This window comes from Manis pentadactyla, chromosome 6 (genome assembly GCF_030020395.1).
Source record: "Manis pentadactyla isolate mManPen7 chromosome 6, mManPen7.hap1, whole genome shotgun sequence".
Classification (NCBI taxonomy): Eukaryota; Metazoa; Chordata; class Mammalia; order Pholidota; family Manidae; genus Manis; species Manis pentadactyla.
The window spans coordinates 8,701,637-8,755,447 of record NC_080024.1 but is presented as its reverse complement, the minus strand read 5'-3'; the positions used below and the strand labels follow the sequence as shown (position 1 = coordinate 8,755,447).

The window sequence follows — 53,811 nt, the reverse complement described above, 5'->3', positions numbered from 1 at the left end:
TGGCAGGCTGCAGAGCCCAGCTGGAGGACCCCACCGGCTCCATCTGGCATCCCTCCCTTGCCGTAACTTGCCGTAACATCGACTTCCTGGTCTTCCCACTGTGGACCTTCAAACCTTGCCTCCCCCCTTACAGACAGTAAGCTTGTCTCGGTGACAACCTCATAGCTTCTCTCCTGCCAGAACCTCCCCGACCCTGGCCCCGCCTTCTCTTCCTTCCGCCCTCAAAGGCAGGGGTCACCTCTCCCACTGTCAGGGGCCGCAGTCCTGTCGCCTCCTCATTCTTTCATCTCCAGTATCTCCTCTTCACAGACACTGTGCCCCATGCCTTCTCTTTTCTGACATTTGAGTCTCTCCTCAAAAAAAGCCTCACTTCATCCTGTCCCTTTGAGTGTCATCCTATTTCTCTCCTTTGTCACCAAGCTTCCTGTTCACTTAAACACTGTCGCCTCTGCAGTGGCCTCTTCCTCCTGTAATTCCTTGCCTGCCCTCAGCCATCTTCTGAAGCTACTCCTCGGCTGCTACCCTGACTTTTGAATCCAGTATCCCCTTCTCAGAGTTCTTTGTGACTTTATTTTCAAGCACTGTTTACTATCGGTTCCTCTGTGCCAGGCACGGGCTAAGCACTGGGGGTGCTTGCGTAAACTGAACACAGCTCTACCTTTTTCTCCTTTAACAGGCAGCGTTCTTCACTGGCTGGCTTTGCTTCCTCCCTGTCTGCTCCTTGGCTTCCACCTTTGAAGTATTCTTCCGTTCGCAGCCCTAAGTGGCCTGCAGATGCTCCTCCGCTGGGGCCGGTTCATTCTCCAGGGCTGCTCACGGCTGGTGCTCTCAGCTCACCGCCGTGCAGCACGGTCTCAGGGCTTTCGTCCGGCTGCTCGGCAGGCTTCTGCTCTGTGCTGGGAGGCACCGTGCTAGGCGCTCGGGGAAGGCCGTGAAGAGGACAGCAGGCCCCTGCTCTCACGGAGCTTACCTGATGGCGGTGGAGGACCGTACAGGTGACAGAGTCTGGAAACCTTCCTTGGAGATTCTGAGATGCTCCTCTGAGTGCGTGGGAAGGTGGGTGGGGTTAGTCTCTGCTCCCTCCTGTTCTCAGGAGACATGTGCTTGACTAAGGCACAGAGACACATCATCTGACGGCCCTCTTTGCAAAGATGTTTTTCAGTGTGATCTTCACAGCTTCTTCTCTTAGCTCGTTTCTCAAGGCTTTGTGCAGCCTTCACCTACCTTTTCAGCCTGATCGTGAGCCTAATCCTGCTTGTTTCAGACTCTTCATTGGACCTGACGACTCCTGTGCTTTCCCAAGTCTGTGGCTTGGCTCACGTTCTTGTGCCAGCCCCCTAGCCGGTCATGCCGTCTTCAGGGCCTCTCACACCTGAGGTTCCTCCAGCATAATCCTTCTCAAAATGTGGTGCTGGGACTCCTGGGGAGTCCTGATACCCTTTTGGCAGTCTGTGAGGTCAAAGTATTTTCATCCTAATACTAAGATATGATGTGTCTCTTTCACTTGTTCTTTCACACGTGAACAGTGGAATTTTCCAGAGGCTACATAACCTGTGAAGATGTTATTGCTCTGATGGCTAGTAGATGTGTGATTTTTTGTGTGTTTTCTAGAATTTTCTTAGGTAGTGAGTTTAGGATACAAATATGTTCCATTTCCAGAAGCTGACTCAATCTGTCCTCAGGACTTTTACTGTGCTTTTGCCAACTACTTTTGTTATACCTGCTATAATTTATGTAAGTTCATTATCATCCAATAAATTATTTTGATATCCTGAAGTTTTCCTATGTGGACACAAAGTAGGTATACTTTGTTGTCTTATTTTACAGCGCAATTTAAAAATGATCTTCAAAATGGTGCCTAAGTTTTAAACGATATAAAACATTACTTTAGAATTTAATACTTTACTCTAAAATTTGTAATTTGTCTTTATTATATTTAAGGATGGATCATTAGCTTTAAAAAGGGAGGTTAGAAATCTTGTTTCCTTAGCCCACAGCTGTACCATCTAGGCCTAAAGATGCTGAAAAAGTTGAAACAAACCTACTCAGAAAAGTTTAACTATGAAACAAACCATTTCTCAACAAGTATCTTTGCTCTGGCTTTATGATGTTAAAATCTTACCTTCTTGGTACCTCTGAAGTTGTGGCATCATTTTGAGAGTAATCATTCACAGTGTAAAGAAAAAGCAACGGAATATTTGAAATGTAGATGTGATGAGTTCATTAAAAGCCAAAAATTGATCATTACAGCTTTTCAAACAGAAATGCAAAAGCCACTGAAGTACCACGCAGGGTAAGTGTGCTGAATTGCCTCAAGATAGCTACATATGCCAGTGCAGCTGACACTGCTGAACGCCTGCTGAATAGAGTCAGCAAAAGAAATCACTGCGGCACCACTTCTCAATGATACAGTAGCTTGTCAAATTAAAGATTTAGTTGCAAACATGAAGGCTGAGTTAATATCATCACTGCAGGATTATACTTCTGTTTTGCACATGGACAAACTAATAGATGTGGCTGGACCCACCGTTCTGCTTGTACTCATCCAGTTTCAGCACCAACTAATCCAAGATCTTATCTGGGAATGCTTGGAAACAAACAGAAATGGTGCTGAAGCATTCAAAACACTAAATAACTTTCTTTACTCTCACAGTGGATCCCAGAGCAACTGTGTCAGTGTTTGCACTGATGGTGCAAAAGCAATGGTGGGTCAAACAGCTGGTGCCTTGGCATGCGTCAAAACAGTGACACCAAAATATACCGGATGTCGTGGTATTTTTTTCAGTCATGCACTTGCAGTCTAATGGCCAAATTCAATTGAGTATGTCCTTGACGAAGCACTACATATCATCACTTCTTATTAAGTCATATCCTTGAGTCCACATCTTTTTAATGTTCTGTGCAACAAAATGGGAAGTGTATACAAAGCACCTCGACTGCAAATCGAAGTCCAGTGGTGGTGTCTTGGGGATGAGCACGTCTGTAGCTGAGTTGTAATGTGAACTATTGCTTTTTTTTCATGAAACACCATGTTTTATTTGGCAGATACAGGAATGAAAATGATGCTGTCACTTTAAAGAAAATAACCGCAGTATTTGTTGCCAATAATTAATACTGAAGCTTTCAAAAGGAAATTAGAATTTTGGAAAATTTATATCAACCTCCATGAGCTTGTTCACGTCCTAACTGAGACAGAATTCACATACCATAAAATTCACCCCTTTAAAGTGTATAATTCCATGATTCTTACATAGTCACAAATTTGTACGACCATCACCATTGTCTAGTTCCAGGACGTTTTTATCACCCCAGTAAGATACCCTGTGCCCATTAGCAGGAACTTCCCATTCACCTTTCCTCCCAGCCTCTGCTAATAGCTAATATAATTTATCTCTATGGATTTGCCTATTCTGGACATTCCATATAAATAGAATCATGTAATGATCACGTGATTTTTTTTTAACATTGTGTGAAATATAAAATATTTGGAAGATCTATAAAACTAATGGACCAATATTTTCCAAATGACTAAGGCAGTATGTTACAAAATCATAATTGGGCAAAAGATCCATTCAAAGTGCAAGACAGTGCAATGGTTTTTAATGTAATATTATACAAAAAGTTCATTGAAATGGTGTCAGATTCCACACTACTACTAATCTTTAAGGAATACCACTGGTTGAGTTTTAGTGTGGTAGCCAAAAAAAAAAAGAAATTCACAATTATCTGAAAAGAGTATTAAATTATTCCTCCCCTTTCCAACTACATGTATGTATGAGGCTGAATTTTCTTCATGTACATGAATCAAAACCACATATCCCAACAGATAAAATGCAGAAGCAAATAAGAGAATCTTGTTAATCTTATAATATCTTCTGTTAAGCCAGATATTAAAGAAATTTGAAAAAATGTAAGGCAATACCATTATTCTTATTAAAATATTTTGGGGGAAAATAGTTAACTTTCCACAAAATAGTGTTATTTAGATTACCATAGTAGGCTCAGTTATTTTAAAGTGAACATAATTGGGAGCACATTAAACTTATTTTATCTTGCCCTTTTAGCAATATATTTTGGATGCTATTTTCTAATTTTACATATGGATCTGTCTTTTAAAAAAAATATTTACATAAATATTATACTTTATTTAACAGTTCCCTATTGATGGACACTTAAATTGTTCCCAGTCTTTTATACAACAGACAATAAATTTAAAAAACCCTTGTTCATTTGTCTTTGCTCCCATGTAGGAAAAATGTTAGATATGCAATTGTTGGATTAAAAGTGTGTGTATTTCAAATTAATAGCCGGACTTGGCACTTCAAACGGTCACCCTAGGTGGTTTCTCCACATAGATCTATGACCACATCTAGAGAAAACTGTTCCAGGGCAAAGAAACATATAATCATCAGTTACAATTTTAGGAGTTTCCCTCTGAAGGCCAAGAAAATAAAGATTCTATACAAAACTCACTGACCATCTTTAAATAGGGCAAAATTTATTTAGCTGTATGTAAATAAAAATTACTTGGATATGTTAGGGGAAAACTATAAAGAACATGGTATAAACATACAGTCAACCCTTTATGATACTTTCAAAGAACTGTAAATAATAGCATATTCTAAACAGGAAATAGTAATATATTTGCTGTAATTCTTTATAGCATTCTCTTTTATTCTGTTGTCAATATTGCAAGCAGATTTTACTCTGTTTTGGAAAAATGGGAACTTCTGATTTGGTAGATAATCGCCACTTCCATAAATACACTAAATCAACAAACAACTGTACAAACTGAACATAAACAGGTCTAACATGAGTATAACAAAAGCCAGATCATTGGATAAAAAGTTCCTATTTATGATGTGCAACGAGCAAAACACAATGGCGATAGCACCATTCAAAACACTGAACACCATCTCTGGTTAACTTGGTGTTGTCAGAGTGAAAGTTAATGCAGTCATCGTTTCAAAGCATACAACATGGCTTTCTAATCTCATCATCCTAATCTTATAGTAAATATATAAAGAGAGTGAGAGTGTTACCTCAGCATTTAAGGTTACCTTTATCAAAACAGAGAGCTGGATTCTTTAACAGCAGCCAAAGCTGTAACAATAACAAATCAGTCTCATTGTGTTGAACCCAGTGGAGTATGACATGCAATTTGTTATCTATAATAATTTACAGGCAATTTTTGAATCACTGGAGGTAATACCCAGTGTATATATTAGCCATGCTTCTGTTTCTCCTTTCCATTAGCTGCCTTTTATATTATGGTTATTTTGGTGGCCCCTTTCATTACACAACCCCTCCCACCAGGCATGAAAGCCAGGAATCACGGAGATGAGACAAAAGGAAACGTCCGTGTAATCATTTGCTAATAGTTCTAAAGGGTTTGGTGGAATGAAAAACTCAAACTGCTGGCTAAAATTAGGCTTTGGGTAACATTCTGTGATTCCAATTACTACTACCATTCCTGCCTCTAATTACCAAGGATAATTGAGAATGGTCTGTACTCACTTCGGCTAAATTTGACCCAAGACATTGGCAATGATAATAAAGGATTTTTCTGTGTGATGAGCAAATTGTGAGTAGAAATTTAAACAGCTCTAAAATATGTGTAAACAAGCAAGGGAGCCAGAAATTTCAAAATGATTCTGGGAAGAACATTCTGTAGTCTGAAAAATGTTTGGCTTAGAAAAATAGAGATCTCAGATAAAGGAAGAGCATTATTTGATGTCATGGATCACAGTTATCTTTTGTATGAAATCAGTCAAGAGAACTATTTTTAAAACTGTGCTGAGCTCAGGGAAATGAATTCTCTATATAACAAGAGCATTGGAGATGGGCTGTTTGTTACCACTGCACCAATGTCAGGGAGGCAGACATCTGGACGAGGGTGTTCCATTTATTACCCTCACAGCCTGATAGTCTTATACTTTGGATCAGCGACACACTTTACAAAGAATTTAACCACCAACTTCATACGTCAACCAACAATAATTAGTTGTCTATTTTATTTATTGGGCAGGAGAAACTTGGAAAAAAATTTTTATAGGCCCAGACCATGCTCATAAACTAAGAGGTCATTGATACAAATAAAATGCCTGAATCATAGCCCTTGATTTAATGGTTGTATGCACAAATAAGACTTTCACTAAGGAAATCATTATTATTTACTTAGGTTTTGTCTTTAGATTCAGTTTATAACTGGCTAAGATTGAATGAGGATTGATGGCATACATATTCTTAGAGGAAGATTTAAAAATTGTACTCCCCAGATGCAGAATTCTTTCATAAAAATATAAACTGTTTAATTGTACTAAATATATTACCTTTGAAATTAGAGCTGCCTTTGTTTCACACTGGTAGATCAATAGCTCCCCATAACAACTAATTTCTGAAATCTAGTCATATTCTTGTGCTTAAAACCCATTTATCTGTGAGCTTTCCAGAAGCAGTTAATACTCTATTTTCACCTTACAAAGTAGTTGGGTTGAAAGCTTTTATTCCTCAGCTTTGTTTTAAAAGCTGTTCTAAAGCCCTAGTCCAGTGGGTGACAGGAGAGAATAGTTTTTAGGAGGGCATTTCTACCAGTTACTTAACAGGCTGTCTTGACCGGACATTGTCATCTCTAATACCTTAATACCTTCCAGTATTGCTTCTCCTCAGATGGAAAGGCAGCTCTGCTTTCAAATGGAGTAAGGACAATGGCATTTACAAATGACAGTGCCAGTTACCACACAAAATGCTTTCCCACAATAGTCACAGGCTCCTCACAGCAACCATGTGAGGTAGGCATGAGTACCACAAAGAAATCTTACATGAAACATAACATGACACTAAACGTGTGCACCATCCATATATTTTTTTCTGGATTGTTCTATAATTCTAATACATGGTTGAATGAGTAAAAAGAGTATTCCTACCATGTAAAGTAAACCACATATATAGAAGGAAAAATCATATTTTTGTGTGATGTCATAGATCCACCCTATAAAACAAAAAAGAATATATTCAGTGGTACATAGTTGATAAAAGTCAAGAACACAAAGCAGGCATTTATTGCTACTATAAATATTTCTATAGGAATTTACTTAGAATGTCATTTAATGCCCCAAATGTTTTATTTCACCATTTTTAAGTCCAGCCTACATAAGCCAGAGTTCTCAGTACCTGGGAACAGCTGTACTTCTCTTGTAAGCCACCAGAGTATTTTTAAGGCACAGAAAGCAGTTGGCCGTCTCACACAATCTTCTGGCTCACAGCCCTCAGGGTAACTCAGGCTGGCACAAAGTCAGCAGAGAAAAGTGAATCTAATGATTTTCTTTTTTCATAAATAAAACCACAAATCTCTTCTAAGACCTTCAAAATTCTTCTGAAGAATTCTCTGGTGTGTCTCAAAAGACACTGAGCAGAAGACATTCGAACTTCCGTTCTTTCTGAAGTATTTGATGGTAAATATTTGTTCCAGAAAGAATCAAATTGTCCAGGTTGTATAAAATTGACATTTACATCTATATGTTTATATGCATAAAACTTTAAGCTGCCAAGAATACAGCTTTAAATGCTAAGTTATCAGTTCTTTTCAAATAATATTTCAATATTGCATTCTAATGTTTTCATATAATAACCTTATTAAGCACTTTGTAAATACTATATTTCATGGATTCTAAGATACCATGAATTATGATGTATCATTATCTTATGTATCAATAAGAAATATCCTTGTCATATTAAAATATGACTCAGTGTTTTCTTTGGCATTTGTAACATGTATTCCAATGTCAGAGATGTTAAAATGAGAAAAAAAAAGTCTCAGAAACTATGAAGCATGATTATACTTCAGGGATTAAATCTAACAATCAGTCACCTGTCACGGCCCCACACAGCCAACTATGTGAACTGAGAGGATTAAGGCATACAGAAGAATTTTACTTGTGGTAACAAAAATGTAAATTTTGAATGTTTTTTCCCATTAAGTCATTAATTAGCAAAGACATAAAAGTATAAATGATTTAATGGCCAAACATAGTATTTCGTGGCCACCTTTCAAAATTATCTTTTAAAAAATACCTAACTGGCAAATGAATGCAACTTCCTCTTCTTCCAACGAATAGCTACACAAAAGCAACACTAAAGGTGTAAACCAGTACCTCGGACTTCCTGCCAGTTATTTATATTTCTTTGTTTGTTGTAACTAGTGCATAATTAATGTTCCTGGATGAGTCAAGGTAGTCATAAAGGAAAACAAACACTTAATGACATTAAAAATGAAAAGTTCTTTGGAACCACCCAAAAGCTCTGAATTCTGGATACACTTTAAATGTCAACCAAGTTTTTTGAGTTTATGTGATATAAACATAAAGAAGAAAATATCAGACTCTTGAGGTGCAGCTCAGTAAAATGCTCTGTCATCTTTTCTTTATCTCTTAATATCTTGAGACATGAGGGACAAGTAAGCTTATGCATAGAACCCCAAAACAGTGATTGGCTTCAGAATTAAATCAGGAAGGCACATTGACACTGTCATATGAACAAAAATGCACCCAACTTACACTTAGTGTCCACAATTGTCAATTGTGGGCCACTGTGAGTTATGAGGAAATGAATGACTCACTTGCAGAGAAGGCAGAATCTAGAGTCTTTTCTAGAGTTATATCTATGAGCCGAGGATATCATGGGACTATCTGAAAGTGGTGGTTTAAAAAGAAAAGCAATAAATATAAATGAGGTCCTCATACTCCACTCATCCCATTCAAAAGCTGACCTTGTCATTGTAAATCTGCGCTTTTCACATGATCAAGTGATTGAGCATAAAAATGACGGCTCTAAATAATAAATACCCATAACTGGAACAATTATAACCTAACAAAGACCTTAGGAATCGGACAAAATCCTAACTGAGTGGAAAATTAATTTGTATTTAGTTCAGACTATTCATTTACTTTGTTTGAAGTGGTTGAATATAAATAAGCTCCAGGGCTCTAGGATATGGTCCTCACCTAACTCTATCCCCTTCTACTCCAAGCTTAACCATGAGCACAAGCCATTCTGAATGCTTTTGAGTTTTGAACACATTTCTCTTGGTTCCTTGTTTGTATGTGTATCTTTCCTCTTTCTGTGGGGGGATAGTAATAAAAACTATCACCCATAGAACGCCCTAGCACCTCTTTCCCTTTGCTTCATCCTCCCTCTTGTTTCTGTAAACTCTAGAAAATGCAAAGCACTACATAGTTACAATCCTAAATTGAACCCATTATATTCTAAAATTTCATCTTTCCCCTAAAAGTATGATTGTTTGTAAAAGTGTCCACATCTACCAATCTTTAAAAGTAATTCTTATGTCAGTTTTTTAAAAACACACCCAACTTCATCAAATGATTTAACAGTACAAACTGGAGAGGTAGTCCTAAATTTTATGTTAAATTAATCTGACAGGTTTCTCCAATCTACCATTAGGATTTATTTTTAAATGACACTGGATTCTGCCATCTTTCTTTGGCAACTGTTTTAGTATTTCCACTAGTTAGAACTCAACCCAGTCCAATATCAGATACAAAGCAGGTCAGGAGAGGTGGTATTTGACCATGTGCTCTGATTCTCAGCACATGTGGACACAACTCTTCAGGGAAAGACATTTCCAACAAGCTGCCTGGCCCATTCATCCCTCGCCACCTCTCCCTACAGGTCTGATCGCTGTTCCTTGGTTTAGAGCCTGAGATCCTTGGCAACCCGGATCCATATCGGTTCAAATGAGCAGCTTCCAAATAAAATCTGGTTCCCTATTAAATTGTATTCCTTTTTCATTTGAGTCTATCAAATGAGAATTGATAGCTGTTTTTCATCCTTATTAAATAAGTGTTTCCATCTCTTGATGAAAACCATTGCAAATTGTTGTTAAGGTATTATATTTTACATAAATAGGGGACATATGTGTAGATTCTTGGTCAGTCAAATCTGCTGGCGAAGTTTTGTAGTATTTTACACTGGAAACATAGAAAGGTACCTACTATTAGTACATCTTTAAACGAGAGGGACTGAATGTTTAGCAATATTATAAATAAGTTAGATCAAGAAGTTCATGTTGCTAAATGACACAGTTGAAATGTCTGTTCTATACTTCTGATTGTATACTCTTCTCCTAAATGGAAATGTGTGATTGTCTAACTTGCTACTAAATTGTACCAGATTTTTTGAATGCCAGTAGACACCACTTTGAAAAATGGAAAACTCATTCATTTCTAAACCCATTAAAAACATAATGTGAACAGTAATTTTCCTTGTAGCAAATGCAGCTGAGCAATAATTTCCAGCCCACCTGGAATTTCTAGTATGAATTTAATGTGGTTATTTAGTCACTCATATTGACAGTCACTTCTGAACTAAGATGCATAAAAGCTGGGCTTGCATCTCATTGCAATGTTGGCTCATTGGCCTGGAAAGTCAATGAATTAATAAACGCAGTGCAGTTAGCCAATCATGTTGTTCAGTATTCTTCAGTGGGAGAGGAAACAAACCAATAAAAAGAAGAAAAGGCCCCCTTACGTTGCTAGCCTAGAAATGCACATCAGAACACTGATTTTAGAGCCCCCAGTAGCATTTGACATGCATTCAGAGAAGGTTCTTAACCATTAATACAATAGTGTCTACCACCCCTGGAGTGCCACATTCACCTACAGAATCCACTTTAAGGGAGGAAGCTTGAGGCAGGCAGAGATCCTGAGGACTGGCCGGCTATACCTCCCTGCTCCTAGCTCTAAGGCCTTTCTCTTCCACTTAAGCAATGCACTAGAATGCAAATGGGTGAGAAGGACATGACCATAGAAACAGGAGAAGCAAACCATGCTGGCAAACTTTGGCGCTTTTATTAACATTGATCATGAATACTGGTACCACACTTCCAGTGGTGTTATGATGCTGCTATTGAAATCTGATGGGTCGGTATAAAAATAGCCCCAGAATGACCATGAGAAGCAGAAAGCACCTCCAGGTCATGCAGAGAACTACCAATCACAGCTTCTACTTCCACATATAATACATCTGAAGGACCTCCAACAAGAGGGTGCATGAGCCAATGACCATGCCTCCACCCCCTTCATAGATATTTCAGTTTAATATCTCTGGAAGATACCACTGGTTGACTGAGCCAAACCCCCAATCCCAGTTCTTTTCTCTTTTCCTTTAGCACAGAAGCTGGAAAGCAAAATACTCCAGTTCTCAGTTCCCCTTGAAGCTTGGACAAACTGTGTGATACGGTTCTGGTCAATCAGATGCAAGTGGAAGTCTGCTGGGACTGAGCCTTTCCTCCCTTCCTCCTCCTCAATGTGAATGAGAATGTAGGGGCTGGAACTACAGCAGCCATTGTGCCACTATGAGGCACCAGCATGAGGAAAAGACCGATAGGATCTCGGAGATGCCATTCCTATCTCTTCCAGTCCCCGAACTATAGATTTCTGGTTATGTGACACAACTAAATCTGTATAAGCCACCACTGGTGGGTTGCTCTCTTATAGCCAAATGCATTCCTGAGAGAGAATTCTACAGAATGAGATGAGAGCAAGATCTGACTTTTCAGCTGCCGATGTGGTTTGCTGTAGCACTATAGTTACTCACTGTCACCCAGAAATGCTGCATCTGCATCCTGTGCACAGGCAGGGACCAGGAGCAGCTTGATCCAGAGGAGCCCCATTTGTAGCGACTGGGTTTCATGAAGTGATTCTTAGGCTTTAAACTTTTAGTCAGCCAGCTGCCGGTGTCAGCTATATAAGCAAAACTCCTGATCTCTCGAACTTCAAATTCCGAGGGGTGCTTAAAACTGGGTGTGTTGACACAGGCCCTCTGCTGGTGGGGCCCTCGGACAGGAGATGACTGTACGATCTGTAGGGAGGCTAGAAAGGAAGGGGCAGGGAGGACTTTGTCCTGCACCCATGAGGTTCCCCTACTCCTGCAGAGGATATGAGACCACAGGGTCAGGAGAGGCCAGGTGAGCATGGGTTTGGGGCATCTGAACAGGTGAGGCTCTACTGGGTTAGCATACACTGTACGAAACCTCTGGGGGCTCTGACAGTCGCCGCCAGCCCTGGCCTGGCTGCCAGCCAGCCGCCTACAAACAGCACCTTGGTGTTGGCTTTTGGCCCCACGCCCTGTCACACTACGCAGGCTCCCACCCCAATCTTTGGCTGGAAGGTAGACCTTGTCATCCTGGCCTAGTACCTGGCTTCGTGGGGACTGAGTTTACTTGCCCAACTCTGATGTGTCTTCCCATCACTTTAAACCCTGCCTAGGATGACAGATTCTGTTAAGCACCTTAATTCAGAACAGGATGCCTTGGGGCCTCTGACTCCTGGGATACCCAGCGCTAGAAGCAAAGTCTCTGTTGAACTGAGGTGAATACATGTGAGAGATTTTGCCCTAGATGTTGCCAACTGGTGGCCTCTGGGCCTGTGGTAGGAAGGATGCCCCAACACTCTGCAGATGCCCAGGTCCCAACCCCTGGAACATGTGAAGGTTACCTTATGTGGCAAAAGGGACTTTGCAGATATGATTAAGGCCTTGAGATGGGGATTATCCTGGATTATCCAGTGGAACCAGCATAAATCACAAGCATCTTTGTAAGTGACACAAGGAGGCAGGAGAGTCAGAATCAGAGAGGGATGGGAAAATGCTACGCAGCTGGCTTAGACGATGGAAAGGGGGCCAGGAGCCAAAAACACAGGCAGCCTCCAAAAGCTGTAAAAGTCAAGGAAATGGATTCTTCCCTGTTCTGCTGATGCCTTGATTTGAGCCCTTTGCGATCCAATTTAATCTCCTGACCTCTAGAACTGTAGGATAATAAACCTGAATTGTTTTAAACCACTAAATTTGCGGCAATTTGTTACAGCAGCTATAGGAAACCACTACAAGGCTAGATCCAGCTCATAGCTGTGTTCTGTTGGACCGAAGAGCTGGCAACAGCTCTCGGTATTTTCTTGGTGACAGAAATCACTTGGAGCCGGGCAGAGAGAGGCTGCCTCCTTCAGCCGGGGCAGGTGCCCTGCACTGTTCTATTGTCTATTGTACCTCTCAGCTGCTTAGCTTGCAGATAAGGACCTCAAGTTCACCTACGTCTACAGGAAAGAATGACCTTTAACTTCCTAAAATTCACAAATGAGAAACTGGGGTGCAGGAATGGGAAGAAAAAGGTGCATGTGCACAAAATGGAAACTTCTTTCTTATTAATCTTGGACTTCATTACATAAATGAAGCCAAACTCCCCACATGAACTCTAAGCTCTTAAAACCTTTCATGATTTACCTGCAAAAGGTGGTCCCAGCAACGCTGAGATGCCGTTGGCACAGATGATGATGCCGTAGGCATTGGCCAGGTGCTCAATCCCCACCAGGTCTTCAGTCACCACGGGCATCAGGGAGAAATAACCGCTGGAAAATCCTATCAGTGCACAGATGACAGCCAGGCCAGCATACGTGTGCATCAAGGGCAGAATAAAAATGCTGAGGACGAGGGTGAAGTTGGCCATCAGGAAGACATTCCAAACGCTGATGCACGGTAAGTCGGCCACAACGCCCAGAATCACTTTTCCAAAGATATGAACTATTGCTATAATTGAAGTCAGAGGGAAAGCATCGTTTTGCTCGGATAAATTATATAAATTGACTATTTCTGGAAGGTGAATGAAAGGAATGACAAAGCTGCTGTATGCAAACAAAGCCCAGAAAATAAAGGCGACGAACATTCGATTGGTAAAGAGCGAGGCTGTCCCAAAATAGCCCGAGTGCCAGTCCCGGAAGCCCTTCCTGACCCTCAGGGTGAGCCGGCTCGCCGTCTTCAGGACCCGCAGGGCGCACAGGTCCCTTCCGAGCCCGGCCTCGGGGCCCGCCTGGGCGGGAAGGTCCCCGAGGCTGCCCGGGGTCTCAGGCCCGCCCGCAGGCTCCCCGGCTCCACCCTTGGAGTCGGGTGAGCGAGCCGGGGGCGCCTGCGGATCTTGGCCCCCGGGGTCGGGGGCGCCGTTGCCAGTTGAGAGGGGCCGCATGAGCGCCCCACACACGCACAGGTTTAAGGAAACGGCGCCTTGGATGAACATCGCGTTTCGCCACCCGTACTCGGCGCACAGGTACTTCAGCAGAACTGTCATGAGGAACGTGCCAAACCCCGTCCCGGTGGTGCTCAGGCCCTGCGCGAGGGCGCGTCTCTTCTGAAAGTACCTGCCCACCATGACCACGGCCGGCAGGTAGGCCATCCCGCTGCCGAAGCCTGCGCGGGCGGGAAGGGGAGACAAAGCACGGGCACAACGTCAGTGGCCGCATCTAGAGCGTGCAGCATGTCAAGGTCACCTGCATTTCTTACATTAGTCTCTATACAATTTTCTAAAACAAAGAAAGAATGATTGTAAAAAAAGGAGCTTTGTGGGTAAGCCCCAATATGGTCATCTGCAAGTTTCCGGCCCATCATGTCCCCCGACAGGCTTTGCAGCACAGATTACTCCAAAAATAAAATACGGCAGCATTTCACATCAGAATATAAGCTTCAGGAAGGCAGCAGTGGGTCTGTTTCTCCCCTTGCATGCCCAGGACTGCCCAGAACACGCAGTGAGTGCTTAGTGACGTGCTGGAGGAGCAAACGGGTTCGGAGAGCTCAGCTGTCAGTGCTCATTGCACTGAACACCAGGGAAGTATTTACCTACAAGAGGATGAAGAGCGAGCCCAGGCGGTCGACAGAAGCCTCAGGGATGGGCCAATTTGTTCACAAATTCATTGGAAGAATAAAAGGAATTATAATGTACCCATGAATATAAGTAGCTACTGGATGTCAAACCACATAGTACTTGTTTGTACCTCTGATTTTTAATTGTGCCTTCCTAGAAAATTGGAACAGTCTGTGATTTACACTGCCAAAATTAAAATGACAGTGGGGGAGGCTGTGCAGGGGAGGGCAAGGGGGCTATGGGAAATCTCTGTACTTCCTGCTCAATTTCGCAGTGAACCTAAAACTGTGCTAAGAAAACGAAGTCTGTTACAAAAATGAAATGAAACGAAATGAAATGAAATAGAATGCTGGCCAAGAGGCTGTGGGTTGTGTTCTCAACTTCTGGGTACAGACAGGGGAACCATGTGCCCCACTTCAGCGATCATGGAGCCACATATGGTTCTCATACTTGTGGTCTCCTGACATTAAGGATGGCAGCATGATCGTATGAAACAGACTGGCCGATACTCCTCCCCAGAGCAGAGGCCTCCTTGCTTCAGCACCATTTCATTGTTTCAGAATTACTTGAATTTGTTTGGAAGGAGACCAGAGCGCACACACACTTGCATGTATAACAGTAGTTACCCTCTTATTGAATTCGATCATGTGCCAGTTGACTTACAGACTTTATCTGATACGGTTTTCACAATAACCCCCAAAACTAGCTGTGGTGATGCCCATTCTATAAAAAGGGGTACTGAACCTCATGGAGATTTAAGTTACTGTCCCAAGACCCTGATGCACATAGTCAGAGAATATCTGGGTTGGGATTCAGACCCAACGGCAGAGCCTGGTCCCTTTCTAGTGACCACGCTGCCTCTCACCCCTGCCTACTAGTGAGTAGCTGCAGGATTTTCCTTCAGCCTGAGTTTCTAAGATGAGCCCCAAGAAGCAACTGGCCTCCTTTATTGACCTTAGAGCAGTGATACTTTACAGCAACTGTCAGAAGCCAGTGATCCTCAAGGAATCCTCTTCAGGTGGATACCTTGTTTTAAGAACAATTACACTAGCTTTTAAATGATTTCCAGAAGAAGCTGGAGCAAGTCCCCAGGCCTCCTGCCAAACCTCAGTGACAGTCACAACATCCCAATAATTTGCAGGAGAGAAACAAGCATGAAGAAAACAGTTTTCCTCAATTTTGAACCAAACTCTGCATTAACCTTTATGACTTTAAAGTCCACGAAAGGAGGAAATCTCTCATTTCCTAATATCCAAGACACAGAAAAAAATATTCTGCAGTCCATAAACACACTCCATATTATTTTGAAGCAAATCCCAAATACATCATTTCATGTGCAAATGTTTTAGTATAAATCTCTAAACAGAATTCTTTAAATAGCATAATCATCATATTTTATCTGGAAAAATGAACAATTCTTTAATATCATGAAATATCCAGAAGGTGCAAATTTCTAATTGTCTCATAAGTGACTATATTTCTCAAAAACTGTTTAATCAGGACCCAAATGAGGCCCATACATTGCTATTTGTGGATATGTTTTTTAAGCCTCTTTTAATTTCTCTTTTTTTTTCCTTGAAATTTATTTGTTTGAGGAAACTGGGTCATTTTTCCTGTGAAATTTGTCAGAGTCTGGATTTTGCTGGTAGCTCAAAATAAGTTTAATTTTTAAAAAATTTGATGTCAATAACCAATGTCCTCAATTTAATGTGGTTATGGATTTCTAAACAGCAGCAGAATTAAGTGATTAATAGGAATAGAACTGAGGTACATAAGCATAAGAGTGGCATTAATTCTAAATTAGTATGAATAAAAAATACTCTTGTGTATGAGAAGAAAATAATATTGCTCAATGCTACAATGCTATTTCCCTGTTATACTATCCATGGCCTTAACTGCCTACCCCCTTCCTAATGTGACCTTATTACCCCTAATCAGCACAATTACTACATGAGCTTACAGGACAGGCCTTGGGGATATGCGGGCTCAGGTGCAGTGGCCAGACAAGACCCTGCTAATGTCCAGCCCTGCACAGGGCCCTGGAACAGTTCTTCACCACATTCAGGTTTAGAGGAGAGGTGGACAGCCCCGCGGGTGAGGGGGAGGAAAGAAGGCTGGCAGGGAAGAGCAACTCCTACGGTCCTGGACCAGTACTGGTGGGGAGAAGACGTTTTCAGGAGCCAGGGAAGCTCTGGCAAAGTTGAAGTTTGTCCAGACACACTTGGCTAAGGAAGACTGCTCAAACAGAAATTAGTTTCCTGCTTAATAGCAGGACATTCACACACCATTTTAATTGCCTAGGTGGTAAAAGATATAAACAAATCTGTCTCAACCTCTTTTGGAATGAAGAAGGGTATCAGCAAAATTTCTTTCCAACATGAATTGCCCAGTGATATATATGTATATATAAATACATAAAACCCAATCACTTGCTTTTTGCAGTAGATCTTGGCATCTTTATTTTTTTCTATTAAATATAGGGGCTAGATTGCCAATCAGCTTCAACATGCCTCACTAATGACAGCCCCACAGCATTTTGCATATATTAGCTAACTGTAGCTGGATTTTCCACTTAAATATAGTTACATATGTATTTGTGGAGGAGGTGTATAAATTTATTTTCAGAGCTTTCTTTGTTTTTTCTATCTAAAGAGTGGGAGCAGTACAGCATCTCAAGACACACTTGCCTTTCACCAGGCTCCTAATTTTCTTCCTACTTTCTTGGATCTGTAATATTTTCTGAACAAGTAAGCGAATGAATAAATAAATGAATGAACATGGTGGTAATATTATAGGATCAATAAGCAATATGCTGCAAGAAATAAAATTCCATTTAAACACAGAGTCTAACCATAGAAATCTTTAAATGATGAGACTACATCTCAAGTCCCAGATTTTAGGATCAAGTCATATAGTCTGTATAAGCAAACACCATCAGATCAGGTTCACTGGAGGTCCCACCTATCTGCCCAGAAGCCCCAGTGCAGTTCCTTCATTTCAGCAGGAGTGTTTATTGTCTGACCTATAGTACAAAAAAGTCCCAGTGCTGGCTCTATTTATTGGATTGTTAGGGAGAAATTTTCTAAAATATTCAGGGAAAACATCTTAAGTTTTTCATTAAGAACTGTTATCAGGTCCTTCAGATCATTTTAAGCTATGCTTCAGAGGACACAGAAGTACTTTATGTGTATATGTGGAGAGATGCATATCACAGAGAACCAACTTGCCAACCGGTATGGACAGTAGGTTTTTGTGCTCACTGTGTTCAGTTATCATAAATCATACACTTAAGCTTATAATATAATAAAAATGTTACATTATATATATAATATATAATAATAAATATACATATATATATATATATATATATATATGTTAGCTAACATTTACTGAGCACTTTATTATGCACCAAGCATTGTGGTAAGTGTTTTAAACAGATGACTTCACATCATCATTTCAACAACACTGGAAACTAAGCACTCTTTAATTACCCCATTTTACAGATAAGGAAAGCGAGGCACAGGTAGGTTAAGCAACTTGCCTGAAGTCACATGGATAATAAGTGGGGGGGGAGGAAAGGCAAGAATTCCAAACTCTAACCTTTAACTCTCATTCTAACCTTGCTGTCAACATGTCATGTACTTGGACTGTCACTATGCGCAAACAGAAAGGCCGGACCTGGTTCACTGAAATACAGCTGTACAAGCAAGAAGCTATCTGTGTGAATTCTGCTACCTGCTGATAAAGGAAATTATCGCTGGGAATATATTTTGCAGAACGGATATGCAAACTGTGCCGCCTGGCAGCCAATTTTTACCTGTTCATTGGGGAGTGACACTCTTAACTGTGCTCTAGATTCGCTTCTTAGAGTCTCTCCATGTATGTAGATTTTGCTGCTATTTCATTAATTTGAAGAGGCGTGAAGGAGAAAATGATTAGTCCATGATTCATGCTCCATTCTGCAGTTATTAAATGAGAGCATGTTATTAATTTTTTAAATGATTGATCTACTCACCTATGTCTGTATTATTACCTTCATTTTCCTGTTCCTCATAAGAGAAAGGACTAGCCCTTAGAACCAGGCACGGGCAGCTTAATTAAATTCTATAGGGAAGCCAAACACAGTTGTTAGGTTGTTTTCCCACACTTAGAGCATGTTTAATATCTTACAATAAAAAGCATTTCCTGGAGCATAGGGTGGGTGTGGAGTGGGGAGGAGGAGACAAAAAGGCAAAATATTTTAATGGGTCTCTTTTCTCCACAAAATGCTCAATAAAAGCATTTAAAGTCAAGTTAAAAAAAGTCAATGTGCTTACCCGCTGCCACTCCGAAGGTAATAAAGAGATAGTGCACGTTTGCGGCATAGGCACTCAGGACCCAGCCCAGCGAGTTCACCAGCCCTCCGATCATTGCGGTCTGGCGGCACCCACAGGTGTTAATAAATAAGCCGATGAAAGGTCCTGCCACAGAACGTTGAGAAAGGAATTGACCAATGGAGTTTTGTTTTCATGCCTTCTTAGTAAATCTTCATATGAAGTCAAAGAATAAAAGATTGAAAGCAAAGAATACAACGTAGAGCTGTTAAATACATCAAAAACCTCTGTTGCTTTATATGCAAAAAGCTTTTAGTATGCAATGGATTTTAATAATTTCACTGGAAAACACAGAGTCTAGGTTTCCAAGGAGAGTTGACCTGGAATAAATAGACAAATTGGTTCATTCTCTTGTCTACAACAGAGGTCTGAAACTAGTGAGCTAGGTAGGGTGTCTGTCCAGCCTGTAGGTGGATTTGTTTATACAGAACACAGTTTTAAAAATGTTTTGAATCAGCTGCCAACTGATTTAAAAATTACGAGAATTCACAAAAAATCCAGTGGCAACCCAGAATATCTTCCCACACAGCCCAAATGAGCTGCAGCTGACTTGATTAGCTGTGTCACACTCTCTAGTTTGCCACAGTCTCCAGCCTTCCCCTTAACCTTATATCTGGCTTCCTGCCTTCATTTACGTAATTTGTTTGGCCTCTGTACATATTTGAGTTTTTGACTACAGACCCAAACAGAGTTCAAGGAAGGGGCTTCTCAGGACTCCTATGCTTCCAGCAAAGAACCTATAGCCTCTTCCTGTGAGGACACCCAGATGCAAACCAAATGGAAAGGGCTTCTCATTGCCTCATACATACTTTAGCCCCCATTGGATTCTCACTCCCAGACTGGACCCATCAGGTGATGCATTAATGTGGAGATTCAGGAATCCACCTCATAGAGCCACGTGTGCCAGTCCTCACAACAATACAGGATTATACCCTACACATTCTGACTGCTTACTTTCCTATGATGCTCTGGTTTCTGTCAACCCGCGTTGTTTTCTTCCTGACTTTGTGTTAACTTCTTCTGATGTCACAAAGCTTAATGCTTACCTCACGATAAGTGATTCCTTGTCCAAAGAGCAATCCATATTTTAGCAATACAGTATGAGGCTGTACTTAATATTCAATAAGATGGTGTATTTTAAACATCACCTGATTTTTTATCATTATTACTTCATATAGTTATGAAATGCTATATTCAGGTGGAACTATTTCAGAATAAAAACTTCTTGAACTCTAAGGAGCTTCCTGTTTTACTCCAAACTGACAATAAAAATTTCCTTGAAAGTTCTAACTATATTCATGAATCTATTTGGGTATACAGTCTGCTAATGAATCTTTATTTATTTTTTTTGTCTAATTATTTTGAGGGCCTAGTTCTAAGAATTATGAAAGTAAAGACTAACTAACAATTAACTCTGGTGCAAAACAGAAAATAACTCAGTAGCTAAACCTCTTAGAATAGACTTATTATAGTAAATATGTTTCATATAAATATACTATTATATGTGTTATAAAATAAGCATATGATATAAATAATACATAAGCCAACCGCCCTGATATAAACATCTGACAGAATGATGGAGGCAACTGAAATTCAGAAACCATAAGTTGAAGATGTGTCTTTTTTTTTTTTTAACAAATATTTTGATTTTTAAAAACCCATGGCCATTTCACCACTCACATCTTGGATAGCTGGATTAAAAAAGAAAGAAATGCATGATTCATTCATTTGCTATCAATAGGCCTTTTAAGATATGAGAAGTCCAAGTCCACTGATCACAGTTCAGTGACATGGTCATATTTTCCGCATTACAGAAAAGGCCCAGAATCATTTTCCTGCAATACTGCATGTTTATGAAACATTGCATTAAGAAAACATTTTGGGAAAAGGGAGGGAAATTTCCAAGTAAGTGCGAATATTTATGTCTGGAGGACTGTTATCTATCAGAAAGAAAGCATTAATTGTTTTACTGATAAAAACTGATAAAGGTGTCTGGCTTTTGAGTTAATCAGTTTTTGCACCATGTGTGCTGGGGCTGTAGTCACTTATGATTTGCAGACGGGCAAAATCAGCCCCAGAAATGCTGTGACTCCTCTACAGTTACAAAATACAGAATTGTCCAAAAAAAAAAGGAAGGCAGACCCAAGCTTTCTGACTCTGTTTCATTTCCTAACCATTGTTTACTGATAGTCGTTTGGCATCTCCAAGATTGAACTGCCATTTCAACAAAATGAAAAGAACTCTTCACACAGTCTGAGAGGAGGACTTAAGACTGAGGTCCAGTCCTGTGGCTATGATTCCCACTTTGGTAGAGGAAGTCAGTGTTTTGGAATGAGACTGTACACGTAAGACTTCATCCTCTTCAACAGGAATCTGACTGTAGACCATTTCCCACATAATAAAGCTGCGGGGAACACCCCAAGGAGGTCATAATTCCTTGCCCATCCTAGAATGTCATAGGTTGAAAAAAGCTCAAGTGAGGAAAGAAACAATCTAAGGTGACCTTGGCATAAAGTCATGGATGAAATCAAGTCGGTCATTAAACTCCTGGTCTATTGGAATAACCTCTCACTGTGCAAAGGAGTTAGGAGCTTCTAAATCAATGACTCTCTGCCTTGCTAAACATTGGAGTCATTTATGAGCTTAAAAAAAAAAAACCCTGATTTTGAGTCCTACCCCAAGAGATTCTGATGTCCAGGTGCAGCCTAGGGACAGGGTTTTTAAAAGCTTCCAAGATAGATCTGATGTGCAGCCAGGACTGAAACCACTGCTCTAATTCTCCTTAGCAAGGAAGTGACCTTTGGCAGCTAACAGACTCCCCTAACTACATGGCTTCCACTAGGAATTGTTCTGAGAGCTGTCACAAAGGCTGCTGTAGATGCCACTGAGGTGGTTACATTTTGTTAAAAATTGGGACCATCTGCAGGAGACTGGCAAAAATCCATGCTAGCACAGAATGAAACAAGATTGAAATTATTCAATTTCCCATGTGTGAGTCACTGCTCAAGACAGAGATGGCTTTCAAAGTATAATTCAGGTATTTTTTTCTTTTTTAATTTAAAAGAGGAAATCTAAATGTGCTCATTACAATGATTAGAAAATGAAAACAATGCGTATTTATTCACTTTGAACATACTGTCATTTCTCATTTGACATCATTGACAGGTAGTGTGGTACACTGGACACAATTTGGGAGTCCAGTGGACCAGGTTTGCAGCCTGTCCCACATTTACTAGCTGTTCAACTTTCAGTGAGTTACTTAATGTCTCTGAGCATTGCGTGTTCTTCCTCTGTCAGATGGAGATGATGCTCTGGCCTCTGGTGTTGCTATAGGACCAAATGAGATCATGCACATGGTATGTGCTCGGCATGTAGTAAGTGCTAAATAAAAGAGAGCTGTTCTTGCTGGTTTCTGGCTCCAAAAAGCACCCAAGGTATCTGCAACCACTTTGTACCAGGAGGCTGAAGATAATGAACAGCAACGTAGGGCCATGATCGACAGAAGAAAAGACCTTTCACCTATATAACTATGAGTCTCACTGCATTACCATTTCTGAGCCTAAGGCAAAAGATATTTATCTGGCAGGCACCTTCCCTGTAGAAAGTTCATCTACAGTCTGAAAGTTCACTGTCTGCGATTAAGAGACTCTCAAACAGAATTCCAAATACACAGTCCCCTCCCAATTAAATTAAAGATAACAATCACATTTCACCACCACTAGGGGTTAGCTGTTGCTTTTTGGGGAATCATCTTCAAAACTGTATCCAATAATTTCAGGACTGGTTCCATTGCTTATTTCTGTAGAACTTGTGAAATAAGAAATAATATCCAAGATAACTCACTGAGATGGTTTGGAAAATATTGGTACATTTCATATCCTGGCCTTTTGCTGTCTCTTCCTTTCTGTTGTAGGCACACACTTCCTGGACTGAACCTCTAAGTATTTTGTTCTACCCCTTAAAGATTTATTTTTAGAAGGAAAATAAAACTGGATTTTAAGTGTTCTAGAAGCAGTTTCCTTTCATGACTTACTGAGACAGTAAAATTACATCCAATATGAAACTAGCACATTCCCTAAGTGGATGTAAATCTACCTGCATTTTTCACATGACAAACGGTCCTAGTCTTCACAAGGCCAACACAGAGCTGAAGGAGTCAGTTCATTAATGTTATAGGAAAAAATGATTTGTCAATAATTCTCTCACAACATAATGGTTACTTGACTTAATTTTAAAACTAGATCAGTATTAATTCCCTTTGATAAACACACACACTGCATACACATCTTGAGAAATAGCACTTTGTCCTTGTTTCCTAACATTAACATTACCACTGTTATTAATGTTTATATTATCCAAAATAACATTGACTGAATGCCAGCCAAGATCAACAAATCTCTGAATTGGATTCAAGCAATTAGTTACCAATGTGGAAATCACCAAAAAGGCACAGACTCCCATCAAACACACATATGCCTGCCATACACAAACTCTCATGGAAATTACCTCAAGAGGACTAGTAAGAGAATTAAATCAAATTAAATGCGGTCATGTAAGGGAAGGCGCCTGGTATGTAACAGTTGCTTATTAAATATTACAGTTGGCCCTTGAACCACAAGGGCTTGAACTATGTTGGTCCACTTAGATGCGGATTTTTTCCATTAAATATACTGGAGGACTGTTCAGAGATTTATGACAATTTGAAAAAACATTTTCTCTTCATTAGCTTAATTTATTTTAAGAATACAGTATGTATAGGTAAGTATATATACATGCAGCACACAAAATATGTGTTAACTGTTTATGTTATCAGTAAAGCTTCTGATCAACAGTAGGCTATTAGTTAAGTTTTGGGGGAACAAAAGCTTTACGTGGATATCAGGGGTCAGCATCCCTAACTCTCACATTGTTCAAAAGTCAGCTGCAGTTGACAGTAGAAGTTGTCTAGTTCCCAAATTGAAACACCTTGGCCATAGTAACATGTTAAAACAACTTTCTGGTTTAGTGTCTGGATAGAAATTGCTTTCATAAGTTGCTGTGTGTTTAGGTTTAATTAGAAAACACAATACATTATTATTCCTGCCTGTTAGCTATGTCAGTAACCTTTCTATAAACAGTTTAATACATTTTTCAATAACATGATCAATATTTCAAATTCAAAACATTGGAACTTCAAAAAAGACTGTCACTTGACTTTTACGGCGTTTTCTCTAAAATTTTTATCTTTTAAAAAGATTCATTAAGTGTTAAATAGATTTGTAATGATATGCAATGAATTGTAATAGTCAAAAACTGGTTTGGGGCAAAAGAGTTTTAAAAATAATCAACTTTAAAAATACTCCAAATGTTTACAATATTCAAATCATAATATCACACAAAAGGGCAAAGGTTGTATGTTTCCACTTATATGAGGTGCTTAGAGCAATCAAATTCATACAGACAGAAAACAGAACGGTGATGGCCACGGACTGGGGGCAGGGGGAAGTGGGGAGTTACGGTACAAGTTTAATCGTACAAATTTCAGTTCGGGAGGATGAAAAAGTTGTGGAAATGGATGGTGGCGATGAAGGTGCTTGGTGGCAGTGACCTGTCCTGTATACCTAAAAATGATTAAAATGGTAAATCTCCTGTTATATATATTTTACACAATAAAAAAAAAATAGTACCCTCACTAACATCTGATATCTAATGTTTCAACAATGTAAAACATTACTTAGAGCAGAGAACTGTCATTTTACCATGATTCCATTTCACAGCAGGTGACGCGTGAACATACCCACAATCAAGGTGAGGCCCATGCTCAGGGAGCTGACCCACGCGGTCAGGCCGCGGCTCTGGTGGAACTCCTCCAGCCACTCCACGTTGAGGACCCCCAGGGCCATCTGTGAGCCCATGATGAGGATGTGCACAAAGAAGGAGGAAAGCACCACCATCCACGCCCATCCGCCGTCGACGTGTGGGTGGGCTCGAAGGGTCTTCTTATCTTTGGGGTCATCTTCAAAATCATACCCAATATCTTCATGACTTGCATACATTTTCCAAGATTTTCTGAAATACATATAACACATCATTCCCTTTAACATCAACACAAAAAATATCTTCACCCTCTTTGGACGGCTCCACGTCCCTATCACAGCGAAAGCGGCCCCGACGGCATGGCAGATCAATCTTTGCCATTGTGCAGATTTGGGAACGCTCCTCAGTTTTTCACAGGACCAAGTGCTTTTATGAAACCCGTTTCATCTTTACAGTCATCCTATATGTAGGCATAACACATGTTTTAAAGTAATGGAAATAGACCCAGAGAAGTGAAGTGCCTTCCCCAAGTCCCCATGGCCAGTAAGGAGCATGACTAGACAGGACCTGGGGAACTGAATCCACCTATCCCTGACTCCAAAGCCCATGCCTTGTGTCCCATACTGAGATGGACACTGACAGGTGACAGCAAAGATGTCAGAGAAGGGAGACACCAGGCCTGAGGCAGGTGGCTTCACCTTGCTGGGTGGGGCCCCTGGCAGTGGACCTGGTCCTCATTTTGTGGGACAAAATGTTCGATTTGTCCAGGAGAGCCAGAGTGAATTAGCGTCAGGGCGACCGACTCATTGACTCCAGTTCAGGAGAGAGTATTGAAGTAGAAGGCCAATCTATTATTTTTACAGTGGGAGATCTAGCTTTCTAATACTGGCGATGCTTATGTCTGATATACAAGACACATACTTTAACCTCCCCCACCCACCTCCATTCCCAGCATTTCCCTGGGAAACTAGAAAATTGTTTGAAAGTTAGGAAACCACACTAAAAGAATGCGGACACTATAGTGATGCATAGGTTACCAGGTAAGGTTACCAGGGAACAAGGTATGTGCCAAGTGAGCAGCTTGAGTTCATCTTGCATGTAGTGAAGAGCTGAGGATGAACAAGGAAAAGACATGGTGAGATTAGTGCTTTGCGAAGATCCACCTCTCAAGGAGTTTGGGGAAGAGGAGGGAGGCTAGATGGAACTAGAGGGGGAAGGACGGCAGTTCAGGGAGGACTCTAGTTCTGATTTTCTTTCTTAGGATGAGAATTACATGTGTGCATAAGAACTGAGGATAAGGATGAGAGAGGGAGAGGGAATGAGTAATCCTGGAGGGGGCAGGAAGGAATTGGTCTTGGTCAGGAGGAGCAGCCCGTCCTCTGGGACTGGGGGAGGCAGTGGATGGAAACAAGACGGCGGGGGTGGGATGGAGAGTTACACTTGATGATCTAATTTCTTTGGTGAAATAGGTAGACCACTGGCTGAGAATGAGGATGACTGTGGTTATGATCGGGCCTCAGTGTTCAGGATAACGGAAGACGGTTGGGCAGTGCTGAAGTGGAGCCACAGAGCACGAAGGACAGAGCAACAGAAGCACTCTGTCCCAGAAGCTGGTGGGTAAGAGGAGCATCATCAGTAGAGAACTTTTAATCACAACGAACGACTTAAAGTTGGTCTTCTTTTTTGTGATCATTAAGAGCCAGCAATTCTAGACAATGTCACTGATAAAATACTCCTCTCAGGAAACATCTGCTGGTTAAAGTTTCAAACAATTATGCTTTAATTTTATATCTATAAACTTCAAATCTGCATGATGTTACTTATCCCTCCATGAACATTGTATTCCTCACGGAAGTTATCCCAGAGAACTCTCGGTTATCCTGCTGACCCTGACACACACATGGCCCCAGCTGCACACATTTGTTTGGAGAGTAAGTTCCTAAGAGTTCAGAACTGGTGAAGCTGTGGGTCTACAGCTCTGGTGGTGCCAACATCACTGCCGTTAGCAGGACATTCGAGATGGACTGTGACAACACAATTACCGTAGAGATGAAGAACCAGAACTTGAGTCACTCTACATGCCGACTTGGACATTTTGCTTTTGTTTAAAATCTAAAAGAGCAAAACAGTGTGAGACAGCTAAGGTAAAAAAAACTTTGGTTTGGAGAGTGAAATTTGTAGTCAACTCATGAAATGTTTAACTCAATTTGAACATCTTTAAAATGGAAATCTATTCTTTTTTTCAATTAATTATTTTAAAACAGAAGAACAAAGAAGAAAATACTTATTATTACTGCAAATCATTTTGTTGCAATAGAAGAAGGTGGTATAAAAAACAATCCCCAATACACTAGCATCACCTCCAACTGGGGTCTTTTTTTCAGTGGTGTTCTGATGTGGATGGTAGGACTGGGACACGGGCTAGCAAAATGCCCAGTGCCCACAGCCTCTTTCTGAGCTAAGAATTGTTTTTACCTTTTTAAGGTTTATATGGCCCACAAAACTTAAAAAAACGTATTCTCTGACCCTTTGTAGGAAAAGATTGTGAATCCCTGGACTATAGTGTTGATTCTCATTAAAAATTTGCTGGGAACCCAGGATGCCTGTGGAAGAGCAATTTAATGGATCTGTTTGGGGGCTCACCTTGACTTTTCCTTTCTCCCGTGCCTCATTCTTGTTATTATTTTCATTTTTTAAATGATTGTGTCCTAAAAGGCCACCCAATTTCTCAACCACTACACTTCCTGCCCATGTTGCTGTTCTCTGCCTGGGTCTTTTTCCACCTCTTATCTCCAGATTGCTGGGAGTCATAAAACGCTACCTTATCATGTAATTTCCCCATCTTGTCAAGTTATCTTTAGGATCAAGTCCAGACTCCCCCTGGAAGCTGCCAGGTCCTCTTCTCGCATTATCTGCTGCCCCTGCCCCATCCCTCCTCCCTTTGCACTTTGCTCTCCAGCTTCCCAACCTTGGCACAGTCTCTTAAGCTTTTGTGCATGATCTTCTCTTCATCCGTCTTTCAGGAGCACACTTCTCTCCTAACCTCCTGGTCCTCTTCTGCTCATTTCTCAAGATTCAATTAAGTTATAAGAGTGAACTCTTGAAACAGTGAGGACTCTTCCCACCCCTGCAAACATCTCTAACATCCAACATTAGGGTACATGTTAAATAAACCAATCATTATACAGCCATGCGATACACGTCTGCCATCAAAAATAAAATTGTACAAGGCTCTCTGAAGACACACAAAGGTCACCAAAAGGGGTGATTATACTTGGGGGTTACAAAATAGGATTGTGTGCAGTCATCCCTATATGCTGTTGTTAAAAATATGTAGGATTGCAGTGAAACAAAGAAAAACGTTGATGGAGATTATTTTTGGATGATGGTCTTCAAGTAATTTTCCCTCCTTTTAGTTTATCTTATTGATAAAAAAATTTCTAAATAAGCATATATTAACTTCATGGTAAGAAAATAAAGGTCCCGCTCTTTGTCTTTTAAACATCATCTGGATCAGCTTCTTGTCTCCAGTAGATTAGTGGCTAAATTGTAAGAGAGAAATAAAAGAAGAAAGACAATTCAAGAGGCACTTCCCTTAGGCAGTCAAGTCTGCGTTGGGCTCTACCTAGGCTTCTGCGTATATCTGTCTCTACCCTACTCTCCCCCAACAAAAGGATAGACTTTCTAAGGACAGAAAAGGGTGGGGAGCCTTGCTTTCCAAAGCTCACAGCTCAGAAAAGAGCTGCACTTTCAGAAGGGCCTGGACGATGAACTTAGGAAGGTTTCAGGAGGGGTGCTCGGTGTCTGTGTTCCCTCTGTCCCTGCTAGTTTCATGCAGAATCCCTACGAGCCAGAAAGAAGAGAACCAGGCAGCTTGATAAGGGATGCGACTGGCCTACATGAGTAATAATGTCGTTTTATAATCTGTGGGACACTGTTTAATAAAATAAAGCAACACAATTTGGCATTTTCCTAAAGCCCATCTAAGAAAGACTTTGAAATAATATTGTGAAAATTATAGTTTTTCAACTATGAGTGGAAATAGTAAGCATTTTTCTAAGCAATGTTAGGAACTTTATATTCTTCCTGAATTATTTATTTTATGGGTTAAGAGATGCAGTTGCCATTGAACTGCTCTGGACAGTTCCAGTTTATTTGTTCATAAATAAATGGTGTTGAATGGCATTTAATGCGCAAGTTTTATTCAAGAGGCACAGCCGTGCATGTAGAATATAGTATCAAACGGAGCATTGGTGGGAAGTGGGGGTGGGTAAAACCAAGTCCTATCAGGTCCTCAGGAGATCCTTAAAGAGATACCCGGCAATAGAGTCATCTGCATTTCACGTTTAAATCTCTCTAAAAATAATTTGTTTTGACTAGTCATAGTTAACTTATTGTCCAACCAGATTAACTTAAAGAAACAGAAGACAACAGAAAAATAAACGTCTATCTCCGCCACCCACAAGTTTGCTTTTAGCATTTTAGCATTTATACAATTGTAAGATACAAAATAATCGTTTGAGTATCATAATCTTACTCTACACCTGGTGGAAGGGAGCGAGAACTGGGAGAAGGTTCTGGACTGCTCTTCTGCCCCCAGGCTCCAAGTCTTTCTCCACCATATGGCCTCCCAGCACCTTCTCCACATCCTGTAAAATGACCATAGTGTGTGGCACCCTGGGGTAGATGAAAGCAGTGAGTTACCCGGCTTCTGCTAAGGAAAAGTGTCACACACTCTAGCCTGGCCTTTTGGAAGCTCAGCATTTAACAGGGTCTTGCACTGAAGAAGGTGAAGGAAGAAAATGGGGAGAATATGGGAACCAACATTTTCCACTTGCCCCAGATACGAGTTCATGAGCAGTGAAAAAGAAATCATAAACGGGGGAAATGAAGTAACACCTGCAGGCTATGAAATGGAGGTCAGGTACGTATACACGTGTTAACAGGCAGGAATGACAGTAATTTTGAGCCTGCCAGAGTCTATCAGAGATTAACACTAAATTAAAATGTCCACAGCTTTGCTACAAGATTAAGTTGTGTCAACAAGCATTCATTTTAAATGTGGCTATTGTGACTAGATTAGCACAGGGTGAGCTCTTTATAAAGGACAGGCAAAGGGGAAAGTGCCAAGTGAAAACGGAAAGAGCAGGGACGGTAGCAGATTCATTAGATGCAGGTGGCTGGTGGGTCCCCCTTTAGTCTGACTCAAGTTTTTTGCCCTGTGGACCTGGTGTGCACAGGGAATCTTGGGCCTTTAGAGGGCGCCCTTGAGGCCAACAGGATGAAGAGGCTTGGAGCCCCCAGGGCTGGGGAGCTAAGACTGCGTAGAGAAGGCAGCGCAGGAGAAGCCTGGCATCCCAGCTGGGCTCACGCTGCGCTGGGGTAACCAAACACCAATGCCTTCTATGGGTCAGGGGCTATGCTGGGTGGCTTCTCCACAACGAATCCTGTCCAGTTGGTAGTAATACTCCATTTCACAGATGAGAAAACTGACGCTATTTGTCGAACGGAGACATGAAGCTTAGAGAGGTCAAACTAGCAGGTAACTGGAGCCCAAATCTGAACCCAGGTCTGCAAGATCCCAGTGTCCATTTATTCTCTCCCCACCTCCCCAATAAACTCTCTTCCCCGGTGCTCTTTCCCCCACCCCACACGGCCAGACAAGGCGAAAAGGAATCTTTCTAATCCTCAATAATACGCCTCACTTATCCTCGCTAATGAGCCTGAATCAACTTTTTCGCGGGAAGAAAACGGCTTAATCGGTAAGCACAGCTGAGCTCCTAAAACGCCGGCAGTGGCCCTGAAAACGTTCGGCCCCGAAGTGGCCGGCCTGGGTCCCTCGCCCCAGTTTTGTCCCCGCTTTCGTCCTGGTGGCGTCGACCAGACCCTTCCCAGGGGACAGATGTGCACGCCCCAGGCTCGCCCCCCGGAGTCCCGCCCCGGGCCCCCCCTACGGGCCCCGCGTTCTCGCCTTTCCCCGCACCCCGCGGCCCCGGCACGCCGGGGACACCCTGGCTCCGCGGGCAGCCTGCGCGGGAGGCGTCCGGCACCCCCGCAGTGCCGCGGACGCGGTCCCCCCGCCGCTCCATCGCCGCCCAGTTGGAGTCCCCCAGGGGCCGCGGGGCGAGGCGGGGCTCCGGCCGGGCGAGAGCAGGCGCGCGCCCCCACGCCCCGCCCCGCGGAGCCTCGCCGCCGCCCCGGAGCCCCCGGCCGGCGGCCCTGGCTGCGCCGCGCGGGCAGCCCCCCAGCCCCGCCGGGGCCCGCGCCGTCCCTCCCGCGCGGCCTCGTTGCCCCCGCGCCGCCGCGGCGCGGCCTCGGCGCACTCACCGCCGGCACCCCGGCGGCCGCGGCCTCCCTCGGCTATCGGCCGCTTTCCCCGGGGCCCCCGGCGCGGCTGCGCGGCGAGGTCTGCTGCAGGGCCGCCGGGCATCCCGGAGCTGCGGGCGCCCGCCGCTCGGCTCCCCGCGGGCTCCGGGCGCTCGGGGCGGCTCTCCCCGGCTCCCCCGCCGCTCGCCGCCCGGGGGGGCGGCGTTTCCAGCTCAAGGCCTCAGTCCGTGCGGCTCGAAGAAGGGTGCGGGTGGAGGTGCCCGAACCTAACCTGAGCTTTCTTCCAATCGGTGCAATTTCGAATCTCCACGCTCGTTCATTCCTATACCGGCTAATTCTGGTTTGGCAGAAAAAAATTGCAGTCACCTCACGTGCACACTCTTGTGGCCGGTTGAAGTTTATAGCTTGGGCTGCGGCTCGCTAATGCTGTGCACATGCACGCCTGGAGGAAGGGGCCTGAAACCTCAGCCAAGGCTCGGGGGACACGAGACGCGCCTTCCGTTTCTCTGAGATAACGGAGAAGTGACGAAAAAGGTCTCACCTGTGTCTGGGCCACAAAATAACGGCAGTTTTAGGTGGACGAGTAGGTCGGGACCTGCTGCACGCCTGGCCTAAGAGGACTGACCATCCCATATCCACTGCCTCCTCCTGGTTCCCTCATCTCCCTGCTTTCCCGTATCTGACTGTGGTCCCAACCTACATTCCGGGGCACCAGGCACAGATTTCCTTTCCATGTGCACCCACCCTTTTCCCAGCACAATGCTTTGCCCACAGAATGTTTGCAATACTTCTTACGAGAATGTACGAGTAAGTGAAGCCAGTGCAATTTTTTTTCTTACCTGAAGGACTTTGTGATAGTTTCCTATTGCTGTTGTAAAAAAGTGCCACAAACCGAGTGGCTGAAAACAACATGAATTTAATACCTTACCCTTCTGGAGGTCAGAAGTGTGGGATGGCGTTGGCAGGGCCGTGTTCCTTCCGGCACCAGGGTCCAGAGGATGCCCGTGTTCCTTGGCTCCTGATCAAGTCTTCCGTCTTCCAAGTCAACGGCATCACCTCATTCCCTGCCTTTCTCCCATGGCCACATCACCGTCTCTTATACTCTGTCTCTGTCGTCCACTTTTAAGGGCCCTCGGGATTACACTGGGCCTACCCAATGGTAATTGGGTTACTGGCTAATCCAAATAATCTCCCTGTTTTAAGGTCAGCTGGTTACAAATCTTAATGCACTTGCAACCTTAATTCCTCTTTTGCTAGGCAAAGTAGTGTGGTGACAGGTTCCAAGGATTAGGATGTGGACCTCTTTAGGGACCATTATTTTACCAGAGGTTTCCTTCTTTCTTCCTTTACCCCCTTCCTTTCTTCTTTTTCTCTCTTGCAAAAAAGAGTGATCAGATGTATCCCATGCAAAGGTGAATGATCACTTTGCCATTTCGTATGTCAAATCTCGATGAAAAAATAATTGCAAACATTGTGGCAAGTTGTGGCTAAAGAGGACATTTTGGTGAGGGACTAGGTGTTTGTGGTCCGTCCGAACCTTTGGCTTTGGCTGATCAGAACATGGCAAATAGATGGTAAGCTGTCTCTTGGGCTGCCCTCAGCTGTCACTCATTTCAGCCAGGCTTTTGACAGCAAGTCAAGATTGGGGTTCCTTGCAAGTTTCTCCTGGGCAGATGATCCATCTTGTTGAAAAGAGGTCTGTAAGATTTTTAAGTCTGTTTTATTTATTTTTTCCTTGGTGAAACCTTATAGATTTATTGAAATATATTGATGTATTATGAACTGTACATATTTACACGTACAATTTGATGAATTTTTGCACACATCTATGGAACCATCACATCAGTGAAATAAAGCCAAAATGTCCCCTGTGCTCTTTGTGATCTAGTGCTCACCCCATCCCCACATCCCCAGGCAACCTCTCTGCTCTCTGAGAAGCTTCTACTCTGAGCAATGTGTACTTCACATCTAGAATGCCTATAGAAGGCTTTTCTTTTCTTTCTCCAGCTTTATTGAGGTATAATCAACAAATAAAATTGTATATATTTAAAGTGTACAAGATAATGATTTGATGCATGTTTACAATGTGGAAGGATTGCCACAATCAAGTTAATTAACACATCCAACACTTTACAAATTCACCTAATTATTTTTGTGGTGAGAATGTTTAAGATCTGCTCCATTAGCAAATTCAAGTATATAATCCAACATTATTAACTGTCATCATTAGATCCCCAGAACTTAGTCATCTTATAACTGAAAGTTCATACCCTTTGACCAACGTCTGCCCCATTTCCCCATCCCCCAGCCCCTGGCAACCACCATTCTACTGTTTCTATGAGTTCAACTTTTCTTTTTATAGATTCTACGTATTAGTGAGATCATAGAGTATTTGTCTTTCTCTCTCTGGCTTATCTCATTTAACATAATGTCTTCCAGGTTCACCATTTTGTCACAAATGGCAGGATTTCTTTCTTTTTTTGTTACTGAATAATATTCCATTTTCTTTATCCATTCATTCATTGATGGACACTTAGGTTGTTTCCATATCTTTGCTTGTAAATAACGCTGCAATGAATGTGGAGTGGAGATATCTCTGAGATACTGATTTCCTTAGAAGCCTTTCTGGTAAATCATTTTGTTTCCACAAGTGTCATTGCTCTTACATGCCTGGAGGGCTCTCACTGATACAGGTAGACTGGGAGCAGGCGTAGAGCAGGGGGGTCTGGGATCCATGGGTTGGTGTGTCTGCGGTGAATGAATAGAAGTCCACTCTAAATTAGAATGTAAAAGACAAGCACTAAATTCTTTTCATGAATCTAAAATAGAGGGACTGACATTATTTACTGATTTTTAGGCAAATAACATTATCTCTTGATTTTTTTTTTTAGGCAAATCACGTATTATCCCATGATAGCAATCTTACATTTAGCTGAATTGCATCAGGTAGTAGTAACCTTGCCCCTTAAGATAAAATGATTCAAATGCTGTCTCTAAAAGCCTTCCCTCTGAGTTTTTTTTTTTTTGTAGATGACTATTTTTTATTGAAGGGTAGCTGACACACAGTATTACATTACATTAGTTTCAGATGTACAACATAGCGATTCAACATTTATACACATGATAATTCTAGGTGCCAGCTATCACCCTACCAAGCTGTTACAATATCTTGACTATATTCCTTATGCTATACATTACATCCCGGTTACTTATTTATTTTACAATTGGAAGTGTGTACTTTTTTTTTTCTTTTTTGTGAGGGCATCTCTCATATTTATTGATCAAATGGTTGTTAACAACAATAAAATTCTGTATAGGGGAGTCAATGCTCAATGCACAATCATTAATCCACCCCAAGCTTAATTTTCATCAGTCTCCAATCTTCTGAGGCATAAAAAAAAGTTCTTACATGGAGAACAAATTCTTACATAGTGAATAACTTCTTACATGGTGAACAGTACAAGGGCAGTCATCACAGAAACCTTCGGTTTTGTTCATGCATTATGAACTATAAACAGTCAGTTCAAATATGAATACTCATTTGATTTTTATACTTGATTTATATGTGGATACCACATTTCTCTCTTTATTATTATTATTTTTAATAAAATGCTGAAGTGGTAGATAGATACAAGATAAAGGTAGAAAACGTAGTTTAGTGTTGTAAGAGAGCAAATGTAGATGATCAGGTATGTGCCTGTAGACTATGTGTTAATCCAAGCTAGACAAGGGCAATAAAACATCCACGTATGCAGAAGATTTCTCTCAGAACAGGGGGGGTGAGGTTCTAAGCCTCACCTCTGTTGATCCCCAATTTCTCACCTGATGAACCCCCTGCAACTGTGCCTGTCTTAGGTTGTTCCTCCCTTGAGGAATCTTACCCGTCTCTGGCTAACCAGTCATCTTCCGGGGCCATACAGGGAAATGTAAAGTTGGTAAGTGAGAGAGAAGCCTTATTGTTTGACAAGGTTAGCTTTTTACTTCTTTGCATATTTATGCCCTGTGGCTTCTATGCCCAGCATTTGTCTTGAGGTATCTTTACCACTTGGAAGAATTATGATACTCGGTAAATTCGATATGAGGCACGAATTCTATTTAAGGGTTGTAATTAGGAAGGAAGAAGAAAAGCTATAGAAGTAGCAGGCAGAAGAAAACATGGGAAGATTGATTATTTCTTTGACATATCTTCTTGTAGAGTAACTTCAGCATGTATAGGTTTTAAGCTACTACTTAAATTGCGCACACACATTAATATAATAGGAGTATAGTTACATAACCAAAGCATATCTGTAATTACCAGCCATCTCCAGTGAAACCAAGAAAACCAGTTAGGCACCTTAGGCATTTGTGAAAACTTATCTGTGATATGGTGGATATTGTCCAACTGAACTTGAACAGTCTGAGAGAAATCAGACAAATTAAAACAACCCCTTCCTGGGGAATGTTCACATCCCTTATGTTCTTTTAACAGTAAATAGTCTGTAGTTGTAAGATTTTGGAGCGCTACAATTTGCACTTCTCCTAATTCTTGATTGAGTTCCAACAGTATAGATCCAGTCAAATTTGTTGTTTTACTGTATGCACAGGCCAGCTTAGATATCTCCTTCTTCATTCCCATGGCAAGTCCAGGAACTGGTGGGATGAGTGCATCTACAGCTGTAGCAGTGTGTGGATCTTTGTTGGGGTTTATTGATGATCATCTTCTGGCATGAGTCCTCCAGAGAGTGCTGATGTTGGAAGTTCTCTTTCATATCGTATCTTAGTTCATTTTCGGGGTAGCCCAATTAGGCTTTGATCCTCTGTATAAACACAAACAGACCCTTTGGCTACACTTTTATATGCCCTTTATACCCTTGTGTAGAACTCATTGGAGGTTACCACACAGGGACTGCCTTTTTTTTTTTTTTTTTGGTATCACTAATCTACACTTACATGACGAATATTATGTTTACTAGGCTCTCCCCTATACCAGGTCCCCCCTATAAACCCCTTTACAGTCACTGTCCATCAGCATAGCAAAATGTTGTAGAATCACTACTTGCCTTCTCTGTGTTGTACAGCCCTCCCTTTTCTCCCCCCCATGCATGCTAATCTTAATACCCCCTACTTCTCACCCCCATCCCTCCCTACCCCCCCATCCTCCCCAGTCCCTTTCCCTTTGGTACCTGTTAGTCCATTCTTGAGTTCTGTGATTCTGCTGCTGTTTTATTCCTTCAGTTTTTCCTTTGTTCTTATACTCCACAGATGAGTGAAATCATTTGGTATTTCTCTTTCTCCGCTTGGCTTGTTTCACTGAGCATAATCCATGTTGCTGCAAATAGTAGGATTTGCCCTTTTCTTATGGCTGAGTTGTATTCCATTGTGTACATGTACCACATCTTCTTTATCCATTCATCTATCGATGGACATTTAGGTTGCTTCCAATTCTTGGCTATTGTAAATAGTGCTGCGATAAACATAGGGGTGCACTGATCTTTCTCATACTTGATTGCTGCATTCTTAGGGTAAATTCCTAGTAGTGCAATTCCTGGGTCAAATGGTAGGTCTGTTTTGAGCATTTTGATGTACCTCCATACTGCTTTCCACAGTGGTTGAACTAACTTACATTCCCACCAGCAGTGTAGGAAGGTTCCCCTTTCTCCACAGCCTCGCCAACATTTGTTGTTGTTTGTCTTTTGGATGGCAGCCATCCTTACTGGTGTGAGGTGATACCTCATTGTAGTTTTAATTTGCATTTCTCTGATAATTAGCGATGTGGAGCATCTTTTCATGTGTCTGTTGGCCATCTGTATTTCTTTTTTGGAGAACTGTCTGTTCAGTTCCTCTGCCCATTTTTTAATTGGGTTATTTGTGTTTTGTTTGTTGAGGCGTGTGAGCTCTTTATATATTCTGGACGTCAAGCCTTTATCGGATGTGTCATTTTCAAATATATTCTCCCATACTGTAGGGATCCTTCTTGTTCTATTGATGGTGTCTTTTGCTGTACAGAAGCTTTTCAGCTTAATATACTCCCACTTACTCATTTTTGCTGTTGTTTTCCTTGCCCGGGGAGATATGTTCAAGAAGAGGTCACTCATGTTTATGTCTAAGAGGTTTTTGCCTATGTTTTCTTCCAAGAGTTTAATGGTTTCATGACTTACATTCAGGTCTTCGATCCATTTTGAGTTTACTTTTGTATATGGGGTTAGACAATGGTCCAGTTTCATTCTCCTACATGTAGCTGTCCAGTTTTGCCAGCACCATCTGTTGAAGAGACTGTCATTTCGCCATTGTATGTCCATGGCTCCTTTATCAAATATTAATTGACCATATATGTCTGGGTTAATGTCTGGATTCTCTAGTCTGTTCCATTGGTCTGTGGCTCTGCTCTTGTGCCAGTACCAAATTGTCTTGATTACTATGGCTTTATAGTAGAGCTTGAAGTTGGGGAGTGAGATCCCCCCTACTTTATTCTTCTTTCTCAGGATTGCTTTGGCTATTTGGGGTCTTTGGTGTTTCCATATGAATTTTTGAATTATTTGTTCCAGTTCATTGAAGAATGTTGCTGGTAGTTTCATAGGGATTGCATCAAATCTGTATATTGCTTTGGGCAGGATGGCCATTTTGATTATATTAATTCTTCCTAGCCACGAGCATGGGATGAGTTTCCATCTGTTAGTGTCCCCTTTAATTTCTCTTAAGAGTGACTTGTAGTTTTCAGAGTATAAGTCTTTCACTTCTTTGGTTAGGTTTATTGCTAGGTATTTTATTTTTTTTGATGCAATTGTGAATGGAGTTGTTTTCCTGATTTCTTTTTCTGTTGCTTCATTGTTAGTGTATAGGAAAGCCACAGATTTCTGTGTATTGATTTTGTATCCTGCAACTTTGCTGTATTCCGATATCAGTTCTAGTAGTTTTGGGGTGGAGTCTTTAGGGTTTTTTAGGTACAGTATCATGTCATCTGCAAATAGTGACAGTTTAACTTCTTCTTTACCAATCTGGATTCCTTGTATTTCTTTGTTTTGTCTGATTGCCATGGCTAGGACCTCCAGTACTATGTTAAATAACAGTGGGGAGAGTGGGCATCCCTGACTAGTTCCCGATCTCAGAGGAAATGCTTTCAGCTTCTCGCTGTTCAATATAATGTTGGCTGTGGGTTTATCATAGATGGCCTTTATTATGTTGAGGTACTTGCCCTCTATTCCCATTTAGCTGAGAGTTTTTATCATGAATGGATGTTGAACTTTGTCAAATGCTTTTTCAGCATCTATGGAGATGATCATGTGGTTTTTGTCTTTCTTTTTGTTGATGTGGTGGATGATGTTGATGGACTTTCGAATGTTGTACCATCCTTGCATCCCTGGGATGAATCCCACTTGGTCATGGTGTATGATCCTTTTGATGTATTTTTGAATTCGGTTTGCTAATATTTTGTTGAGTATTTTTGCATCTACATTCATCAGGGATATTGGTCTGTAGTTTTCTTTTTTGGTGGGGTCTTTGCCTGGTTTTGGTATTAGGGTGATGTTAACTTCATAGAATGAGTTTGGGAGTATCCCCTCCTCCTCTATTTTTTGGAAAACTGTAAGGAGAATGGGTATTATGTCTTCCCTATATGTCTGATAAAATTCCGTGATAAATCCATCTGGCCCAGGGGTTTTGTTCTTTGGTAGTTTTTTGATTACCGCTTCAATTTCGTTGCTGGTAATTGGTCTGTTTAGATTTTCTGTTTCTTTCTGAGTCAATCTTGGAAGGTTGTATTTTTCTAGGAAGTTGTCCATTTCTCCTAGGTTTCCCAGCTTGTTAGCATATAGGTTTTCATAGTATTCTCCAATAATTCTTTGTATTTCTGTGGGGTCCATGGTGATATTTCCTTTCTCATTTCTGATACTGTTGATTTATTTTGACTCTCTTTTCCTCTTAATAAGTCTGGCTAGAGGCTTATCTATTTTGTTTATTTTCTCGAAGAACCAGCTCTTGGTTTCATTGATTTTTGCTATTGTTTTATTCTTCTCAATTTTATTTATTTCTTCTCTGATCTTTATTATGTCCCTCCTTCTGCTGACCTTAGGCCTCATCTGTTCTTCTTTTTCCAATTTCGATAATTGTGACATTAGACCATTCATTTGGGATTATTCTTCCTTTTTTAAATATGCTTGGATTGCTATATACTTTCCTCTTAAGACTGCTTTTGCTGTGTCCCACAGAAGTTGGGGCTTAGTGTTGTTGTTGTCATTTGTTTCCATATATTGCTGGATCTCCATTTTGATTTGGTCATTGATCCATTGATTATTTAGGAGCGTGTTGTTAAGCCTCCATGTGTTTGTGAGCCTCTTTGCTTTCTTTGTACAGTTTATTTCTAGTTTTATGCCTTTGTGGTCTGAAAAGTTGGTTGGTAGGATTTCAATCTTTTGGAATTTTCTGAGGCTCTTTTTGTGGCCTAGCATGTCGTCTATTCTGGAGAATGTTCCATGTGCACTTGAGAAGAATGTATATCCTGTTGCTTTTGGATGTAGAGTTCTATAGATGTCTATTAGGTCCATCTGCTCTACTGTGTTGTTCAGTGCTTCCGTGTCCTTACTTATTTTCTGCCCGGTGGATCTATCCTTTGGGGTGAGTGGTGTGTTGAAGTCTCCTAGAATGAATGCATTGCAGTCTGTTTCCCCCTTTAGTTCTGTTAGTATTTGTTTCACATATGCTGGTGCTCCTGTGTTGGGTGCATATATATTTAGAATGGTTATATTCTCTTGTTGGACTGAGCCCTTTATCATTATGTAGTGTCCTTCTTTATCTCTTGTTACTTTCTTTGTTTTGAAGTCTATTTTGTCTGATATTAGTACTGCAACCCCTGCTTTCTTCTCGCTGTTGTTTGCTTGAAATATGTTTTTCCATCCCTTGACTTTTAGTCTGTACATGTCTTTGGGTTTGAGGTGAGTTTCTTGTAAGCAGCATATAGATAGGTCTTGCTTTTTTATCCATTCTATTACTCTGTGTCTTTTGATTGGTGCATTCAGCCCATTAACATTTAGGATGACTATTGAAAGATATATAGTTATTGCCATTGCAGGCTTTAAATTCGTGGTTACCAAAGGTTCAAGGTTAGCCTCTTTAGTATCTTACTGCCTAACTTAGCTCGCTTATTGAGCTGTTATATACACTGTCTGGAGATTCTTTTCTTCTCTCCCTTCTTATTCCTCCTCCTCGATTCTTCATATGTTGGGTGTTTGGTGCTGTGCTCTTTCTCGGAGTGCTCCCATCTAGAGCAGTCCCTGTAAGGTGTTCTGTAGAGGTGGTTTGTGGGAAGCAAATTCCCTCAGCTTTTGTTTGTCTGGGAATTTTTTAATCCCACCATCATATTTGAATGATAGTCGTGCTGGATACAGTATCCTTGGTTCAAGGCCCTTCTGTTTCATTGCATTAAGTATATCATGCCATTCTCTTCTGGCCTGTAGGGTTTCTGTCGAGAAGTCTGATGTTAGCCTGATGGGTTTCCCTTTATAGGTGACCTTTTTCTCTCTAGCTGCCTTTAAAACTCTTTCCTTGTCCTTGATCTTTGCCATTTTAATTATTATGTGTCTTGGTGTTGTCCTTCTTGGATCCTTTCTGTTGGGGGTTCTGTGTATTTCCATGGTCTGTTCGATTATTTCCTCCCCCAGTTTGGGGACGTTTTCAGCAATTATTTCTTCCAAGATAGTTTCCATCCCTTTTCCTCTCTCTTCTTCTTCTGGAACCCCTATAATACGGATATTGTTCTTTTTGGATTGGTCACACAGTTCTCTTAACATTGTTTCATTCCTGGAGATCCTTTTGTCTCTCTCTATGTCAGCTTCTATGCGTTCCTGTTCTCTGGTTTCAATTCCATCAATGGCCTCTTGCGTCCTATCCATTCTGCTTATAAACCCTTCCAGAGTTTGTTTCATTTCTGCGATCTCTTTTCTGGCATCTGTGATCTCCGTCCGGACTTCATCCCATTTCTCTTGCGTATTTCTCTGCATCTCTGTCAGCATGTTTATGATTCTTATTTTGAATTCTTTTTCAGGGAGACTGGTTAGGTCTGTCTCCTTCTCTGGTGTTGTCTCTGTGGTCTTTGTCCGCCTGTAGCTTTGCCTTTTCATGGTGATAGGAATAGTCTGCAGAACTGGGACGAGTGACGGCTGGAAGGACTTCCTTTCTTGTTGGTTTGTGGCCCTCCTCTCCTGGGAGAACAGCGGCCTCTAGTGGCTTGTGCTGCGCAGCTGCGCGCAGACAGGGTTTCTGCTTCCTGCCCGGCTGCTATGGAGTTAATCTCCGCTGTTGCTGTGGGCGTGGCCTGGCTCGGGCAGCTACTCCAAAATGGTGGAGTCGCGTTGGAGCAGGAGCTGCTGGGAGGCTATTTATCTCCGTAAGGGGCCTCCCTGCTCCCTGCAGCCCAGGGGTTAGGGTGCCCAGAGATCCCCGGATTCCCTACCTCTGGATTAAGTGTCCCGCCCTGCCCCTTTAAGACTTCCAAAAAGCACCCGCCAAAACAAAAAGACCACAAAAAAAAAAAAAATTTAAATTAAAAAAAAAAAAAAAGGTGGCCACTCATTTTTCTTTATTCTCTGGCGCCAGCCTCAGGCATCTGCTCACTGGTCTTGCTGCCCTGTTTCCCTAGTATTGGGGTCCCTATCCCTTTAAGACTTCCAAAAAGTGCTCACCAAAACAAAACAGCAAAAAAAAAAAGAAAAAGGTGGTCACTCGCTTTTCTTATGTCCTCCGACACCCGGCCTCCGGTGCCCGCTCACTGTTCTTGCTGCCCTGTTTCCCTAGCATCCAGGGCCCCCTGGGCACGTACTGTGTCTGCACTCTGGCCCGGATGGCTGGGGCTGGGTGTTCGGCAGCCCTGGGCTCCGTCTCCCTCCTGCTCTGCCTGCTCTTCTCCCGCTGGGAGCTGGGGGGAGGGGCGCTCGGCTCCCGCGGGGCCGGGGCTTGTATCTTACCCCCTTCGCGAGGCGCTGGGTTCTCTCAGGTGCGGATGTGGTCTGGATATTGTCCTGTGTCCTCTGGTCTTTATTCTGGGAAGGGTTGTCTTTGTTATATTTTCATAGATATATGTTGTTTTGGGAGGAGATTTCCGTTGCTCTTCTCACGCCGCCATCTTCTGATCCTATCCCTTCCCTCTTAGTTTTAATCATGCGTTCAACTGGTTACATTACTCCACATCGGAGTTGGAGTGAGACTAAGAGTTTGGACAATCTGTGCCTTAATTTTGGAGGCTTACTGGCATGGATTAGGCATGGTGGAATAACATCAGCTCCTAAGTTTGCTAGTACAGACTGTTGAGGGTTTTAGAGGAATACCCTAAAGTTTCCCTTGACTCCCTCAGTTTCATAGCCAGTCCGAATGCGAACATGACCTGAAAACCAGCTTATGCCTGTGAAAACCAGCTTATCCCAGGGACATCCGTCTGCCTACCTCTCGGTGTAGAAGGCAGCCCTGCCCACACCACCCCAGGGTTAAAGAAGGGAGTTGGTGATGCTTAATTTCGTGTCAGCTTGATTAGTAAGTGTGGGTGAGGAAGTGAAGAAATTGGAATCCTCATATACTATTGGTGGGAATGTACATTGATGCCGATGCTTTGGAAACCAGGCTGGCAGCTCCTCAAAAGTTTAAACATGGAATTAATCATGTGATCCAGCAATTCCACTCCTACTTTTATACCCAAGAGTAATGAAAGCATATGTCCACATGAGAGCTTGTGCATGAATGTTCACAACAGCATTATTGGTAATGTCCAAAAGTGGGAACAACCCAAATGTCTATCAACTGATGAAGGGATCAATAAAATATGACACATCCATATAATGAAATATTATTCAGCAATGAAAAGAAATGAAGTACTAACACATGCTACAATATGGAGGAGTCTAGAAAGCATTAGGTTAAATAAAGAGGTCTGTCCCAAAAGGCCACATATTGTGTGATTCCATGTGTATGAAATGTCCAGAACAGGCACATCTATAGAGACAGAAAGGAGAGTAGTGCTTGTCTGCAACTGGGAGATGCTGCAGAGGAAATAGTGACTAAGTGCTAATGTCTGTTAGCAAGGGGTGCAGGGCTTGTTTGGGTGGGTGAAAATCTTCTAAAAGCAATTTTGGTGATGGTTGTTCAAGTCTGTGGATAAACTAAAAACCACTGAATTGCAAAATAAAAACAACCCCAAAAGCCAATCCCCCCATAAAAGATATCCCCCCTCCCAAACTGACTAGAGTGGACATACGTGAACTAGATCTGGGAATGGGTTATGATCAAAGCATGCTGATGAATCTGCTTCTATGTACCTGAAGTCCAAGGTACAGTGGGTTAATTCTGTTCTTTTATTTAAATGCCTTCTTAGCCTTGTCTTCCTTTAATGCCTCACCTTAGCCTCTTAAGCCTCTTCCTTAGCCTGTGTTATTAAGTAATAATATCAAGGAAATCATGGTTATGATGAGCCAGTTATACATTTGTCTAATGCATACCAATAGAAAGCCTATGTCCTGCTTCCAGGTTCCTGCAGCCTCCCCCCTTCCTTGCTGCCTGAACATACCCCCCTGATGGGCATGCTGCTGCAGAGGCCCCCTGTCTTCCTGCGAGTCTGCTTCTTGAGATTGTGAAGGAAGGCCATGTGCTTTTCCAAAGGGAACTTAGAAAAGAACACGAGGGAAATCCCAAGAACTTCAGGTCTGAATTTTCTTCCTGGGCCAGGACCTCCCCAGATTTTATCCCAAAGCACCAATTTCTCCTGCCCCAGGTGGTTTCAAGCTTACATTTACCATGAATTCAAATTCAGAGAACAGCTTAAAGGTGAATAGATACATAGCAAAAGCAGTTATATGTTTCTGTCTTTAGTCTTCCAAATTACTTATATTTTTTCTTTCTGCTAAAAATAACCAATATCCTCATGTAGTAGCATATGATTTCATAAGAGTCGAAATTCTAGAAATGCCAGCTCGGTCACCCACTTGGAAATTAAACACTTTCTTACACATGTGTCTTAAAAGAAGTAATGCTTAATTCATGGAAGTTGTGTGATAGTTTTGTTGGATAACATTATAAATGATTTATTTTAACTTTAATAAAATAAGTGATGTTAGCAATTCATTAAAACTTTCTTGCAGTGATGGGTTTTTCTTCTTTTAACCAATATCCATCTTCCTTATAAGTTGTTTGCAGATCAAATCTTATTTAAATGCTCACACTGGTGATTCGCCAGACATACCTGGTAAATCCTTCTGAGGCTAAAAAAATACTCATACTGATATATACCAGCTTTTGTGTTTCATAGGTTTGGATTTAAATTTTGTTATTTCCCTTAAAACAGAGCAACTTGTAGCTTATACGATTTAAAAAATATTTTGAGTGTCAAAAAAATGGATCATTGCCATTAAACATCCAGGCTCCATATGCAGAAGTCACCTCCACCGGCAATTTCTTTGAGCAGGTCACCAAACAGGACCAAGTCTGGGACCCCATGAACCACGATGAGAAAGAGCTAGTGTTTTCTCTCGTTAGCCTTGATTTTAGTGTGCTTTCTTTGCAGGAGCAAATGTATCTGATGACGCCAGTTGAAGATGTAAGATGTGGATGCCACTAACCTAAGAGGACAGAAGACTGGATGGAAGCACTTGAACGGTTCTCTTCTTGGGGGACAAGTGTATTATCTGGTAAAATTAATGTAAGTGGTTGTAGGAAAAGGTATAGTTTAAGGAAGGATCAGTAGACAGGTTCTTTTATTTTACATGGGAGGAGGATGGTTCTCTTTTCTATGATCATTTTTGGTGGATTTCATATACTTCTGCCTTATACCTTGAAGCTGGACAGACAAATCTAGGAAACCTACTAGCCAGAGATTAATCAGAATGGCCTACAGCTCTTCAGCCTTACTGTAGCAAGGTCCTCGGACCCCTTTGCTCTGTTCTGCCCTTGACCTTGGGTCTTCTTCCATTCTGTTTCCTACCTGACTCTTGCTTATGTTGACTTGGCCTTGTGTCTCAGATCCTGTTTTTCTTTTCACCTTGATGACTAGTTGGACTTTCAGTGCCCTCTCTGGGACACCCGTGGCTCTTCCAGCCTCAAGCTGGGTCTGTAATCTTGTTTGCAAAACATTCCCCAGCTGGACCTCCAAGGCTCCACCGCAGGAGAGGATCAGGTGATTTCAATGTTCTGTGAAGGCCAAAGGCCAGCATTAGGAAACTCCCAGGGCTGTGTAACCAGTGATTATGAAAACCCGGTTGCAAAGCAGCAGAGCATGTGTGGCGGAAGCTAAGAGCACACAACATTTGGCATTTTGGTTGTGAGGTCAGTCTGGCGAAGCTCCTCCCTCTGTTTCTAAGGGGCCTGGGTGTTAGCCCTAGAGTGGCTATGATAACAGTATTACATCAAAGGATTATTGTGAGGATTACATAAAATTGTGCATGTCAAGCACCTCGCTCGGCACCGTGCTCAGCATGTAATCGCAGGACTTGATTCTGGTAATGATAATGGTGTCATCCAAGAGAAATCCGCCTCCTAGCAGAGTTCTTTTGAGAGGCAGCGTAAAGTAGTGGCTGGACTCATGAACCCCGGAGGCTTGTCGCCTGGATTCAGATCCCAGCTTTCACCTCTTGCTTCACCTCTTAGTGAGGTTGCTCAGCATCTCTCCACGTCAGTGTCATCTTGTGTAAATTGGGAAGGAGAAGGAAGGGGAGGAAAAGGTCTACTTCTTGGCTTGTTGTGGGTGTAAATGACTGAGCTCACATAAAGTCAATTGACACGTGCCTGCCAAGGCGATGCATTGAGGACACAGCACCCCGTCTGTGAGATGATTGACAAAAAAGTACATAATCTATGTCTAATTATGAGGAAACAGCGGACAGACCTGAATGTCAGAGACATTCCAAAAAAAATAACCGCCCTGTGTACTTCAAGGAGTACTCTTCAGCGTCATGAAAGACAAAACGAGGCTTTGGGAACAGTCCAGGTAAAAGGAGCTGGGAGAGACATGGCTACCCAATGCCACGTGTGATCCTGGATTGCTTTGACCGACTGAAGGGCACCAATGGGCCAAATCGAATCTCCGGATCTGGAGATTAGGTGATACTGTCAAAACTTTGTTACATTTTTTATTTTGAAAATTATACTGTGTTTATGTAGGGGAATGTCCTTGTTTTTAGGAAATGCTTACAGAAGTATCTAGGAGTAAAGAAGAGTTAAAAAGTATGTAAAGTCCTAAGAACAGTGCCTGGTACATGGCCCCACACGGAGTGTTGGCTGTTACTTGCTAACTGGATTTTTCTGGTGCTGAATTCCACTTAGTATCCGAAGGTGCTGCTGTGGCCTTCATGGACAGTGTTGCAGGAATCTGGCTGATCTCACTGCTCTTTCTTTTCCTGGATCCCAGCTCTTGGCTTTGGATCTCATGCAGTCCTAGAAAATACAGGAGAGCTCTAAGGAGTTGCCTTTTCTCAGACTTAACATCTCTGTTCTTCTGAGTTCCCCTGCCCTCTCCGCCTCTCTCCATGCCCCTTTATGGGCCTTCGTTTCGTGCATTCGGACTGTGGGAGGTGACCCCACCTCGGGCACCTGGAGCAGAGTGGGGTGGGCAGGACTGTTCTGCCTCGGCAGAGCAACCCCGCTTCTTAAACCCAGAAGGTAACTTGGACAGATCGAGAGATGCTCCGCTGAGGAAAGTATCCCCCAGAGATATTCTTAACTTTTACAATTCCCCTCTTCCCTGGTGGGATGAGGTAATCAGGTAGAATATGGGGGAAGGGTGTCAAATAAAATGCCTACCCAGGCCATACGCTGGTTCCCAAGTCACTGTCTGAATAGCTTTGTAGGGACCAAAGATGGCCAGGCAAGGGCAAGAGAGCTCTTTCCAAACCCTGTCCTGCATGGTGGCTAAATCCTGAACCAACCCTCAGTGACTTCCACCTCGGGGTGAGTGGACTGAATCACTGGGTTACCTTGGTTGCTTGGCAGCTCCTACAGAAAATACAGTTACCCAGGCTGCATGGTAGGGAAGGCCCACATTCTGTATGATGTGTAAGTAACCTAGGGTCCTACCCACCCTGATCACCGTAGGATCATTAGGATACAGGGAGTAAAATGAGAACACGCACACACACAAACATGATGTATGTTCTTTTAAAACTCCAAAGAGAGAGGTTTGCCAATGGGAAGGTTAAAAAAGGGGTGGGACCCTCCTCGATTTGTATAGGCCTGAGACGAATGAGAGAGGCGTTGTTCCTACAGGTCCAGTTGGTTGCACAAGTAGGAGGGGGCGCTTCTTGGGTACTGGGACGGTCTGTCGGAATGGTTTGAGGTCATATCTCCCAGGGAGTGGACGTGCAACCAGTAGTGACCATGTGCATGTCCAATCCTTTCAGTCCTTTGAATAGCCAAGAACAGTCTCAGGAGTCAAAGAGTCTTTAATACCTCTCTCTAATTTATGAAGGCAGAGAGCAGACTTCAGGCTTACAGGCACCAGCAAGTAGCCCTATCTAGTGGGAGCTGAATAACCTTGTTTTATTTTCATTTATTTATTTACGGCTTCCTTTAGTTTTTTAATAGTTATTGGCAATAGTTTGGAGAGCTTACCGTGTGCCTGGTTAGGCTGTCACACTGGACGAACCTGACAGGGACCCCTGCACTCACGCAGTGTGCATTCCAGGGGAGAATAAAATATGCAATAATTCAGGTGGTGACAGGTGTCACCGAGGGCAGCCAAGGGGGCTGAGAGGAGCGGGGAGAGGACTGCTTTGCTCTTTTATACATTCAGGTTGGTCTTGACAAGTGGGAGATTTGCTTTCTCTTTCCACAAGTGATATGACATTTCCTTTTAAAATAAAATTTAAGTTAAAGCCAATTTCATTTAAAGAAAATTATAAGTTAGTAATTGTTCAGCAAGATGGTACACAAATAACTGATATTCACAAGCATTCCTCTAAGGCAGTGGTTCCAAGCCTTGGCTGAACCTTAGAACCACATGTCAGTGGGATTCTAGGCCGTCAATCCTCACTCCACACCAGTTGCCTCAGAACAATCAGCCAAACAAGTGCCCATCCCCCAACCCCACAGGGGTTTACTTTTTGGAGAAATGGAACTGGAGAGGGTGCAGACTCAGATACCATGCAGGGCAGAGGGTGGGGCTGTGGATCCAGACAGAGAGCTGGAGGGAGGGCTGCGGGGAGTCTGCTTCCTGGGTGGTGAGATCCTGCTCCTCAGACACCAGCAGTCTGGCTTATATTTCCCAAGCAAGGTTCTTCTCTGGAGAAACTGAATGGGCCCAAGAAGAATGATTTGCAAATAATGATGTTTTGGGGGTACCTGATGAAAAAGTTGGCTTTCTACCCAATAATAACCAGTAAAACATACGCTTTGGCATACCCTCCCTCCAAGAACACAAAGCTTCTAATCAGCTTTCCAACAAAGGATGGTAGGAAGGAATTCCAAATCCAAGCACGCTAAGTTAATTGAGTTTCAAGACGTTGGTACAGCAGAAGAACTGGAGGGATGGTCCAGCTGTGGGTTAGGCAGGTCACACCGTGTAGCAGCTGGTAGGCGGTGCCACTCAGCTGGTCCGCCATTGGTGCACGCTGGCTAACGAAGATCATAGTGTTTGCAGTGAGCCTAGCACTATTCTCAGATCTTTATGTATTATTTTAATCCTCGCACCTCCCTGAGGGAGATACTATTATTTCCCCATTTGCAGGTGAGTAAGCAGAGTTAAGGAACTTGCTACATTCACACAGCTGGGATTTGGATCAAGGCCTCTGGCTCTGGAGTCCCTGCTCTCCACCGCTGCAACATGCTGCCTCCAGTTGGCTACACATTTCTAAAGTAAAAAAGAATCTTGGGGATGCGCCCCTAGGTTCCTGTAAGGCACCCCCGGGTTCAGGTTGCGTTGAAGAACAGGTGTCCCAGTCTCCCTAACCAGCTGTTTAAAGACCTCCTTGACCTGACCCCTGAGCACTTTTCTGGCATCATCTCCTGATATGCCTCTGTGCCATCAGTGATCCAGGCTCAGGGGGTTTTCCTCAATTCACGCATTTGTGTTTCCTTGTGCTTTTTGCTTCCTTGACCTTGAATACCTTCTGCCTCTTTACTCAAGATAATTCTTTTTTGTTGTTGTAACTCAACTCAACCCAGCTCCTTCAGATCAAAGTGCCTAGGACCTGTTCTGTGTGCCCAGGGGATTTGTGCACCTCTGCTACTCTGGAGGGCACCTCTGCTGTTTGCCCCTGCCCCGTGGTGCTCTTCCTTTCTGCTAACAGCCGCCTGGGTTTCCCTGGTCGAGCTGCCCAGAGGTGAGCTGCTCTCCCAGGATCCATGCCCATCCTTTTGGGGCATTCTTGCTCTCTGAACATAAAATTTGACTTAGGAACGGACTCATGACCCAAAACAAGCCAACCACTCCCAAACCCAGCACTTTGGCTCTACCTCCGGGGAAAGAAGCATTGTTTGCTGGACTCTCTAAGCTGGTAGGACCCAAACCTCAAACTGCGGGCAAGATCTTTTGCTGCCTCACAGGAGCATAGGGTGGGTGCACAATCTAAGGCTAAAGTCAACACAAAGAGAACAGAGTCAAGAGGTGGAGAAACAAAACAACGGTGCCCTCATTTGAGCAGCTGGGCTCAGCCATGCTTTCCAGAATTTCCTGTGCTTTCCTGGTACATAAACCAGTGTGAGCTCTTGAGCCGGCTTGAGTTGAGGTTCATCCCTTGCAAGCCCGAGGATCCTCAGTCACCCACGGTCTGAATGCCTTGTATTCGGATGGATCCCCTGGCCCTCACGTGTGATTGATTTCGGGGGTCGATATACCAGGAATGCTGGGATGAGTGGCCCTTCTTGCTGTGTGTCGGAGGGTCCTGGTCTGTCCCAGAGGCCTTGGGTGCATCCCCCAGTGTGCTGTCTTAGCTTATCTTCAGGAATTCAAACTTTCTCTAACTGCTGACAGCAAAGCCGTTGCTGTGGGCAAACATCTTTTCGCTTGTTCAGTTAGAACCACGGCTTAACAGCCTCCTTTTCTTAGAAAACTCTGCCTCGGCCTTGGGGATGAGAAGGGGATGATCCCTCCAGCAGCTTGCCTCAGGGCACTTTAAAGCATGGCAGATTGGCAGTGGACGCTCTCTCTGTTTTGTTTCAATGTAAACAGAAGACCCACGGGCCTGAGAAGTGTGGAGAAACTGGGGAAGAGAAGAAAGAAAAAGCCTCAGCACCAAGGCCTGAGGTTCAGAATTTAAGGAACATCTATGCGCAGGTCAGTCCAGAGCAGTCGTCAAGCAAATTGTGTCTTTGGAACCCAACCTGTTCCTAGTTCAGTGCATTGTCCCCTCCATGGGGGCTTCTTGTCCAGCAAGCTACTGAGCTCAGCTGGCCTCTCTGCCCCTTAACCTTAGACTGTTGGAAATTACGTTCCTCATCCTTGGGCGCAAGGACGCACCCACCTCCTGAGCCTCCAGGGTCTTAGTGGCCCTTATTCCTGGTCACGGAGCTGGATCGGCTGGTAAGTCTCAGATGGCGTCACACCCTGGGGATTCAAGCCCTTCTGCTGGAAGTGCCCACTCTCCTCCCCCTGCCTCAGCTCCTGCCATGTAGCCCCTGGGCTTCTGCATGTCTTGAGCTCCAGCCAGACTGTCTCCTCCTTCTCTAACCCACCCCCGGCTCTGAACATGACTTTACTCTTTTCTACCTCGGTGTCTTTTGTCATATAATTCCCTTTTCCCGGAATGCCCTTCTCCCCCATCTTTTCCTCCAGGTCCACTGCCTTCATCAAGGGCACCTGACCCTCTCCTGTCACTCGGCGGGGGCGTGCTCCGTGCTCCTTGAACTAACCCACCGCCTGGTCTGTGCCTTCGCGGGGCATCTATCACATTCTAGCTTGTGGTTTCGCTGTTCAGTTCAGGTTTCATGTTCTCCACTAGACTTTTCAGAGATCAGGTCTGTCTTGCTCATCTTTGAAGAGCAGCACCGGGACGTGGTTATGACCAGGACTCTGGAGCCAGGATGCCTGGGTTCGAAGTGCAGCCCTGCTGTTCACTGACAGTGTGACCTCGACATTTAACATTTCCGGTCTTTGTTTTTCTGAGTAAATAGGAATAATAGTAACACCTGCGTCACTGCGTTGCTGTGAGAATTAAATAAAATAACATACCCATAGTGTTAACTACTGTTAGCCCCCTCCTCTTCATCTCAAGCTCACTCATTCAACAGAAAGCCACAAAATGCTGTGTGCGCAGTGCTCTGGCAGTGGGGTCGCAGTGAGGGGCTGGCCAGGTCTCTGCCTCGGGAGGCTCTTGCTGCAGAAGGGGAGACCTGTAAACAAACAGACGACCTGTAAAGAAACAGGTAACCTAACGAGATAGCGATAAAGGCAGAGAAGCGACAAGTGGAAAGATGATGTGCTAGAGAGAGACTCGGAGGCTATGAGATGTATTTTCGATCTCCCTTATGTGATACAAATCGTGGATGTCTTGCGCATTCCCAGTGCTCAAAAACATTCAGGAAAGATGAATAGATGAATAAACAATGAGTTATTATATTTCCCCAAGGGCTTTATTTTCACTGATTCTGGAATCTTGAGGAGCTCTTATGGCTCAGTGGCTCTCGGGCCTCTGACAGAGGTGGGGTTGGAGAAGGATACTGTGGACAGGGGCCCCTCCTCTGCGCGCGCCCCCTTCCGGGCACTGCGGGAGCCTTGGCCTCAGGTCAGGCCCCAGTTCTGCTGAGGCGGACCTCCGGTTCAGATGCTTGGTTCTGGCCGAGTCTCCCAGCCCCAGCCAACTGGCAGCGAGGTCTACTTCGTGGGCAGTGCAGGGGCCATGGTCAAAGAGGCGCCACCCCCCCTTTCTTTTTACGTTCCTGCAAAGCCCATTAAGGACGTGTTTCTGGGAATCAGGCCGCCCTTATGCCCAAGGGCGGACCCAGCCCCTTTCCCACGCGGGAGCACACCTGGAAGCTTCTCCCCCCTGAAACCACCTCCATGGACCTTCGAGAGCTTATCTTTTGAGGGCGTTCACAGCAGTTCTTACTCCCTGGACGCCGCTGGGATAGACCACAGTTCCAACCGTGGTAGGCTAAACACAGGTTGGTTTCTTGGTTTCTTAGCAGAGAACAGAGAACTGCGGAGAGAGATTCGGGGCAGGGCATTTGGATAACGGACGAATGTACCGAGAGCTTGAGATGCTTCCGGGAACAGGGGAGGCATCCCAGGTAGGGAACAGGGCCTGATCAGAGAGCCCGAGGCTGCAGGAGGCCAGGGCGGGAGGCCAGGGCCGGGGCACAGATAAAGACGAGAGGAGGGGGCAGCTGAGACGGCTTAGCGCCTGTCACACCCTGCCTGAGGCGGCCAGGCTGAGCCTGAGGCTCCTGTGCTCAGAAGCTCTGTGGGGAGCCAGGTACTAAGTTCGAAAACAACTTTATACCCTTTACTAGTCGGAAGTCATTCTTCGTGCAATGGGAAAACAAAATTCTGAGTCTCAATGCCGTATTATCTGTCCCAAACTGTCTTCCAGTCCAATTTGGGGACAGCAAGCTTCATGTTCAGCTGGCATTTCCAGTATGGCCATGCAGGGTGTCAAGATGTTGGCACATTTCTTTGATGGTTGGTAAATATGAAAATAGCTGCTTCCCAGCCCCTCCCAGCAATCCTCCCAGCCTCCCATCAAGGCCGGTCCTTTCTGATTGGCAGGTAGCTCCAGCGTAGCAGCATCGCTCAACTGGACTTCTTAAAAAGGCAGCTCAGGGCTCCCAATACAAGTGTTCCAGAATGTGGTGAAAGTGTATTCTATTGGTTGAAGCAGGCACAAGCCCACCCAGATTTGGGCGAGGGGGTGTGGGACAACACAGGCGCCACCTCTCAATGGCAGGAGTGGCAAAGTCATATTGTAGGAGAGCAGGTGGGATGGAAGATATTGTTGTGGCCATATTTGGAAAATGCAGGCTGCCACAGGTATTGCCCTGAAATTGCATTTCCTGCTTCTTCAGGAGCCGTGCCATACCCAGAATATGACCCACATACGAGCAGCTCTAAAAGGAAAGTCTCTCCACTTCCTATGCCTTAGCCCTTCTCTTCTCAACTGCTTGCCAGCCCTGCATTCATAACAGTGCTATGGATAAGCCATGGCACACTCCGGGTTGATGTAGTTGGGGACATCAGCGGCAATGCCGTTTGGTTCCACTGTGCTTTGATGCTAAATTTATGACTTTGCACAATGATTTTCTCTATTGCATGGTGCTTAACAGCTTGCTTTCCTGATGTCATATTAGGGTTGGATGACAATAGAGGGTATTCCATCGTTTTCTGGAAGGTCTTGTGGAAAATGTCCAGAAGGGTGAGAGGACCTATTATGTACCTCTTCCCTCACTACCCTCTGCAGGAAATTGTCTTTCTGCTCCAAGAAGTTCACCTGCCTCTGGGAACTCTACGCAACCTTGCTTTGCAGAGCCTCTGACCCAATGCCAAGGGCCACATGCCTTCCTTTCCTCCCCTCTCCCGTTCCCCTTGGCTTAACAACCACCCTGGTGGTTCTTAGATTATCATGTGAAATATATAAGCACAGGAATCACAGTTAAATATTCGTAACCAGTACCAGCAGTCGGAGAGCCTGGCAAGCTGTTTAGAAGAGACAGGTAAGAGCCTGTGGGGGTAAAAGC

General features: G+C 43.0%; 1 protein-coding gene and 1 long non-coding RNA gene across 7 annotated transcripts; one reads left to right on the top strand and one right to left on the bottom strand.

Annotated features, from left to right (window-relative positions):
- Positions 1-4,473: 4,473 nt before the first annotated feature.
- Positions 4,474-31,956, bottom strand: SLC16A14 (solute carrier family 16 member 14). Of its 4 annotated transcripts, none has more exons than XM_057503458.1 (5): positions 31,739-31,956; positions 24,851-25,122; positions 19,018-19,161; positions 13,294-14,250; positions 4,474-6,991 (listed from the first exon to the last, which is right to left on the bottom strand). In XM_057503458.1, exons 1-5 carry the CDS (start codon positions 31,828-31,830, stop codon positions 6,840-6,842), a joined length of 1,617 nt encoding a protein of 538 aa, XP_057359441.1. In that variant the 5' UTR covers positions 31,831-31,956; the 3' UTR covers positions 4,474-6,839. The 4 variants fall into 4 exon arrangements, with proteins under 4 accessions (XP_057359441.1, XP_057359439.1, XP_036768870.2 ...); XM_057503456.1 differs by lacking the exon at positions 4,474-6,991 and adding an exon at positions 6,998-11,888; XM_036912975.2 differs by lacking the exons at positions 4,474-6,991; positions 31,739-31,956 and adding exons at positions 6,998-11,888; positions 31,469-31,709.
- Positions 30,055-52,348, top strand: LOC118926313 (uncharacterized). 3 transcript variants are annotated; one of them, XR_008998153.1, is made up of 4 exons: positions 30,055-30,632; positions 44,717-44,851; positions 46,084-46,248; positions 52,264-52,348. It is a non-coding gene; the product is annotated as an uncharacterized LOC118926313 (long non-coding RNA). The 3 variants fall into 3 exon arrangements; XR_008998151.1 differs by lacking the exon at positions 30,055-30,632 and adding an exon at positions 31,899-32,004; XR_008998152.1 differs by lacking the exon at positions 30,055-30,632 and adding an exon at positions 31,899-32,004 and having other exon boundaries at positions 44,717-45,474.
- Positions 52,349-53,811: the final 1,463 nt, after the last annotated feature.

Bases quoted from the DNA above. Each gene is read 5' to 3' on its own strand.
- SLC16A14 (XM_057503456.1), bottom strand. From the start codon at position 31,830: ATGGGATGGTCAGTCCTCTTAGGCCAGGCGTGCAGCAGGTCCCGACCT. The intron at 14,251-19,017 runs GTAAGCACATTG...CCGCCCGCGCAG, and splicing joins TACCTTCGGAGTGGCAGCGG to GCTTCGGCAGCGGGATGGCC. The intron at 11,889-13,293 runs GTAAATCATGAA...CTTCCTTTCTAG, and splicing joins GCTGGGACCACCTTTTGCAG to CCTCCCTACAGATCGTACAG.